Raw genomic sequence first — 72,089 nt, 5'->3', positions numbered from 1 at the left:
TTGCCCTAAAACAAATAACCTTTGTTAAACAATGGCCATCTCTGTGGAGCTGCAGTTAATTATCACCGTTCTATTTTTGTTGGTTGTGAGGGAAAGTTTGTGTGTGTGATCTAATTGCAGAAGAGAAAACTGAACGATACAGTACACTACTTTACACCAGCACCCTATTCCCTATATAATACACTACTTTAGACCAGATTTCTATTCCCTATATAGTACACTACTTTAGACCAGATTTCTATTCCCTATATAGTACACTACTTTAGACCAGATTTCTATTCCCTATAAAGTACACTACTTTAGAACAGATTTCTATACGCTATATACACTCACCTAAAGGATTATTAGGAACACCTGTTCAATTTCTCATTAATGCAATTATCTAATCAACCAATCACATGGCAGTTGCTTCAATGCATTTAGGGGTGTGGTCCTGGTCAAGACAATCTCCTGAACTCCAAACTGAATGTCAGAATGGGAAAGAAAGGTGATTTAAGCAATTTTGAGCGTGGCATGGTTGTTGGTGCCAGACGGGCCGGTCTGAGTATTTCACAATTTGCTCATATAGTGGGATTTGTGGGATGCACATCCAGGGCACAAAGCTCCCATTCCACCACATCCCAAAGATGCTCTATTGGGTTGAGATCTGGTGACTGTGGGGGCCATTTCAGTACAGTGAACTCATTGTCATGTTCAAGAAACCAATTTGAAATGATTCGAGCTTTGTGACATGGTGCATTATCCTGCTGGAAGTAGCCATCAGAGGATGGGTACATGGTGGTCATAAAGGGATGGACATGGTCAGAAACAATGCTCAGGTAGGCCGTGGCATTTAAACTATGCCCAATTGGCACTAAGGGGCCAAAATTGTGCCAAAAAAACATCCCCCACACCATTACACCACCAGCACCAGCCTGCACAGTGGTAACAAGGCATGATGGATCCATGTTCTCATTCTGTTTACGCCAAATTCTGACTCTACCATCTGAATGTCTCAACAGAAATCGAGACTCATCAGACCAGGCAACATTCTTCCAGTCTTCAACTGTCCAATTTTGCTGAGCTTATGCAAATTGTAGCCTCTTTTTCCTATTTGTAGTAACTGAGCAGTTTGTGAAATACTCAGACCGGCCCGTCTGGCACCAACAACCATGCCACGCTCAAAATTGCTTAAATCACCTTTCTTTCCCATTCTGACATTCAGTTTGGAGTTCAGGAGATTTTCTTGAACAGGACCACACCCCTAAATGCATTGAAGCAACTGCCATGTGATTGGTTTATTAGATAATTGCATTAATGAACAGGTTTCTCATTAATCCTTTAGGTGAGTGTAGTACACTGCTTTAGACCAGCACCCTAAACCATATATAGTATACAAATTTAAACCAGCACTCTATTCCCTATATAGTACACTACTTTAGAACAGCATCCTACTCTCTATATAGCACACTACTTTACACCAGCACCTTATTCCCTATATAGAACCCAACATTAAACGAGCACCCTATTCCCTATATAATACACTACTTTACACCAGCACCCTATTCTCTATATAATACACTACTTTACACCAGCACCCTATTCCCTATATAGTACACTACTTCAGACTACCCTCTATTCCTTATATACTGTAGTATATTACTTTAAACCTGCACCCTTTTCCCTATATAGTACACTATAGTCTGTCTGTCTCTCTCTCTCTCTCTCTCTCTCTCTCTCTCTTTCTGCCTGTCTGTCTTTCTGTCTCTCTGCCTGCCTTTCTGTCTGTATGCCTTTCTGTCTTTTTGACTGTTTCCTACACATACTTGCATACAACCACTTTCACATACCCATATTAAATCTCTAATTTCCCCATAGAGTTTCCAGACTAATGGAGGACGGGACCAACCAGATTGGAGACACACAAACTCACTTAGGGGACTGGGTGCTTTATAGGGAATAGGTGGTCATTAAATAGGGGACAGGGTCCTTTATAGTGATTAGGTTGTTACTAAATAGGTTGAAAGGGTGCTTTAAAGGGAATAGGGGACTGGGTGCTTTATAGGGAATAGGTTGTCACTAAATAGTGGACAGGGTCCTTTATAGTAATTAGGTTGTTGCTAAATAGAGCACCGGGTGCTTTAATGGGAATAGGGGACTGTGTGCTTTATAAGGAATAGGTTGTTACTAAATAGGGGACAGGGTGCTTTATAGGGAATAGGTTGTCACTAAATAGGGGCCCAGGTGCTTTATTGGGAATAGATTGTTACTAAATAGGGGACAGGGTGCTTTATAGGGAATAGGTTGTCACTAAATAGGGGACAGGGTGCTTTATAGGGAATAGGTTGTCAGTAAATAGGGGCCCAGGTGCTTTATTGGGAATAGGTTGTTACTAAATAGGGGCCCAGGTGCTTTATTGGGAATAGATTGTTACTAAATAGGGGACAGGGTGCTTTATAGGGAATAGGTTGTCACTAAATAGGGGACAGGGTGCTTTATAGGGAATAGGTTGTCAGTAAATAGGGGCCCAGGTGCTTTATTGGGAATAGGTTGTTACTAAATAGGTTGACAGGGTGCTTTAAAGGGAATAGGGGACTGGGTGTTTTATAGGGAAACGGTTGTCACTAAATGGGGGACATGGTGCTTTATAGGGAATAGGTTGTCTGTAAATAGGGGACCATGTCCTTTATAGGGAACAGGTTGTTACTAAATAGACTGACATAGTCCTTTAAAAGGAATAGGGGACTGGGTGCTTTATAGCGAATAGGTGGTCATTAAATAGGGGACAGGGTGTTTTATAGGGAAAAGGTTGTCAGTAAATAGAGATCAAGTTACAGGTAATGTATTACATTTTGGGTCACTTGTTCATTCCAAATTGTTACAGGGAATGTTAACATTCCGGACACGCAAAAAATTTAAAACTGAGACAAAAATAGATTATAATTTTTTTTTTTTATGTGCAACAATGCACCTATAGTGGGGAGAAAAAGTATTTGATACGTTGCCGATTTTGCAGGTTTTCCCACTTACAAAGCATGTAGAAGTCTGTAATTTTTATCATAGTTACTCTTCAACTGTGAGAGATGGAATCTATAAGTCCAGAAAATCACATTGTATGATTTTTAAGTAATTAATTTGCATTTTATTGCATGACATAAGCTTTTGATATATCTGAAAAGCAGATCTTAATATTTGGTACAGAAAACTTTGTTTGCAATTACAGAGATCATACATTTCCTGTAGTTCTTGACCAGGTTTGCACACACTGCAGCAGGGATTTTGGCCCACTCCTCCATACAGACCATCTCCAGATTCTTCAGGTTTCAGGGCTGTCACTGGGCAATATGGACTTTCAGCTCCCTCCAAAGATTTTCAATTGGGTTCAGGTCTGGAGACTGGCTAGGCCACTCCAGGACCTTGAGATGCTTCTTAAGGAGCCACTCCTTAGTTGCCCTGGCTGTGTGTTTCGGGTCATTGTCATGCTGGAAGACCGAGCCATGACCCATCTTCAATGCTCTTACTGAGGGAAGGAGGTTGTTGGCCATCCATCCATCCAACTATATAAACATCTAAATTCCTAACCATTTAACCATCTATCCATCCAATCATCCATCTAAATACCTAACAATTTAACCATCTATCCATCCAATCATCCATCTAAATACCTAACCATTTAACCATCTATCCATCCAATCATCCATCTATCCATCCATCCAATCATCCATCCATCCATCCATCCAATCAACCATCCATCCAATTATCCATCCATCCAATCATCCATCCATCAATTCAATCATTCATCCATCCAATCATCCATCCAATCATCCATCCATCCAATCATCCATCCATCAACCCAATCATCCATCCAATCATCCATCTATCCAATCATCCATTCAACCTATCCTGCAAGATATCTGTTAGGTACACCTGTAGTGTGTGTGTGTGTGTGTGTATATGTGTGTGTTTGTGTGTGTAGGTGTGTGTGTGTCTAGATGTGTGTGTGTGTAGGTATGTTTGTGTGTAAGTGTGGGTGTGTGTGTGTGTAGATGTGTGTGTGGGTGTGTAATTGTGTGTGTGAGTGAATGAATGTCATGTCAGTGTCATGTTAACAACATACTGGGGGGGGGGGGGCACAGACTGTCCCTGCTCCAGTTTCAGACCCTAACCTCCTGACATGTAAATCAAATTTGCTTGCGGGAAATCCCTGACCTCTGACTACTGACCTATGAACTCTTCTTGTTTACACGTCGGGGGGAGGTCAGAAAATGTGTTCATCTGTCAGACAACCAGATGGGACGCTTGAAATCCAACCACATCAAGAAGCTCTGAGTGTGTATAAGTGATTATGAGTGTGTGTGAGTACTGAGTGGTTATGAGTGTGTATGAGTACTGACTGGTACTGAGTGGTTATGAGTGTGTATGAGTACTGACTGGTACTGAGTGGTTATGAGTGTGTATGAGTACTGACTGGTACTGAGTGGTTATGAGTGTGTATGAGTACTGACTGGTTATGAGTGAGTGTGAGTACTGAGTGGTTATGAGTGAGTGTGAGTACTGACTGGTTATGAGTGTGTGTGAGTACTGAGTGGTTATGAGTGTGTGTGAGTACTGAGTTGTTATGAGTGTGTGTGAGTACTGAGAGGTTATGAGTGTGTGTGAGTACTGAGTGGTTATGAGTGAGTGTGAGTACTGAGTGATTATGAGTGTAAATGAGTACTGAGTGATTATGAGTGTGTGTGAGTACTGAGCGGTTATGAGTGTGTATGAGTACTGTGTGGTTATGAGTGTGTGTGAGTACTGAGTGGTTTTGAGTGTGTATGAGTACTGACTGGTTATGAGTGTGTGTGAGTACTGAGTGGTTTTGAGTGTGTATGAGTACTGACTGGTTATGAGTGAGTGTGAGTACTGAGTGGTTATGAGTGAGTGTGAGTACTGACTGGTTATGAGTGAGTGTGAGTACTGAATGGTTATGAGTGTGTGTGAGTACTGAGTTGTTATGAGTGTGTGTGAGTACTGACTGGTTATGAGTGTGTGTGAGTACTGAGTGGTTTTGAGTGTGTATGAGTACTGACTGGTTATAAGTGTGTGTGAGTACTGACTGGTTATGAGTGTGTGTGAGTACTGACTGGTTATGTGTGAGTGTGAGTACTGAGTGGTTATGAGTGTGTATGAGTACTGACTGGTTATGAGTGTGTGTGAGTACTGACTGGTTATGAGTGTGTGTGATTACTGAGTTACTGAGTGGTTATGAGTGAGTGTGAGTACTGAGTGGTTATGAGCGTGAATGAGTACTGAGTGGTTATGAGCGTGAATGAGTACTGAGTGGTTATGAGTGTGTGTGAGTACTGAGTGGTTATGAGTGTGTGTGAGTACTGAGTGGTTATGAGTGAGTGTGAGTACTGAGTGGTTATGAGTGTGTGTGTGTGTGTGTTTATAGGTGTGTTTATACGTGGGTGTGTATACATGTGTGTGTGTTTATGTGTGTGTATATGTGCTTTGAAGACACCATGTAAATTACAATGCCTATAGATGATATCCTCCACTTCTATACATCTGATTATAGATGATATCCTTCATTTCTATACATCTGATTATAGATGATGTCCTCCACTTGTCTACATCTGTATCATATTCAGTCATTGAGGACCATGTCATTCTATATTAACAGCGTTATAGCAACAGACAGCTGCAACTTCCTGGTCCACCCCATTGGTCAATTCTGACAGCTGAAATGACTATGACTGTGTGTGTGTGATCCAGGTATAAAGGTACAGTGTGTGTATGTGTGTTTGTGTGTGTGTGTTACTCACCCAAATGGAAGGCAGGAAGCATGTGGCAGCCATGCCGTGTAAATCTACCGATATTTGATTGACAGTTCTGGTTGCCGTATGATGGACGTTAGTACTGTTTCAGAGGCGTTTCTTCAAAAACTAAGAAATGCCTGTTATTCTCTTAAGAACTCCATACAGGGGTTGCCTGCATATTAAAATCAGATGGGGGTTGCCTGCATATTAAAATCAGACGGGGGTTGCCTGCATATTAAAATCAGACAGGGGTTGCCTGCATATTAAAATCAGACGGGGGTTGCCTGCATATTAAAATCAGACGGGGGTTGCCTGCATATTAAAATCAGACAGGGGTTGCCTGCATATTAAAATCAGACGGGGGTTGCCTGCATATTAAAATCAGACGGGGGTTGCCTGCATATTAAAATCAGACGGGGGTTGCCTGCATATTAAAATCAGACGGGGGTTGCCTGCATATTAAAATCAGACGAGGGTTGCCTGCATATTAAAATCTGAGTGTGGTTGCCTGCATATTAAAATCAGATGGGGGTTGCCTGCATATTAAAATCAGATGGGGGTTGCCTGCATATTAAAATCAGACAGGGGTTGCCTGAATACTAAAATCTGATGGGGGTTGCCTGAATATTAAAATCAGACAGGGTTGCCTGAATATTAAAATCAGACAGGGGTTGCCTGCATATTAAAATCAGATGGGGGTTGCCTGAATATTAAAATCAGATGGGGGTTGCCTGCATATTAAAATCAGATGGGGGTTGCCTGTATATTAAAATCAGATGGGGGTTGCCTGCATATTAAAATCAGACGGGGGTTGCCTGCATATTAAAATCAGATGGGGGTTGCCTGCATATTAAAATCAGACGGGGGTTGCATCAATATTAAAATCTGATTGTGGTTGCCTGCATATTAAAATCAGATGGGGGTTGCCTGAATATAAAAATCAGTCGGGGGTTGCCTCAATATTAAAATCAGACAGGGGTTGTCTCAGATATTTGAATATGCACATACCATTTCAGATGATTCTCCAGAGCTCTGTAATACAGTTGTTCAGTTCTCTCTTCGACTCTCTAAGATAATCATTTAGTTAACCAGTATACCACACAACAAAGACCCATGGAAATCCTCTAAGTATTATTCACATCCTCCACAGTCTGATTCTGATGTAATCCATGTTCCAGTCTGATTGTGATATAGTCCATGTTCCAGTCTGATTCTGATGTAGCCAATGTTCCACTCTGATTGTGATACAGTCCATGTTCCAGTCTGATTCTGATGTAGCCCATGTTCCAGTCTGATTCTGATGTAGCCAATGTTCCACTCTGATTGTGATACAGTCCATGTTCCAGTCTGATTCTGATGTAATCCATGTTTCTGTCTGATTCTGATGTAGCCCATGTTCCAGTCTGATTTTAGGGTTAGAATTAGGGTTAAGTCTAGGTATAAAATGTTAGGTATACTGGTTAGGCTTAGTTTAGGCATACATTTTTAGGTTTAGGTTAGGGTTAGGGTAAAGGTTTAAGTTTAATGTTTACTCTTAATGTCTACTATTTTTTTGTACATTTCTAGTCCTCATTTTTCGTTACATGTGTGTGTGCGTGCATGCGTGTTTGTGCGTATTAGACAGAGGATGATTCTATGAATAAATGTGATCTGGATCATAAGTGTTGAGGGGACACACAGCTGTCATATTCACATTGATAATAAGTCACTGCTGCGTGTTGATACAGCGATAATCCAGGCTTTTTGTAGATCCAAGGAGGGTAAATGGGACTAATGACTAATAAAATATAACAGGATGTTATGAAATGTGCCGTGGAGTGTGTATCTGTGTGTGTTAGCATGTGCAGGCATGTGAATGTGTGTCTATAATCAGACAGGGGAAGTCTAACAGTACAATCTGATTGAGTTGTTATTCTTGTTTCATGAATGTGTGTAATCAGGTTGTGTTGCTGCACCAGACGATTGTCTTGAGTCACACTCACAACCATAAACATACGTAGGATATAGAACAGGTCCTAGGGGACATAGGACATTATGAACATATATAAAGGATATAGAACAGATCTTAGGGGACATAGGACATTATGAACATATATAGAGGATATAGAACAGGTCCTAGGGGACATAGGACATTATGAATATATATGAAGGATATAGAACCGGTCCTAGAGGACATAGGACATTATGAATATATATGAAGGATATAGAACCGGTCTTAGAGGACATAGGACATTATGAACATATGAAGGATAAAGAACATGTCCTCCTATGGAGGAAGGAGAGCTTGTCCTTTGTGTGAAGCTGAGGTTGTAATAGAACAAAGGGAATGTGTCCTGTTGAGTTGGGGCAGTGGTGCAGGATTTTACCACACCCCTTTTCTAGTCCTTAAATACTGTTGATTGACCTGTATTAATTTAGAGAATATTCACTTTGTAACCTGCGTATTCTCTCCTTGCAAGTATATTAAACCGTTTATTGTGCAATTGTGTTTTCCTGTCTTACCTACCATTTTCCTAGAATTGTTTGGACTTTAGAAATTGCCATCACAGGGGAGACAGGATGGTATTAGGGGGAAGTATTGGAAGTGGGGCTACAACTGCACATTATAAAAATGGATTGAGGGTTGCTAGGAATGCCTCATCTTATTCCCACCATCACCCATTCACTCCCATCATCACCCATTCACTCCCATCATCACCCATTCACTCCCACCATCACCCATTCACTCCCATCATCACCCATTCACTCCCATCATCACCCTTTCACTCCCACCATCACCCTTTCACTCCCACCAACACCCTTTCACTCCCACCATCACCCGTTCACTCCCACCAACACCCTTTCACTCCCACCATCACCCGTTCACTCCCACCAACACCCTTTCACTCCCACCATCACCCATTCACTCCGATCATCACCCTTTCACTCCCACCATCACCCATTCACTCCAACCATCACCCTTTCACTCCCATCATCACCCTTTTACTCCCACCATCACCCATTCACTCCCACCATCACCCTTTCACTCCCACCATCACCCTTTCACTCCCATCATCACCCTTTCACTCCCACCAACACCCTTTCACTCCCACCAACACCCTTTCACTCCCATCATCACCCTTTCACTCCCATCAACACCCTTTCACTCCCTCCATCACCCATTCACTCCCACCATCACCCTTTCACTCCCATCATCACCCTTTCACTCCCTCCATCACCCATTCACTCCCACCAACACCCTTTCACTCCCACCAACACCTTTTCACTCCCACCAACACCCATTCACTTCAACTATCACCCTTTCACTCCCACCATCACCCTTTCACTCCCACCAACAACCTTTCACTCCCACCATCACTCATTCACTCCCACCATCACCCATTCACTCCAACTATCACCCTTTCACTCCCACCAACTCCCTTTCACTCCCACCAACTCCCTTTCACTCCCACCATCACCCATTCACTCCCACCATCACCCTTTCACTCCCACCAACACCCTTTCACTCCCACCATCACCCATTCACTCCCATCATCACCCTTTCACTCCCACCATCACCAATTCACTGCAACTATCACCCTTTCACTCCCATCATCACCCTTTTACTCCCACCATCACCCTTTCACTCCCACCATCACCCTTTCACTCCCATCATCACCCTTTCACTCCCATCATCACCCTTTCACTCCCTCCATCACCTATTCACTCCCACCATCACCCTTTCACTCCCATCATCACCCTTTCACTCCCACCAACAGCCTTTCACTCCCATCATCACCCTTTCACTCCCTCCATCACCCATTCACTCCCACCAACACCCTTTCACTCCCATCATCACCCTTTCACTCCCTCCATCACCCATTCACTCCCACCAACTCCCTTTCACTCCCAGGCTTGTAATTCTAATGACCTTATCCTTTGAGGTATTTCTGCGTCTTTCTGGTGGTGGTCCTCATGAGAGACATTTCCGGATTGACTTCATGTGTTAAAGCACATATGGACATAGCAGTTGTTACCCAATGTTCTTTGTAAAAATGCTTAATCTCCATAAATTGGATGGGGGACCTTTGGTGTATCGCAATTGTCAACTCCTTGCGTATACAGCTCCGGAAAACATTAAGAGACCACTGCACCTTTTTCTTTCCTTTACAAAAAAGTTGAAAAGGAAAGTTTTGAGTGAGGAACAGAAGCGTTCATTTTGCAGTGGTCTCTTAATTTTAATCCTTCTGTTCCTCACTCCAAACCTTCCTTTCCGAATGTTTTGGACAGGAAAGTAAAAGGTGACGTGGTCTCCTAAATTTTTCCGGAGCTGGATTCTTAATTGGATTGAGCAGGCATTGACTGGGCCACTCCAGGACATTGATCGTTTTTAAGAAACTCAAGTGTGCCTTTGGGTGTTTGGAGTAATTTTCTTGCTGGAAGAGAAATATTTTCCCAGGTCTCTTGCAGAGTTTTCCTTCCAGGATTATTCCTTTGACTTTACCCCATACACTTTGAATGACCTCCAACTGTGAATAACTCCTAATGACCTGTGTTACCACTGTGAAACATTATAACACAGGTCAAAGTGTTAATTGGGTTATGTATTTGGGAGTGTGTGTGTTTTAGTTTGGGTGTGAGTTTTTGTGTGTGTGTGGGGGGGGGGGGGTTACTAACATGAAGTCAACAGTACTAATTAATCCTAGTCTATAATTAAGCAGCTGCGTCTAAGAAGTAACTGAGAATGTGCCCCTTCCTGCTCTCTGTCCACCTGTCTGTCTCCCAGCCTGTCTGTGTGTCTGTCTCCCAGCCTGTCTGTGTGTCTGTCTCCCAGCCTTTCTGTATGTCTGTCTCCCAGCCTGTCTGTGTGTCTGTCTCCCAGCCTGCCTGTGTGTCTGTCTCCCAGCCTGTCTGTGTGTCTGTCTCCCAGCCTTTCTGTATGTCTGTCTCCCAGCCTGTCTGTGTGTCTGTCTCCCAGCCTGTCTGTGTGTCTGTCTCCCAGCCTGCCTGTGTGTCTGTCTCCCAGCCTGTCTGTGTGTCTGTCTCCCAGCCTGTCTGTATGTCTGTCTCCCATCCTGCCTGTGTGTCTGTCTCCCAGCCTGTCCACCTGTCTGTCTCCCAGCCTGCCTGTGTGTCTGTCTCCCAGCCTGTTTGTGTGTCTGTCTCCCAGCCTGTCTGTGTGTCTGTCTCCCAGCCTGTCCACCTGTCTGTCTCCCAGCCTGCCTGTGTGTCTGTCTCCCAGCGTGTCCACCTGTCTGTCTCCCAGCCTGTCTGTGTGTCTGTCTCCCAGCCTGCCTGTGTGTCTGTCTCCCAGCCTGTCTGTGTGTCTGTCTCCCAGCCTGCCTGTGTGTCTGTCTCCCAGCCTGCCTGTGTGTCTGTCTCCCAGCCTGTCCACCTGTCTGTCTCCCAGCCTGTCCACATGTCTGTCTCCCAGCCTGCCTGTGTGTCTGTCTCCCAGCCTGCCTGTGTGTCTGTCTCCCAGCCTGTCTGTGTGTCTGTCTCCCAGCCTGCCTGTGTGTCTGTCTCCCAGCTTGCCTGTGTGTCTGTCTCCCAGCCTGCCTGTGTGTCTGTCTCCCAGCCTGCCTGTGTGTCTGTCTCCCAGCCTGTCTGTGTGTCTGTCTCCCAACCTGTCTGTGTGTCTGTCTCCCAGCTTGTCCGTGTGAGTTTCTCTCTGCCTACATGTGTTTCTTTCTGTTTTTTTTCTGTCTTTCTGTCTCTCTGCCTGTTTCTGTGTCTGTTTCTCTGCCTGTCTGTTTGTCTCTCTGCCTGTCTGTCTGTCTGACTCTCTGTCAGTCTGTCTCTTTGTCTGTCTGTCTGTCCGTCTGTTTGTCGGTCTGTCTCTGTGTGCGTTTGGGTACTTTTAACGCTTCCTATCTCCCGGGCAGATAGGATGGAGATACCTCCCAGAGAGAGTTGTCCCTCAAACCCCTCCCTGAAAATATCACTCTGTTCAGTCCAAACTCTCCACATCTAGCTGACTGTTATGATGGCCTAGATGGCGGGTTTGGTTCGATGCTGTGTGCTTTTCATTGTAATCAGATCATTGTAAATGTTTAATCAGAAATAATACTTAAGTAATGTAATACCTTCAGCATGCAAACAGGTCCCTGTCTGGACCAATTGAAATGAGCCTTTGAAAGATCTGCACCAGTCGGATACATGTTTCTCTGTGTGTGTGTGTGTGTGTGTGTGTGTGTGTATAAATGTATGTGTGAATGCATGTGGGCAAGTGTTTATTTTTTGTGTTCTAGTACAATATTTCTCAAACCTCTTCTGTGGATCTCTAAATATCTTTATCTATCTCACCTGAATCAAACAATCGGAGGCCTGATAATTATTAAACCGCTCAGTTTAGGTGTGCTAGCTCTGGAATACATCTAATACTTGGAATGGATAAGATTCAGCTACATGTGTGTTACTGCTCCATGCTAGCAGTGTGGACAGAGACACAATCAGAACCAGACTAAAACATGGACAAAATCAGAACCAGACTAGTGCAGGGACAAAATTAGAACCAAAATATGACATGGACAAAATCAGAACCAGACTAGAACATGGACAAAATCAGAACCAGACTAGAACATGGACAAAATCAGAAACAAACTAGAACATGGATGAAATAAAAACCAAACTAGAACATGGATGAAATAAAAACCAAACTAGAACATGGACAACATCTGACTTTGAAAGAATTAGATTGGATCCCAGACTACATCAGATACCAGGCTGGAACATGAGCTGTATCAGAATATTCTCACTTCTAAATCCATCCTATTTGGGAAATGTTCATTACAAATATGCTTTCATTTATTGACAAGGCTGTACATCTCCATCCCAGTGGGATTAACAGAGACACAGTCCACTGATTCAACAGACCAGTCCTCCCATGATGCATTAGTGATGTCCTCATCGTCTGATTTCACATTTTACATGTAACACATTCACTCAGTAAAATAGCTGACACTCTTATCCAGAGTGACATTAGTAATGTCAGACATTTACTGCCTATGGTACTTTACATGGTACTACAGGGCATGACTGAGTCAATGGGAAGTAATTAAGGGATTTGCCTGTCCAAAAGACAGCAACTTGTGCTGTGCAGTGTCCCCTACACTGCCCATTGGGACTTAATGTCGACCAGAAAAGTGGCCAGCCGGCCCTCCAACACCACTTCCACCACTTTCTCCAGTCCTCCAAACCTCTCAACAGGAGACAAAAACAGGTTCATACACCTGTAAGTGGCTCTGGTTAAATCAGACAAGTCCTTCAGCCTCCTGCATGGGCCTCGGTTCATGACTACAAGGACAGAGAAATAGAAAGAGAGGGAGATGTAATACCCATACAGTGTAACACAAAATATAGTCTGGTTTAGACCCAAGACAGAAAAAAATATGTTGACAAATGTGACGTAATTCTGTGGAAAAGGTTCAGAATGACCTTGGGAGGTCTGACATTTACAAAACTGACTGGAGTTGTTTAAAAAAAAAGTTTTGTTTAAAAAAAAAGTTTTGTTTAAAAAAAAAAAGATTAAAAAAAAAGTAGTGTACTACTCTAGAGTGCATTTTAGGACATAAGCTAAACTTTAAAGGTGACAGGTAAATGTGTCCAGTTTTTCTACAACATGGAAATCCTTAATTAAATGACCTGCCATAATATCTTGGTCAGAGTACGTGTTATATCCTTGCAGAATGAAAACCTGTCAAAATGCTCCCTTTGCAATGCTAAGGAATGATGTAATTGAAGGTCATTGTGAACTTTGTATCATCTGAAAATTTACCAAGATATGCTCATGCTCAAAATCTGTACCACCGAGAATACATTCAGAAGTCAGGTTTTTAATTTGAGCCACATTTTCTTGTCAGAAAGCAATCCTGATACAGGATTTTGAAATGTTTCTTACAGTTTTGCACTAGTTAATGAAGCCGTGGATGAACAGTTGGATTCATGCAGCTGCGTAAAAAGACATGTTGTTATATTTTAGCTAACTATGGCAACTGGAAACAACATAATGTTAGGGCAAGTTTCACTCCTTCTACAATGTGAAGTTTTTAAATTGCCAGAAAATGTTTATGTCTCGATTCAAAGCATGTAAGTAGTTAGCACGCAAGTAGACTTGTTTGAAATGCAGCATCATCACATTTTCTGGAAATGTATTGACAGGCTATAGATAGTTACCTAGCTGATCATTTGCTTCATGGTACTATGATTAGTTTGTATTCTTTTTGATAGAGACTGACTGAGGCTTAACCATCTGTCCTGGGTACCAGCTACTCATCTGCATCTTGTGATGCCTCGGCCAGAACATTACATCTAAACGTCCGTCCCAAAAATGTGGGTAATGTACTTAACTACAGGGGTTTAGATTGTATACATAACGATAGGGGTTTAGGTTATATACCTAACAACAGAGGTTTAGGTTAAGTACCTAACGACAGAGGTTTAGGTTATATACCTAACAACAGAGGTTTAGGTTAAGTACCTAACGACAGAGGTTTAGGTTATTTTTTTTACATTTTTATTTATCCTTTATTTTACCAGGGGATGTCCCATTGAGATAATCAAATCTCTTTTACAAGGGAGCCCTGGGGCAACAATTACACAAATCACTCAGAATCACAGAAACAGTCACAACAACAACCTAACAACAGAGGTTTAGGTTATATGCCTAAAGACAGAGGTTAAGGTTATGTACCTAACTACAGAGGTTTATGTTATGTACCTAACTACAGAGGTTTATGTTATGTACCTAACTACAGAGGTTATGGTTATGTACAGGGGTGGTGCAGAGTGGAGTGGGTGGAGTCGGGATAGGGGGTGTATAGGAGGGGAGAGGGTCGGGGATAGAGGGTGGAGCAGAATAAAGAGGAGCGTGTGGAGCGGGGAGAGAGGGTGGAGTCGGGGATAGAGGGTGGAGTCGGGGATAAAGGGTGGAGTCGGGGATAGAGGGTGGAGTCGGGTATAGAGGGTGGAGTCGGGGATAGAGGGTGGAGTCGGGGATAGAGGGTGGAGTCGGGGATAGAGGGTGGAGTCGGGGATAGAGGGTGGAGCGAAGGGGAGAAGACAGAGGATGCCTAAAGGCATAATGTAGGATATGCAGTGTGACAGGTCAATCCCCAGACCTCAGCACAACTGTCTTGCAGAAAGGAGAATATAGCCCCGGGTTTCCTGGATTATGGACGGGCCTGGCTGGTCAGGGTCCCTTACGTAGGGCAGCTGGGCTGGTCACTGGGGGCTGGAATAGGGATGCTGTGAATTAATTGATATTTTAGGACTTACCCATTCTCCCCATCGGTCTCAGTTGGAAGTGCTTTGACAGGAAACCACAGCTATCAGAATTACAATCTCTAGATGTTGAATTCTGCCATAGCGAGGATTTGGACTCTTTTGTTCAAGTTGTAACGCAGTGCTCCAGAAACACAATGATATTACTAAAATAAATATATATTTTATAGGAAAGAACGTTGCCATTGTCATCGGATTAACACTCTTAATATTGTTTTCACAGCGCAAGAGGTGGAGACAGCCAGTGCATGTTGCTTATGGGAATCACTGATAAGAACAGGCTGCAGAGTATTGCATAGCTATGCGACTTTTCCACAGACAGGTTGTTTTAATACTGTAGCTACGAGGCAAACGTAAACTCAATTACCTTAGGTTGGTTCCTACCAATCACCTAGCATTGAACCCTGTCCTTGAAGTTAATCAAGGACACTCCGTAGCTCATTTCGGACTGTGTAGTCTATCTGGGGCTGTCTGTAGTATGGCAGCAGGGGATCTGTGTGTGTGTGTGTGAATATACAGGGTGAAATAGTCCAATCCTATTTGATTGGTTTAATGTTGAAGAAGATTATTTTATTTAAGAGTATTTGAGAGTCTGGACGCATGTTCACATGCTGACTCTATGTGGCCTTCAAATGGCCAACTTTCTATGTGTCCAGGGCAAGGTCACTAACGTGCACACAAACACCTCCAAATGTATGAGGACCTGTTGGATTTTTAAATAATCTGTGGCCTGAAATAAATTATTTAAAATGTGCGTGTGGACTGTGTACGTGTGTGTGTGTGTGTGCGCCCAACTCCTCTCCCATAGCAACTTGTCTGGACTGGACATGGTACACCAGTGATCGATGGAGCTATTCTTACCCAGCCTGGCCGTTATGTGAAACAAGTCATGCACTAAAAATAAATATGGACTTCTCAGGGCACTGTTTGTTGTATTTCTGGCTGAGTGAGGGGTATGGGGGTCCCCAAGGTCCAGGCTAGGCCATCCGTCAACTAGCCTCCTAGCATAGCTAAGAACAGCAAATGCTAATTTATACTTCCACCTCCTCCATCTGAATACCTGACGTTAGCACTCTAACCATTAGCATTAGCATGTTAGCACAGTCCAGACTAGATTAAGCATTTGTTTTAGTGTGCTAGCATTAGCATGGATTTATTGACATTCCTGCCCTGAGCCACACACACCCCTTAATGGAGACCTACTATAAAATAAAGCTGCAAAGCAGTCAGGCTGCAAGACCATTTAGAAAGTTTGGAGCTGGAGCTGCACAGTGTTTGCCAAGGGAAACATTCTTGGTGAGTTACCAGCACTGGCATGTAGCAGAAAAAACAGCAGGGAGGAACCATGACACTGTGGTTGTTACATGGTCTGCACATTACGCTGTATATCACACTTTACATTAAACTGTATAGTACACTTCATATTAGACTGCATAGTATACTGTACATTACACTTTACATTAAACTGTATAGTACACTTCATATTAGACTGCATAGTATACTGTATATTACACTTTACATTAAACTGTATAGTACACTTCATATTAGACTGTATAGTATACTGTATATTACACTTTACATTAAACTGTATAGTACACTTCATATTAGACTGTATAGTATACTGTATATTACACTTTACATTAAACTGTATAGTACACTTCATATTAGACTGTATAGTATACTGTATATTACACTTTACATTAAACTGTATAGTACACTTCATATTAGACTGTATAGTATACTGTATATTACACTTTACATTAAACTGTATAGTACACTTCATATTAGACTGTATAGTATACTGTATATTACACTTTATATTAAACTGTATAGTACACTTCATATTAGACTGTATAGTATACTGTATATTACACTTTACATTAAACTGTATAGTACACTTCATATTAGACTGTATAGTATACTGTATATTACACTTTATATTAAACTGTGTATTACACTATATGTTGAACTGTATATTACACTTTATATTAAACAGTGTATTACACTCTATGTTGAACTGTATAGTACACTGTATATTACACTTATATTAAACTGTATAGTACACTGTATATTACACTTTATATTAAACTGTATAGTAAACTGTATATTACACTTTATATTAAACTGTGTATTAAACTTTGTTAAACTGTACATTACACTGTATATTACACATCTCTGCTGCTACATAAAACCCCTGACTTCTTCTAAACTACATTTTTGCCAAAATTAATTTAATTTGTTAACATTTCTATCTCTCTCAATGTGCTCCACATTTAATGACTTTAGGAACAGGCACATTCAGTATAATGACAGCAAATGAGGAGATTGCATAATGTTCCTTAATGTGGATTATTTCAACTTCCAGAACAGTTTGTGGCGTGGGAATGTAAAGATGTTCACAAGACAGCGAAAACACATTCCTTAGGCTCTATCAGCGATTACATAATGCGTCCTATGTTGTATAATATTCGGTCCACACAAATACACACAAATACTGTATTATTACATGTCATGATTTTCAGCTAATTCAAGATGACAGCTTAAAGCTTCTCCGGCTCCAAACGACCATGAAAAATAAATGTATGGTAATTGCAAAACACCCGTGAGACTTAGTGCATGAGACATAGCAGTCTTCCACCCCATAGACCTGTCCCACTAAACATCCTACACAACACTTACATGCTTCAGAATATGAATAGCAGTCCTAGAAAACTGGCACAGATTTTCCTGAAAGAAATAAGTCTGTGTTAACACTGTTAATTGAACTACCCCATAACAGTTGGTTATAGTGGGGGGGGACCCTGCCCCTAATGGTTTATAGAGGGGACCCTGCCCCTAATGGTTTATAGTGGGGACCCTGCCCCTAATGGTTTATAGAGGGGACCCTGCCCCTAATGGTGTATAGAGGGGACCCTGCCCCTAATGGTTTATAGAGGGGACCCTGCCCCTAATGGTTTATAGAGGGGACCCTGCCCCTAATGGTGTATAGAGGGGACCCTGCCCCTAATGGTTTATAGAGGGGACCCTGCCCCTAATGGTGTATAGAGGGGACCCTGCCCCTAATGGTTTATAAAGGGGACCCTGCCCCTAATGGTTTATAGTGGGGACCCTGACCCTAATGGTTTATAGAGGGGACCCTGCCCCTAATGGTTTATAGTGGGGACCCTGACCCTAATGGTTTATAGTGGGGACCCTGCCCCTAATGGTTTATAGAGGGGACCCTGCCCCTAATGGTTTATAGAGGGGACCCTGCCCCTAATGGTTTATAAAGGGGACCCTGCCCCTAATGGTTTATAGAGGGGACCCTGCCCCTAATGGTTTATAGTGGGGACACTGCCCCTAATGGTTTATCTATATATCTTTTGAGAGAGAACTTTTGAGAGAGCAATTTTACCTAATTCAGAAGCTATCCTTGGTGTTTCACGTTCAAACTTATTCTGTGTTTTAGTCTCATAATTCCATTTTAATTTTGAAAAGATATATTATGAGTCCTAAAACGTTCCCTCTTCTCTCAGTATCTAAAGGTTTAAGGTTATTGCTGCCTGCATTGACAGCTGATCATAAATCCAAAATGCCAAAAAGAAATCACAGTGGCTTGGAAAATATATTTTCAAAAAATGGAAAGGTTTCTGACAGCATACGATGGGTTGGACCTCACATCACTTTTTACTGCTCTAATTGCCTTGGCAACTGGTTTATAGGCATGGGGCTTTGTGGTGTTTAGGCCACACATCACACCAGCTTGTGTCTTATTCCGTTTTTTATTTTAGTGTGGCAACACAGTTTAACATTACAGCAATCTTCTTATTATTTTCATTTTCTTTCAGATAATCATCAGTGATTTGTGTCAGAAGGAATGCCATTCCCTATAACGAAGACATGCTGAGAATCTGTTGTTAATACATTTTCTGTATAATGACAGTGTTCAGGTATTGTGTATACAGCCCCTGACTCAGAGTTCCCAGAGGAAAAGACCACAAAGCTACAGTATATTCAAGGATCCCAGAGAGCTACAGTATATTCAAGGATCCCAGAGAGCTACAGTATATTCAAGGATCCCAGAGAGCTACAGTATATTCAAGGATCCCAGAGAGCTACAGTATATTCAAGGATCCCAGAGAGCTACTGTATATTCAAGGATTCCAGAGAGCTACAGTATATTCAAGGATCCCAGAGAGCTACAGTATATTCAAGGATCCCAGAGAGCTACTGTATATTCAAGGATCCCAGAGAGCTACAGTATATTCAAGGATCCCAGAGAGTCAAATCCTTCATACTTAGTCTGCAGAACACATGGATGTAAGGCAGTCTCTTTAACACAGCAGAAACACATGGATGTAATGCAGTCTCTTTAACACAGCAGAAACACATGGATGTAATGCCGTCTCTTTAACACAGCAGAAACACATGGATGTAATGCCGTCTCTTTAACACAGCAGAAACACATGGATGTAATGCCGTCTCTTTAACACAGCAGAAACACATGGATGTAATGCCGTCTCTTTAACACAGCAGAAACACATGGATGTAATGCCGTCTCTTTAACACAGCAGAAACACATGGATGTAATGCCGTCTCTTTAACACAGCAGATATCCCTCATCACTGCCTAAAATGTACATTCATTTTCTTTTACCTCCTGAGTCCCTGTGTCCACATATGAGGACATTATGTTTTAGGCTTCCTGCACCATGTACTTCATTCTGCTTAACTTAAACCTATTGTCCTTATCAGAGGACAGTTGTCTGTGCCATGCTTAGATATTATACTTATTAGGTCCTACTAATCCCAAATAGCGAAAGAGAAATAAAAAATACATACATCATCAAAGCTCAGGTCTTAGGAGGTTAAAGCAGGGATTTCCTGTGTAGTACAGGCTCTCCTGGCCACAACTTTTCATGGCACAGTCGGAAGAGGACTGGTCACCCCTCCAAACCTGGTTCCTTTCTAGGTTTCTTCCTAAATTTCAGCCCCTCTTAGGGAGTTTTTCCTAGCCATTGTGCTTCAATAATGTTGTTGTTTGCTCCTTGGGGTTTCAGGCTGGATGTTGATGTAAAAAGGGCTTTAGAAAAACATTTGATTGATAGATTGATTGAAAGACACAGAGACACACAGACACACAGACACAGAGACTAGCCAGTGGAGCAGAACAGGGCTGAACAGCAGGCATCCTTCACTCACCAGCCCAACACTACAAACACGAGACTATCCACCTAGATATATTGCATACAACTATCTTCTGCCCAAACACAACCTCTCTGTCCTCTCTCCACAATGCCTCCCCAAATAAGCTCTGTTAGGTATGGTGACATATGTTTGCTTCCTGTCTTTTGGAGTCCTGCGGTGCTTGGATATCTCAGGCCCCAGTGAGACAGACGTGAGCCCAGCCACTGAGCCCCATACTGTGGGAAGATCCAGTCCTCCTTCCCCTTTAGCCGGATGTCATGGAGAACGAGGGCTCGGTGCCCAAAGCCCGGCACGTACACACACATCTGATAAGACACAGATATGCACACGCAATGTCACGCCGTAAACCAAGGCAGTGGGAGTTGGGGAACAGCGTCTCTGTCTCTTCTACTGACAGGATTATTTCAGGGGTGGTGCGTACTGCTTTATCACTCTATATCTGTGCTTACAGACTGATACTTTATAGGACACACTTTAGACCAGAACCCAGCTCCCTATACAGCGCCCTAGTTTAGTACCTGATTCTCTCTCAATTTGCTTTTGTGTCCTTGATTTAACGAGAGAAGTTACATGTGTATGTCATTTTGACCAGAGGTCTTGGATGGTTTACCTCTCTGGATCAAAGTATACACTCACACAAAGTCCAGGTAGACACCCAACCAACACAGGTTACACTCACACAAAGTCCAGGTAGACACCCAACCAACACAGATTACACTCACACAAAGTCCAGGTAGACACCCAACCAACACAGATTACACTCACACAAAGTCCAGGTAGACACCCAACCAACACAGATTACACTCACACTAAGCCCAGGTAGACATTCAACCAACACAGATTACACTCACATCAAGCCCAGGTAGACATTCAACCAACACAGATTACACTATCAAGCCCAGAGAGACACCCAACCAACACAGGTTACACTCACACAAAGTCCAGGTAGACACCCAACCAACACAGGTTACACTCACACAAAGTCCAGGTAGACACCCAACCAACACAGATTACACTCACAGCAAGCCCAGGTAGACATTCAACCAACACAGATTACACTCACAGTAGAACAAAAATACTTTAACCTTTCACGGATTTCCATACTTTGTAATCTGTTAAGGGAATAGAACACTTTATCAACTGTCAGTGCCTGGTGGCTAAAACAACAAGTAGAAATGGGAAACACCATTCACATAACACAGCACTTTTTCTCTCTCAGCCAAACTCTCTACAATCCTTCGATAATTTACTGACTCATATCTGGCCATGGAACAGATGTTTCTCTGAGTGAATAGATAGAATTGTTACTACGTGATCCCTTGCCATTTGTTAGTTAATGTTTATAGCAGTGACAGAGTACAAAGGTGTTCACACCTGAACAAGCTAGTTCCTTTAACTCCGGGATAAGCCGGAGCAGGGAGGGACTTAAAGATGAAGATGATGGAAAGTATTTGAAGCCTATATGAAAGGTTCTCCTGACAACAATTTTTATCATATCAAGAATATTCCTCGAACACTCTATTAATCGTCCAATTAGCCTTTAAAACATGTACATTATTTTCAACAATCCCTAACATGTAATGAGGCAATACGAACATATTTGATCATCTTTTTCCACATTTTTTTCAGGTTCACAAAGGGTTCATTTAGATCCTCTGTAGGGCCAGGTTGCTCCTCCTGATTGGATCGACTGTAGAGCGATGATCTTAGCTTGTACCAGACTGCTGTCAGTTGAATGTTAGTGAGTGAGGTGAAAGTGGATTGGCTGAGAGGATAGGCTTCTGTCAGAGTGTCGGTAGCATTGATTGAATAATAAGCCTGAAAATAAAATTGTGATTTTATACTCCTGGACATTTTTGTTAGTGTATAGTTTTGTTTAGAGGTGTGTTGATTTGTCAGCCAGCAATCAGATGATAACTGGCAAAATATGAATACGGGGGTATCCGTGTTGGCCAAGAATTCATCAGTTCATCCCTATTTTTTTTATGTTAGCAACCCATTGTAAACTCTGCAAAGCTGCAAACCTTATGTCCTTGCTGTAAGACTTCAGAAAATATCACCACACCAACTATCTAACATTTGCTTAGGCTAAATGTGTTTTAGAGATGATAACAGAATGGCAGTCAAATAATTTATTGATGTATTGTAAAAGGTCTAGCATTCCACTGTTAGCTAGCTAGTCTCCATAAAGTTGATAATGGTTCTCATAGAAAATGTTAAAATCATATACAAATGAAGCGGTCATATAAACGCGTCAAATATCTATAAACGGCACACATCAATTCATCTGCCAAATGAAATGCTGAAAGCAGCAGAGGAAGGAGAAGGTGGAGGAGCAGGGTCACAGGTGGGGTCGTATGATTTAGCTGATGAATACATATTTATATATTATCACCCTGTAACACAGTAACTATTTTTAACTTCTGCCCCATATGGTGTAGTGTTACTTTAGACACAGTGGAAATAGAAAGCTCCGGCTTTACAGGCCATGTCAGGCCTGAGAGTAACACTAAGCAGCCTTGCAAAGTGCTGTGTAATCGGTATAGGTATCTGGCCAGAATTGCACGGTAAAAAAAGAAAACTTGTATTATGCATTTTAGATTTTAGTCATTCAGCAGACACTCTTATTCAATGTGAATTACAGTCAGTGCATTTTAAGAAAGATAGTTAAAACAATCAGACAGCTAAATAGTGAGTGAATTCTAATCAATGCATTACTTTCCAGCATAAGTCAATGCTAGAAAGAAGACCATACAGATAATAAACATAATGAGCAAGGTTTACAAAAGACAACATACCACAGAGGTGATGGCAATGAACCTGTTCTCTATGAAAAGGTTGGTTTTCAGATACATACAGCACCTACCACATTTTCAGTTCTACACCCAAAACACTCATCAAGACCAGGGAGACAGTCTTCTGTACTATGCTGTGATGGCAATTTCTAAAGTCCAAACGATTTACGAAAATGGTAGGTAAGACAGAGTAAAACTCAAATGCACAATAAACAGTTTATTCTTGCAAGGAGAGAATACACAGGTTACAAAGTAACAATGAATAATCTTTAAATCAGTATAGGAAATGCATCAGTATATAAGGAGGGAAAAGGGGGTGTGGTAAGATGCTGCCCCTCTGTCCCATGTCAACCAAACACACACCCTTTGTTCTATCACATGTCCTGGGCTTGACACAAGGGACATGGTGTCTTCCCTCATGTGGTTAACTTTCTTAACCCTTAAGGGGGAATTAAAGCATCTGAGCAACCTACTGATAGGTAGATGATTAACCCTATAATCTACTGTGACCAATCAAGAATGCCCCCTAGGACTAAACCCAGATCCCCTCTCCCATACTCCTCTATGTATCTAAACATTGGGATTCAGTCCTTTACTCAGAATAGTCAGGTTTCAGAAATGTCCCTGACAATCTGCCCTATATCATAAAATGTCATGTAATACTAACATACAAAATTTTACCAATCAGACCATTTAACATCAATCATTGAACTCCAAACTACTACAAACAATGCTCTTGAACAACATGATCTTTTATGATATCATCATCCCAGTAATTTGGGAACTGGAACATCTCTGAACCATCTGCATCCTCATTTACAGGCTTCTGGACCATTACCTGTGTTGCAAATTTAGAAACACAAATTTTTATTAAACAATACAAAAATATACCACAAACAACCAAAATGGCAATAGCGGCTAAGGCAGTAGTCAATAACTTGTATATCATCATCCCCCAGGGACCAACCATAGAGGAAAGTCCTGAGAATGGTCCTGAGAATGGTCCTGAGAATGGGTCCCACCCATGAACTGTATGAAGCCCTTCTATTCCTTTATTAGTTTCTTGGACTAAATGAATGACCTTTTGTGATGCATCTGAAATGTACGTACAACACTCGGATCCCACCACCTTACAGACTCTGCCCTGGGAAGCCAAAATCATTCTATTCACCCTGGGAAGCCAAAATCATTCTATTCACCCTGGGAAGCCAGGGTCATTCTATTCTGCAGAGCAACTGAGCGGGTTTCACCAAACACACACCCTTTGTTCTATCACATGTCCTGGGCTTGACACAAGGGACATGGTGTCTTCCCTCATGTGGTTAACTTTCTTAACCCTTAAGGGGGAATTAAAGCATCTGAGCAACCTACTGATAGGTAGATGATTAACCCTATAATTTACTGTGGCCAATCAAGAATGCCCCCTAGGACTAAACCCAGATCCCCTCTCCCATACTCCTCTATGTATCTAAACATTGGGACACAGTCCTTTACTCAGAATAGTCAGGTTTCAGAAATTTCCCTGACAATGCCCAGAACACTCATCAAGACCAGGGAGACAGTCTTCTGTTCTATGCCCAGAACACTCATCAAGACCAGGGAGACAGTCTTCTGTTCTATGCCCAGAACAATACCTTTCCAGTGGGTCGTCTAATCTTTGGACTTTTAACAGCCGTTACTGAGTTCGCGGATTTTTACAAATTCAAATGTTTTGACAATTTCATTCTGGCTGGACTCCATTAGGAATTAGACATCACTGTAAGCCAGCAAGGTGGCTGATTCAATGTACAATTGTGGGCAAACATTGTATGTTTCTTCAACATTGTGGTTAACAGCTGCAATAAATCTAACAATTTAAAGAATAGATTGGTTTAGATGGTGTTTCAAGTGGCTTAGGGAAGTATTCAGTCCCCTTCACTTTCTTCACATTTTCTTGTGTTAATAAGCACTGAATTTGTAATCAATCTACATGCAATAAATACATGATGACAATGTGAAAAAGGTTTTTAGAAACGTGTGTAAATGTATTGCCTTTTCCATTCCAGAGTGAGCTTAGACACATCCTGCATCCTTTTATCAACCCCGGGAATAACCTGCAAAGTCAATTTCACATGACTTAGAAAGTTAGACACCTGTTTATATATGGTCCCACACTTCACAGTGTCTGTCAGAGCAACAACATGCCATGAAGTCCAATAAACTCTCCCCAGAGCTCAGAGATAGAATTGTGTTTGAGGTATTGATCTGGTGAAGGTTGTAAAAATTGTAGAATGCATTGAAAGTTCCCAAGAACGCAGTGGGCTCCATCATTGTGAAATGGAAGAAGTTTGGAAGCAACAAGCTTCTCCCTAGAGCTGGTAAACTGGACAAACTAAATAACCAGGCCAGAAGGGTCTTGGTCAGGGAAGATCGGGAAACTACTACAGCGTCAGAGTTTCTCAACAGGGATGGGAAAATCTGCCATATGACATGCTTCCTTAATATGACATGCTACCTTCAGGCAGTAGTGGATTTGGGACTGCGAATTTCCTTGGGTGGCCCAGTCAAAGCCCAGACTTGAAAGCCATTGAACATCCAAGGGACTGCATAAAGGGTCTGAATACTTACATACATAAGATACTGTCTTTCATATTTTCATTCTCAATAAATTGTGAATTAAATATTTTGTTAATCACTCTGGTGCTGCAATCAAATTGTCACGTCCCAGCAGGCCTGCCGTGCCAATGAAATACAACGCCCTCTCTTACGAATTAGAAGCATGGACCTGTTGATTTTCATCTCCTTTGGAGCCCTGACACCTCTTATTTTCCTCCCCTGCGTTCCTTATCTCTGTCCCAGTCTAAAGTCCTCCTGTCCTAGTGTCACTTCGGTCATTGTTTGGTTATGTCACGTTTCAGTTTTCGTGTCTTAGTTTCAGTTTTGTTATATCTTAGTTCTTATATTAAAAGTCCTCCATTCTCCCCATTCTCTGCCCTGCCTCCAACGCTACACACATGTCTCACTGAATTTTCCCGGAGTACCTATGCTATCTTTCACAGAACGTGGAAGACGAGCACGCTCCTTGGCTTATTACCCTAGTTACCCTAGTTACCCTAGTTACCAGAGATACCTGTCATTCACTCCTACATGTGTCTTGAACGTTAATGGAGACTCTGCAAGAATAGAACACAACAGAACAGTTTGAACCAAACGGAATAGAACACAACAGAACAGTTTGAACCAAACAGAATAGAACACAACAGAACAGTTTGAACCAAATAGAATAGAACACAACAGAACAGTTTGAACCAAACAGAATAGAACACAACAGAACAGTTTGAACCAAATAGAATAGAACACAACAGAACAGTTTGAACCAAATAGAATAGAACACAACAGAACAGTTTGAACCAAACAGAATAGAACACAACAGAACAGTTTGAACCAAATAGAATAAAACACAACAGAACAGTTTAAACAAAATAGAATAGCTCCAATAGAGTGATTAACATAAAATAGAAGACATAATATCATAAAATAGAATATAAAATAGAATGAAATAGAACCTGGGATCATGATACGGCTGCTCAGGGCCGGGCTCTACCATTTCGTGGGGCCTAAGAAAAATATAATTTGGGGCCGACAATCCCCTGTCAGGGGCTCTCTATCGGTCAGGGGCTCTCTATCGGTCAGGGACTCTCTATCAGTCAGGGGCCCCCTATCACATGTGACTGTGTGGATGGGAATCACATGTGACTGTGTGGACGGGAATCACATGTGATTCCACATGAGTCACGACCGTAGGATAGCCTGGTGTCCTCCATCTGTTTAGCCAACTGCTCTCTTTAGTGTGTTTACTGACAGAAGAAAGCAGAGAATCCCCCAAAATGAGCTGTCATTGTTATGGCTTTGACATATATTGACATTTGTCATGGCTTTGACATTCATTGACATTTGTCATGTCTTTGACATTCGTTGACATTTGTCATGGCTTTGACATTCGTTGACATTTGTCATGGCTTTGACATTCATTGACATTTGTCATGGCTTTGACATTCGTTGACATTTGTCATGACTTTGACATTCATTGACACTTGTCATGGCTTTGACATTCGTTGACATTTGTCATGGCTTTGACATTCATTGACATTTGTCATGGCTTTGACATTCATTGACACTTGTCATGGTTTTGACATTCGTTGACATTTGTCATGGCTTTGACATTCATTGACACTTGTCATGGTTTTGACATTCGTTGACATTTGTCATGGCTTTGACATTCATTGACACTTGTCATGGTTTTGACATTCGTTGACATTTGTCATGGCTTTGACATTCGTTGACATTTGTCATGGCTTTGACATTCATTGACACTTGTCATGGTTTTGACATTCGTTGACATTTGTCATGGCTTTGACATTCGTTGACATTTGTCATGGCATTGTCATTCGTCATGGCTTTGTCATTTGTTGACATTTGTCATGGCTTTGACATTCGTTGACATTTGTCATGGCTTTGACATTCATTGACATTGGCTTTGACATTCATTGACAGCTTTTTTTACCCCTGACCTAAGTCAAGATCTGGATACAGACAATTATTTTTTATATTCCTCCTTTTAGCAACTGAACACAAACAAGATTTTACAGACAAATTCTGTGATTTTGGACCGCTGGTTCTAAAAGTGACGCAATAGAGTCAAGAAGGGTCCCCGGAAATTGGATTTGGTCGTTTATGTGTAGATTTGTGCTGTATATCATCAAAACCACATGCATTCAAACTAGAATAGCATGGTTAACTCAGGTATGATAGTATTTCTACTACTTGATGATACTGCACATCAACAACATATTACAAATCCAGACCAAAATGGAAGGTTTAAACAAATATTTTGTTGATCACAGAAGTTCCAGACTGTATATTTAAGTACATATTGTTTTTGCTTTGAACCCCTTTGAATTCCATGAATCATATAAACCAGCAGCAACTACTGGATGCTGGTTTAGAATTATGTAAATCACTGTGCTCCAAATGAAATAGCTAAAGGACATTCACAAACCACTACCACACACATACATATTAATGGGAGTGTGTGTGTGTGTGTGTGTGTATGTCTCTGGGAGTGTGTGTGTATATTTGTCTGTATGTACTGTGTGAATGTGTGTCTCTCTATCTGTCTGTGTATCTGTGTGTATGTGGGAAATATAAGACTATTGCAGATCTCCAGGGAGAAACGACCAACAGAAGGTCATTGCTGAGGACCAAGATCATATTCTGTGCAGTGCTGCACACAAAGGAATCTCCAGATGTGCTTTTATGTTAATGTTTTGCAAACACTTTTACTTTGTGAATGAATATCTTATAAGGCACATACCTGGGAAGATGCACTTCACTGTTGTTTAAGTTACACAGAATGGAAATGCTAGAAGCATGGCTCCGCAACTGATATCTTGGAGCAATTATCAACAGTCCTTGAGCTTCTTGAAAGGCTTTTGCCAAATGAAATGAATTAAGGGCCTTGTTCAAGCTAAATTAACATGCTAATTATTGGCTCACTCCAGATCTGAGTTGGGATTTGAACCAGCAACCATCCAGTTGTTGGTCCTGGTCTTTGACCACAGGTGCCATCGTGTATGTTATTATTATGGAAGAATTATGCTTAGAGTAATGATGCTGGCTTATTACAGTGTTTCCTAAATAAGGGGTTGTGAACCCATTTCTGCTCGTTTATTTTTAAACTGAGGAAAAATACTTATTGGCAGAACTGCACTGCTTCCCTATTTAGCTGAATCATTTTTAAAAATCCCACGGCACTGATTGTAAGACATGGGGTTTTAAATTTGGTGTCCCCAGCTTTTAATTGGCTTATTCATTCACTCTCCTCCCCATAAGTAAAATAAATGAAAAGCACTACATATACTAAGTGTATGACATCACTAATATATGTAGTAGATCCTAACCCAGCTGGTCCCTCGCTCCCAATCCCTCCGGTACAAGCACTCCATGGGAAAAGACACTTTCCCTCTGAGTGGAGCTATTTTCAGAGAGAGACGTCATATTTCTCCCCTCCTGCTTGGACCCAAACCCCTCCAACCCCCTCCAACCACAGACCAGTCCAGATCCGGCTTGGACCATGGTGGTTCTCTGTGCTGTGAGCTACAGGACTGTTTACACTTCAGCCTGAACAAGATGGAATGTAGAACTTCAAGCATGTTTTAATCACATAGAATCTCACTTTGAACAGAGTTACTCCAACACCTAGAGTTGGATATGGGTTTGGTTTCCCTGAGCTGAGTGGGCCCAATTTATGTTGTGATGGAGAAAAAAAGCACATTGTGGTTCATGCCTTAACGGAAGTTAACATGCGTCACACATGCATTAATTGTGCCAAAACCTGAAAGGAAAATTGTGTTTTTTCATCTTATTAGTAAACAATAAATGAGTCATACTATCATTTCTTTGCGTGCAATAACTACTTGTGGTAGTTGGAAAGATGTTGTGCACAACTGTCTCTCAATGAGTGCAGATGAGAGAGAGAGAAAGAGAGAGAGAAAGAGAGAGACAGAAAGAGAGAGAGTTAGAGAGAGTATGTAGGAATGGACGTCATCATGATCATAATGTCTGAATATTCTCTGGGTGACATTGCAGTTTCTGTCCTAATGTTGAGGGAAACCACGAGCCACAGGTAGGCTTTTCCAAAGCCATTTCAACAAATTCTGTACTATTTGTAGCCTATTCAAAACAATGGTTTAAAACATTTTTACAAATAAACTAATTATTTCTGAATAACCTCATATTTATCCTAAATGGACAAATGGACTGCGTTTTAATGGGATACATCATCAAATGTTGGTTATAACAAGACATGCTCGTATTCAGAACAAGTGTTTAAGCCCTGGTTATATGTGCTCCCATAATCACGGTTGGAATAGACTGTGCGTAAACGCTTCCACATCTCATTCATGCTCAGTCAGAAACACCCAACATCATATTAGAAATATAATATAACCCTAATCCCGCCCCATAACCTTGAATCCTTGTTGTGTTGAAAAATGACAACAGGTAAATTACGCACGACTTTTAATCTAGCACGATTTATGTTAATATCGAATGGCACGTTTTATTGGTGCCAGGCAATGGGACGTCATTAGTGTGTTCAACTATCTGAGACCATTCAGAGACCAAACAGGCGTACGTGAGTGTGTACGGCGTGTTTTCCGTCTTCGGAGAGTGCATGTGTAGCCTGTGTTTTCTTTCTTCGGTGAGAGACCGTCTAACACGTCAGCGTGGGGAGGGCAATGCTGTTTTAAATGCTGTGAATGTGACAGTCAATACTACAGAAAAACAGCGTGCAGGGGAAGGGGATTGGATGAGCCATCTCGCAAAGGGAGAAAAATGCGAACAAAAACAACCCGTCCGCAGACGTGAGAAGAATAGCGCCATAAGGAGAGGAGACGCAGACAGAGCGGAGCCCTTTCCATCGTTCCACAAGTGACTGGTTTGGTTTGTTTATTACAAAATAGTGCGGTCGGACTAACGCGCGGGTAGAGGGGGGCTTGGGGAAGGCACGACGCAGACACAGTCTAGCGGTGACTGAGGTGCGAGAAGAAGCTGTTGCCCTCTGGGGAGAAAGATGACAGTAGTGCCCGTAGAGAACCACGATGAGACTGTGGCACTAGCAGCCCTGTCCCAAGATGTGTACGACCCCGCGGACCAGCGAGCGGTCCAGGAATGCTGCGAGCGCGTGGTTATCAACATTTCCGGGCTGCGCTTCGAAACCCAACTAAAAACGCTCGCGCAATTCCCCACAACCTTACTGGGGGACCCGAGGAAGAGAATGCGCTTTTTTGACCCTCTGAGAAACGAGTACTTCTTTGACAGGAACCGGCCCAGCTTCGATGCAATCCTCTACTTCTACCAGTCCGGAGGGCGCCTCAGGAGACCAGTCAACGTCCCCTTGGACATATTTTTGGAGGAGATAAAATTTTACGAATTGGGTGAGGATGTAATTGAAAATTTTAAAGAGGATGAGGGGTTTATAAAGGAAGAGGAAAGACCTCTGCCAGACAATGAGTTCCAACGGCAGGTCTGGCTGCTGTTTGAATACCCAGAGAGCTCGGGACCCGCCAGAGGAATAGCTATAGTCTCTGTTCTGGTGATTTTAATTTCTATTGTAATATTCTGCTTGGAGACACTGCCTGAGTTCAGGGATGAAAAGGAGAAACATGTGAACACCGATATGACGTTGAATGGAACTACACGCGCTAAAAAGGCCAACCCATTCACAGACCCATTCTTTATAGTGGAGACTCTCTGCATCATCTGGTTCTCCTTCGAGCTGCTTGTGCGGTTCTTAGCGTGCCCCTCCAAGCCGGCCTTCTTCAAAAACATCATGAACACCATTGACATTGTGGCGATCATGCCCTATTTCATCACTCTGGGCTTGGAGCTGGCGGAGCACCAAGGGAACGGACAGCAGGCCATGTCCCTGGCCATCCTCAGGGTCATCCGACTGGTCAGGGTGTTCAGGATCTTCAAGCTGTCCAGACACTCTAAGGGCCTCCAGATATTAGGGAAGACCCTACAGGCCAGTATGAGAGAGTTGGGGCTGCTCATATTCTTCCTCTTTATCGGAGTCATCCTCTTCTCCAGTGCTGTCTATTTCGCCGAGACCGATGACCCAGAATCGGGATTCAGCTCCATCCCCGATGCCTTCTGGTGGGCTGTGGTTTCCATGACTACCGTAGGCTACGGGGACATGTGCCCTGTTACCATTGGGGGAAAGATCGTGGGGTCTCTGTGCGCCATCGCTGGGGTGCTCACCATCGCGTTACCGGTCCCTGTCATTGTGTCCAACTTCAACTACTTCTATCACCGGGAGACGGAGCACGAGGAGCAGTTTCAGTACACTCATGTGACCTGTGGCCAGGAACAGCAACCGTCGTTTGGGGAATTCAAAAAGAGTGACAGCCAACCGTCGCTTTCCAAATCAGATTACATGGACACGGAGGACGCTGACTCCATCAAATATACCAACTGCAGCCCACACAAAGCGTACTGCAGCCCACACAAAGCCTATACGGGGAAGCTCACTGATGTATGAATGTGGGATTGTTTTTAAAAAAACGCATCAATGAAAAAAATGCATACAAGATATGCGAAGAAACCATGCGTTTCTTTCTGTGAGTAGCCTCCATCCTCATTCAGAGCTCTGGCTAGAGTTCGGTTGGCTCGTTGTTATTTCTGGCACTTCTTAATGCAAAAGGAATTATTTATTAAAGTATTGTGACAGTGGATAAATCAACCGTGGCTCGTGATCTTCCCTGAAAACAGTCTTCCATTGCGCGCGCTCATATTTGTTGTAGGTGTTCGCCTAATAAACAATATCCAAGTAATCAATCAAACCACCCCTTTTATTCTAGCACTTTATGAACGTGATCTCTTAGTAATAGTAATTTATTAATCCTAATTGCAGGTCGTCTCGTGGTTTTCAAAAGTTTACATATGATTTGCCCGTTTGGTGTTCGGTTGACGTCATGACAGGACCAATTTGTATAAATAATCTATAATAATCTTATAGCCCGGGCACGTGGAATTGCTTAAAACATCAAGGTCATTCAATGAATGGATCGGCACCCCTATTTCTTTTCTATCATCATATAACCGGTCATGCTTTTTCCATTCGTCCATTACAGTGGCATTACCACGATGCACTGCGTGGCTGCCGAGAGCTCGTCTATCCGGTCTGTCAGATATGGAATTACGGGTGTCGCGCCATCCACGCGGGGAATGCCGCGTTCTGTTACGGTGGAAACACTGAAGCTTTACTGGTGCGGGTCCAGTTGGGAGCAGCACGTACACTCGGCTAAGCACCTGTCGCTAGAATCACACATGCAGCGGGTATGAGGACGAGTCCGGACGTTGTATTCGGCTTGTCGACCTTTAAATTCGACGTTTTTAAAAAGGACAACACGTACTTTTAAATAACGTACTTGTGGATCAATTAAAAACAGCGTAGAACCCGAATCGAACGAATCGAATGGTTGCTGTTGAGGCTGTTCTCGACATCGTTTTTTATTATTTATTATACCAGGTCACCAAATGTTTAAGATTAAGTAAGCCTGTTTGCGCATAGTGAACATAAAGTTTATAATATACGTATCTCAGATAATGATTCTATAAATACTACGAATGCATGAATGAATGCATTTTAAACTTGATTGGGGGAATGAGCAGAGCACTTGGTAGGCTTTTGTGGACGGTCAATTGCCGGGAGAATTTTTCCGTATCCTCAGCGTCACTGCGTGGATGGTTAGGGAACTGCAAACGTGTGGACGCAGAGGTGGTTTCTATAGCAACCTTCCAGATTGTTCTGTTCTATTCTGACGGGAGGACTCGGTTGTCCGCTGCTGAAGTGAACAGCGGACGGACGGAAGGTTTGACTGACAACATAATGTAACTTGTTGTCAATGCGCCCAGTGCATGCTGGTACACGACCGACCTTGGCTAATGTAAAAATATGCTAAAATAGCGATGTACATTATTTTGGCACCAGTGATGGCCATTTCAAAGTCCTGGGAGTGGGTCTGTTACATGCAGAGCAACAGACAGAGACAGACACATCCCTACACAGTTAATTTGAACCGTCTTACATGAAAACATGTTGTAAAAATAGAGTTCCACACTGTAAGTGGCAACAATCTCTCTTGATTCAGATGTAGAAGAATTAACAGCACATTGTCTACTGATGTAATACACAATCACCATTATACAGGTCCTCATGATTACGTTCAGACTGACTACCTTTCAAGCGACCTTGGTCACTTTCCAGACTGACTATGTTGCCATATGCTTCCACACGATCACCTTGCTACAGCAGAAATCCATCAGGCTCGGTCTCCCCATTGTCTTTTTTCTTGTGGTGCGTTTGAATCTCTGCTGGAGGTGGAAGCAAATAACCTTTGGAATAGAGTCAGGCTGTGTCGTGACTGTATGGATGAATAACTCTAACTGTTGCCACATTGGTTGGATTACAAGAGGAGAGGCGGGACCTGCTGAAATGGCAGATGTGGAAGCCAATACGTCAGAGGACATGTCTGCACATACGTGGCCGAAACAAACAAAGGGCACCTGCTAAAAAGTCTTCTTCCTGGGTGTCTTCTGGAGTTTGGACCAGTGATGACAACAGATTATCTGGAGGTGAGTTGTTCCAGAATGTTCACTCACTGTTGGCCCTTTCTTCTGGATGGAATTGGCGACGCAGTAGCCAGATCAAAGTTGATCAAAGACTTAACTCCATTTGAAGTTAGAGGATTCTGCTTAAATCCATGTACTGTGTACACCCTCTTACAATACCAGTACTCACTTCTAACAACAGAATATAGCAGACAGAAAGACAGACAGAGGCGGAGTGACAGACATACAGACAGAGGCAGAGTGACAGTCAGACAGACAGACAGAAGCAGAGTGACAGACAGACAGGCAGAGTAACAGGCAGACAAACAGGGGGACTGACAGGCAGACAGACAGGTGGACTGACAGGCAGACAGACAGACAGGTGGACTGACAGGCAGACAGACAGGTGGAGTGACAAACAGACTGCATTTTACACATCAGTCAGTATACCTGTCCATCTGAATAAATCCTGTCAGAACCATTTTCTAGTCTGGCTCTAGCTCAGATGCAGTACCGTGCTTGTGTTCTAGGTGGCAGTGTGGGCCTGTAGAATGTGTGTCGGCTGGTGTGCGTGTGCCTGTGGGTGTCAGCAGGCTTCTGCCTTGTGATTGGACCCTGCTCAGCTGCAGCTAAAATAGGATGTTATTGTCTGAGATCTCCCACACATTGTGGCCATACAGAGTATCACATCTGTACAACGCCTGTATGAACAGAGTATCACATCTGTACAACGCCTGTATGAACAGAGTATCACACCTGTACAACGCCTGTATGAACAGAGTATCACATCTGTACAACGCCTGTATGAACAGAGTATCCCATCTGTACAACGCCTGTATGAACAGAGTATCACAGAGATACAGAGATACCAGTCTCTGATACAGATATTTTACTGGAGAGATATGAGCTGAAGAAATAGAAGGATAGATACTGTAAATAACCAATGGTTGGATGAACCACACAACTGGATACTATAACACTATTCAATACCATGCACCACCTTAATATACAGTCCTATATAACACTATCCAATACCATGCACCACCTTAATATACAGTCCTATATAACACTATCCAATACCATGCACCACCTTAATATACAGTCCTATATAACACTATCCAATACCATGCACCACCTTAATATACAGTCCTATATAACACTATCCAATACCATGCACCACCTTAATATACAGTCCTATATAACACTATCCAATACCATGCACCAACTTAATATACAGTCCTATATAACACTATCCAATACCATGCACCACCTTAATATACAGTCCTATATAACACTATCCAATACCATGCACCACCTTAATATACAGTCCTATATAACACTATCCAATACCATGCACCACCTTAATATACAGTCCTATATAACACTATCCAATACCATGCACCACCTTAAAGTTAGATTTAGGGTTAGTGGTTAAGTTTAGTGGTCCTAAAATATATCTACATAGTGATAGTATGACCTCTGACCCCTGCCTATATCATCATCCGAGACTCAGACAGTTATCATGACCTATGGCCTTAGGAATCCCCTTGATTGAGATTAATCACAACAGTAGCAAATAACAATGGTCAGTCTTTGTGAGTGTGTGAGTGTGTGTTTGTGTGAGTGTGTGAGTGTGTGTTTGTGTGACGTGTGTGAGTGTGTGACGTGTGTGTTTGTGTGTGTACCATTGCCCATTAGAACCCTCCTGGGAGGGCCTGTTATGCTGTTAGCCCCGCCTCCAGGGACCCCGCCCCAATAATGACATTAAACAGAGAAGGATAGTTAGCTGCTGTCAGCTCTGTGTGTGTGTGTGTTTTCCATTCTGTTTTGGTACGTCTGTGTGACTGTTTGTCTGTGTGTAGGTTAATTCTAGCTGACAGCTATTTTTAGTGTCTCAGTCCATATGTCTGCCTGTCTGTCCATCTGTCCATTTGTCGGTTGCTAGAGGTGTGTGTGTTTGTAACTGTGTGTTCTAATGTGTGTGTGTGTGTGTGTATATATGTGTTTGTGTCTCCAGTGCTAAGAAGTTCTGTCCTCTGGCTCTGGTTCAACCTTGTATCAAACACCAAGCAACACCTCTCTCTGCCACGCAACTCCTCCCTCAGACAAACAACTCTGCCCTCAAAATCGATAGCATCCAGTTGCAGCCATGCAGACACCGCTCGCTAAAACACCTTGGGCAAAAACACTGCTGGCTAAAATTCATACATCATTTCTGTTTCTTTCATTTCCTGGCTAAAAAGCCCTCTGGCTAAAATGAATACGTAATTTCCGTTTAGTCATTTCCTCTCTTCAAAATCTGGTGGCTGAAATTCATTGTTCGTTTCGTGATTTCCTAGCTAGTTCATGAACATTTATAGCATTGAACCATAATCCATGCCAGGTTTGAATCATAGAGAGCAGTGTTGGATGGGTGTCTTGTAACTCTGTGGAACTTCATTGACTGTATCAAACTGTGAATCTTGTCTCCTGTGGTTCTGATCAGACACCCTGTGGTGGTTGCTACCAGTCTAACCCCAGCCCCTCAGTTCCTTCATCTGTGCTGTATATGCTTTCTTATAATGCATTGACGTAGATGAATAGCATCACTCAACCCACTCACAATGTCTCTAGAATAACTTCAAACAGACCCAAAATAAACCATGTTATCTCAAATAAACATTAATGTTATTGACTATGAATATTACTACATTTGCATTACTAGTAGGCCTATTAGCTTAATAACAGAATCTGTTGTTTAAGTTAGACACCAAAACAACTCTGTCTCACATGTTTATAACATACAAACTCAAAATTATTAAAAGCCCATACCGATATTTAGGTCGACAATTATTATATTATTTGCACTGATTTGCCAAAACGATCAGACAAACAGTTTCCCAAGTATTCAAGCTTGCATAACTCTATGCTTCCTGTTTCCTCAGTGTCCCATACATTCTTGAAAAAAGTATTGCACTGTCTGTAAGGCAATATTTTTACTCAAAGCAAACATAACATGGAATTAGCTACATAACTGTCGTTATAAAACAAAGTGTAGTCAGGGTACTATAGCTAGCTACAGTTAGCTAGCTGCATGGTTTTTAATTAGCAGACTTAAAAGGAAATATAGAAACTCAAATGACGTATGGATTTTAGCCAGCTGTGTTTTGCCTGCATTGTTTTAGCCAGCGTAATTTTAGCCCGCTGTGTTTTAGGCAGCAGTGTTAGGGTTTTGCCCGTACTGTTTTAGACAGTGGCGCTTCAGCCCTTAGTGTTTTGCCCATGGTGTTTTGCCAGTGGTGTTTTAGCCAGCTGTGTTTTGCTAGCATTTTTTTAGCCTGCAGTGTTTTAGCCAGCAGTGTTTTGGCTTGTGGTGTTTTAGCCAGCAGTGTTTTGGCTTGTGGTGTTTTAGCCAGCGGTGTTTTAGCCAGCGGTATTTTGCCCACACTGTTTTAGCCAGTGGTATTTTGCCCATGGTGTTTTGCCAGCAGTGTTTTATCCAGCTGTGTTTTGCCAGCGGTATTTTGGCCTGCAATGTTTTAGCCAGCTGTGTTTTGGCTTGTGGTGTTTTAGCCAGCGCTGTCTGCGGGGATGCAGCAGGTTGCCTGTCCTCAAACTCATAGTTCTGCCCTCAAACACAAAAATCCACCCTCTGGAACACAGTACTGGCCTGAGGACAAGTATTCCAGTGGGTGTGGCTAGAAAGGGCCAAAATCAATGATGTCACAAAGTCATAAATGTGTTGTGTTCAGCTTTTCTCTGCTTTGGTGCCCTTATTTAAAAAAACATGGACTTTTAAATATTACAAGAATAACTCAATATTGAAAGATTCAAGACCTCAACAATGAAAGAGGATCAATTTGGAGAAAACACCAGTGTTTGATACCGTCAACATCATATTAGTTTACTGTGCTCAGATACAAACTGTGGTATTCATGTTGTCAGAGGATGATGGAGTTGACAGCAATAATGAAACACATTAGTTGACTAAAACTTTGATGATCAGCTCCACAGCTGACCTGGTCCATTCTGTTTAAAAGAACCCCCCCCCCCCATCAAAGCAGGTAAGGGATGAGAGATGGAGAAGTTGTGGCTGCCATGGAGACACACCACATGAACGATGCCTCAGCCATATGTATAGATGCTGCAGACAGACAGACAAACAGACAGGCAAACAGACAGACAAACAGGCAGAAAGGCGGACAGACCGAGAAACAGACGGGCAAACAGACACATACGTACAGAGAAAAACAGACTATTCAGCTGCAAAATAATGAATGGTTGAGCAGAAAGCAGCTGGAACCACCATGATTAGACGGAAGGAACTGCCAGAATAACATTGCTATTGGATTTTAGTACATGGATTTAACAGAATCCTCTAGATGGTGTTGTGCTGGGAATACAGCCATTTTAGTAGATGGTATTGTGCTAGTGTTAGCAGATGCTTTCAAATGGCGTAGTCATAACAGTTATGTTAATAAATGCTACTAAATGGCATTGTGGTAGTGGTGATGCTAAAAGATGCTACTAAATGGCATCGTGGTAGTGGTGATGCAAATAAATGCTACTAAATGGCATCATGGTAGTGGTGATGCTAATAAATGCTACTAAATGGTGTAATTGTAGCAGCTATTCAGATAGATGCTACTAAATGGCATAGTGCTAGTGGTGACGCTAATAGGTACTACTAAATGTCGTTGTGGTACTGGTAATGCTAATTTATGCAACTAAATGGCATAGTGGTACACTTATGCTAATTCATGCTACTGAATCGCAGAGTGGTATAGTAGCGGTCATGCTAATAGGTGCTACTAGATGACAGTTCAGGGTTGGTAGTAGATAGCAGGCAGTGCCTAGCAACAGTCACATCTCTGTGTAGAATGATGAATCTGTCATAGTAAACAGGAATTGACGGATGCTTTGTAGTTCTCTACCTCCCTCCCTGATCTCCCCTCTCCCTTTTTCATCTTGATTATTCTGATAGGACTTTGGTGATTGGCGCTAGCCTGCAGTGTTATGCAGAATGTGTGTGTGTGTTCAGAAGACAGGCATCAGTGTGGCTGTTTGGAAGAAGCCTAAAGGTTTATGCATGTGGTGTACTCATACATCTGTGTGTGTGTGGATATGGGAATGTCCAGAGAGCTAGGTAGACGGACTGTACTAAGGTAGAGTATCGCAGCACAAGAAAGGATTCAGCAGCAGGTAGGAGGAGAAACGAAAGATTGGGACAGGAAGGGAGGGAGGGACAGAAAGAGGGGAGAGTAGCAGAATTCAACATGAATGGAATCATCGTGAATGAAACTAAAACAAAGTGCACAAAACGCCTCTTTGGTAGATCTGAAGACCCCCTTCAGTTGGTGTGGTGACCTCTGTAAGTAACCCCTTTGGGAGGTCTGGTGACCTCTGTAAGCGACCCCTTCGGGAGGTCTGGTGACCTCTGTAAGCGACCCCTTCGGGAGGTCTGGTGACCTCTGTAAGCGACCCCTTCGGGAGGTCTGGTGACCTCTGTTAAAGCATTGTGATCCCAGATGCTTACAGTATGTACTGCGTTTCTGACACCAACTGGAACAGTGCAGGCTTGCAGCCCATCTGGGAGGGATCACAGTGACAGGCTGTACCAGTCATGCTGTTCCCCTGTCACTGACAGCAGCTCACAGCACAGCAGGTTATCTCTGGGAACAATATGGGGATCACGGTTTTTGCATGGTTGCATTTTCTGTTGCTCTCTGATTGCATGATTTGAAACCATACTACTGCACCAAGACAAGTTACTTGGAATATGGAACAGAATATAACCATCCAATAATTACAACTTCAATAATTATTAAGATAAATTCTTAGAAGAAAAAGCATTTGAAGCACCATGTTTCCTAAGCAAATTATTTATTTTCTGACAATGATTGAAAAAGGTGCTGCGTTTCGCACAAGTAAAAACATTGAATTGTGTTTTCTTTTGGATTTCAGGGGAAGCAACATCCCTCCGTCCATGGTGCATGTCACACCCAGAACCACAACCAAAACCACACCCAGAACTACAACCAAAACCACACCCAGAGCCAGAGTCCCTCTTCCAGGTCCAACAGAAACACTCCAGTCCCTGGGTCAGTCTCTCCAAGGACAAGACCCTGGAGGCCTTCTCTGGCAAACACACCGTCACGGTCTTTACCTTTGAGAGGGAAAAAGTTTGAATAAACAATGGAAAACTGCAAAAAATTATTAAATAGATTATTACAATTAAACAAAATATGACTCACTTGAGAAAAGAGGTATGAGACTCCTTTTCACCACAATGACTGGACATCATGTTCACCTCATGGAGAATATTGTTGATCTGCATGGAACCAGGTGGACAACATTGTTGATATACGTGGAACCAGATGGACAACATTGTTGATATACGTGGAACCAGATGGACAACATTGTTGATATACGTGGAACCAGGTGGACAACATTGTATATCTACGTGGAGCCAGGTGGACAACATTGTCGATCTACGTGGAACCAGGTGGACAACATTGTCGATCTACGTGGAACCAGATGGACAACATTGTCGATCTACATGGAACCAGATGGACAACATTGTCGATCTACATGGAACGAGGTGGACAACATTGTCGATCTACATGGAACTAGGTGGACAACATTGTCGATCTATATGGAACCATGTGGACAACATTGTCGATCTATATGGAACCAGGTGGACAACATTGTCGATCTACGTGGAACTAGGTGGACAACATTGTCGATCTATATGGAACCATGTGGACAACATTGTCGATCTATATGGAACCAGATGGACAACATTGTTGATCTACGTGGAGCTAGGTGGAAAATATCAATGACATTGATGAAACCAGGTGGACAACTGGATTAATGTAGATGGAAATGAGATAGACAGGGTGCAGATAAAAAGACAGATAGAAGAGACAACAGACAGACATACAGACCGACATACAGACTGACATACAGACAGACATACAGACAGACATACAGACAGACATACAGACAGACATACAGACCGACATACAGACAAACATACAGACATACAGACCGACATACAGACAAACAGACAGACAGACATACACGAGAAAGAAGGGCCAGACAGACAGACTACTTGAATCACCTTCCACTTTAATTATAGTATACATTAATCATGTATGAATAATCTGTAATCATATTGACCTTGATACCCTGCTTTAAATGTATTCAACATTACATTGACTTTGATACCCTGGTGTTAATGTATTCAACATTACATTGACCTTTTAATGTATTCAACATTGTATTGTATGAAGCCCAAATAGAACTATATACCTTATGTAGAGCACAATTCTATTCCTGGTCCCTTATGTAAGGATTGTGGTGGGCTGGAGCGTGGGCTGGAGCGTGGGCTGGAGCGTGGGCTGGAGCGTGGGCTTGAGCGTGGGCTGGAGCGTGGGCTGGAGCGTGGGCTGGAGCGTGGGCTTGAGCGTGGGCTGGAGCGTGGGCTTGAGCGTGGGCTGGAGCGTGGGCTGGAGCGTGGGCTTGAGCGTGGGCTGGAGCGTGGGCTGGAGCGTGGGCTTGAGCGTGGACTGGACCGTGGGCTGGAGCGTGGGCTTGAGCGTGGGCTGGAGTACGTTGACCGAGGAACAGAATGCACAGGTCTCAGAGAAGAAGTAAGTTCTTCCGTACCAAGACATATTGTTGCATGCTGGGAAATCACTAGAGTATTTTAAAGATGTTGGGCACTATTCCCTAAGGGATCTCTGGTGAGTGCACTACACAGGGAATATGGAGCCATTTGGGATCCACAGAGACTCATATGGGAACAACAAAAGCTCATTGATTTAATCTGAATATACATTTGGTTTGTATTATGAAAATGAAGAACATGTACCTGTTCTTCTTAGCTCTGTTGGATGAGTTATGACACTGTTAAATCTCTATTTTTTTAAGGTATCATATTGATATGTTTTATATGAAAAGAGATTTGTTTAAAACTGATGACTTTATTTTATAGATTTATGAAACGTTTTGGTAAATAATGATTTATTTCTCAGTTTCTATTGATTAAATGTTTTGCCTTGACGAACATGGCAGATACAGGAGGAAGACAAAAAATTGCTTCCTTACAAAACCTTGACGTCCTTGCTTCTCAGAAGGTTGTCACAGGGATATGATATCAGAAGGTTGGCGCAGGGATATGACATCAGAAGGTTGTCGCAGGGATATGATATCAAAAGGTTGGCGCAGGGATATGATATCAAAAGGTTGTCGCAGCGATATGATATCAAAAGGTTGTCGCAGGGATATGAAAATATTGGTAGCAATTAGTTTGTTAAGATTTTTTTGTATTTAATTATTAATAATTTAAACAATTGTGCAATTGTTTTTCTTAAGTTTTTTTTTTTTTAATCAGAATGCTGTATCACTGTTTTTGATTGAAGGCATCTACCTCAGAGTCCACATCATGTTTTCCATTACAACTGCAGCTAATTCACCTGGGTCCTCACACCAAACTAAATACACAGTGTACTTCGGTTTGTCCAGTAGCATACCTGACAATTTATTGTTGTTCCTACCTGTTTTTCATCGCAAAATGTTTGACCAGATTACACTGATTCTTGTCAAGCCATGTCTTCAGTGTTGATTTCTAGACAGCTGTCATCACAGTTCAGATGCTAACTTGCACTCCCCTCCTCCATGCACGGTACCACATCACACTGAACATGCCTCATTGTGTCCGGTCCAAATGTCTGGCTTTGCACAGGGATAAACATGACTCACTGACAACTGTATAGGAACCCAATCTATCCGGTTGGTTTAACTGACTTGTGACTGTCATGACAACAGATGACTAGCGTCTGCGCTAAGCACCAGGCTGGGGCTGAACACCGTCGAACTAAAGAGATGGACTGCATCTCTGCATCTGTGTCATAATCTGAGAGTCGCAAAAATTAGTCCATCTTAATTTAGAAGCAGTCAGTTTTGTTCCACAAAAGTATAATTAATCGGTTGGGCCCTCCTCATAATCCTCATGGATCATGTGATTTTCACTTAAAGAGGCAGTTTGCCCGAATTACAAAATGGAATGTTGGTGTTCTTAAGCAGTTTGGCCTTGCAATGTTTCCTGAAAGCTTGTGTCTTATCGTTGGTGGCGCAAATCCATCGAATTCCAGAGACTGCTACAGAGACTGCTACAAAGTGCTATTTTGTAATTTGGGTCAACTATCCCTTTAGCGCTTAACCCAGTGGAACTATATCACACCAGACACCAAGCTGGTTAGAGGAGAAAAATTGTGAAAGAGAGAATTAACAGTTTTTGGATATTGATTCTGAGTGGAGATTAGGTGCATATTTTCAATTTGGAGTTTATTGTTCATCTTCATATTTCATTTCATATTTCATTGTTGTTGCCAACATTTTATTTGGACATTTCCTCCTTAATTTGTGACCTATTTTTGATAAATCTTTTCATGAGGCAGCTGTGCATGCTTAAAGGACCAACTATATATGCTGAATATATATCAATGTATATTTATACTGTATACTATATATACTATAGCATATATGTGTGTGTGTGTGTGTGTGTGTGTGTGTATGCATGCGTGCGTGTGTTTGTTTTGCTTGTTGAAGGTATATCTTAGTAAAGATACATCTCAGTGACTTTATCCATATTTCCTTACTACTTTGTCAAAATACCACCCATATCTTCCCCCTGCTAAAGCAGCGTCAGTCAAGAAGAATCTCAGATGTGCTTAAGCGTGACTGGAGGAAAATAATAATGGCACTCAGATCGAAAATATGACCTACATAAACCAAAAAGGGGTGGGTGTAGCTTTGCCAATAGTAGACTGAACAGCTCAGAAGCATGTCTGTATGTCTCTTTCTACTGCAGCCAGCTCTGCCTGCCTCTTTAGCCTGGTCACAGATCAAGTTGGGACAATGACCTATTACTCGGTTAGAAAGATTTAGATTTGAAACCAGGCTACTATCTCCTAATCTCATTGTCAGACAGTTCTCAGTAAAGTCTCCTAAATGCCTGCAGCCACACTGATCCTAAGACAGTGTTTAACATCTGAAGATCTGCTTCCTGTTTCCAGTCTCCACATACCCTGGGTGGTGGATAGCCTCGTCATTCCAGCATGATGGAGAGGGAGGGGTAGAGGGTGGGGGGTGATGGAGAGGGAGGGGTAGATGGGGGGGTGATGGAGAGGGAGGGGTAGATGGGGGGGTGATGGAGAGGGAGGGGTAGAGGGGGGGGTGATGGAGAGGGAGGGGTAGAGGGGGGGGTGATGGAGAGGGAGGGGTAGATGGGGGGGTGATGGAGAGGGAGGGGTAGAGGGTGGGGGTGATGGAGAGGGAGGGGTAGAGGGGGGGGGTGATGGAGAGGGAGGGGTAGATGGGGGGGTGATGGAGAGGGAGGGGTAGAGGGGGGGGGTGATGGAGAGGGAGGGGTAGAGGGGGGGGTGATGGAGAGGGAGGGGTAGATGGGGGGGTGATGGAGAGGGAGGGGTAGAGGGAAAGATCTGCCTTGGCTGTCTCCTGTCTACGAGGCTGGAGAGACCACTGCAGAAGGTTGTAGTCTTCTGTCAGAGCTGCAGGATGGTTCTGATGTTGTGGCACGGCAGGGAAAGTCCAGGACAGACAACGGCACCACACATTACCTTCATGACCTGACTTCATAGGGGAAAGGTCAGCTGAGGAGGGGAAACAAACCTCTAGAAACAGGGTTAAGTCTGTTAATGTCATGCAATGTGATGTTGTCTATTGCCATGTCATTTCATGTTCTACAATTTTATATTGCTCAGGTCCTAATGCTTTTTACGAATGAGACACCTTCAGTTCAAATGTATAATATATGTTTACTAGTGAGGCGCAAGAAAGCTGCATAAGATGAAGATTATATGTTGTTTCAAAGGGAACTTCACCATATGCAGTGATACATCCTAATCAGAGATCTAGTATTTATCAATATGCAGTGATACATCCTAATCAGAGATCTAGCATTTATCCATATGCAGTGGTACATCCTAATCAGAGATCTACTATTTATCCATATGCAGTGATACATCCTAATCAGAGATCTAGTATTTATCCATATGCAGTGGTACATCCTAATCAGAGATCTACTATTTATCCATATGCAGTGATACATCCTAATCAGAGATCTAGTATTTATCAATATGCAGTGATACATCCTAATCAGAGATCTAGTATTTATCCATATGCAGTGATACATCCTAATCAGAGATCTAGTATGTATCCATATGCAGTGATACATCCTAATCAGAGATCTAGTATGTATCCATATGCAGTGATACATCCTAATCAGAGATCAAGTATTTATCAATATGGAATGATACATCCTAATCAGAGATCTAGTATGTATCCATATGCAGTGATACATCCTAATCAGAGATCTAGTATTTATCCACATTTAACATCGAAATTCCTCCTTTTACTGCGTGTGTTCAGCACCATTTACACAAGTCCAAGAATGAATGCAATGTCATGCCACTTCCTCCCTTCTCCTTAGTCACTTAAATATTGATGGTCCCAGAGCATGCTATAGGTGTCATGGAGGATTGTAGATCGTAGAGGACTCTGCTGATGTCAAAGGAGGCAATGGATCTGTCCTTAATGGTTTCCTATTCCCTTAATAATGAACTAGCCCAGAAGACTCTGTTCAAAAGTTGTGCACTTACAGGGGGAATAGTGTGCAGTTTCAAATGTTGATGAATTGATAATTTTACATGGTGGCCTTGAGCAACTCTATAAACCCCATTTGCTCCTAAATGTTGCTCTGAATAAGTCTATTCAATTATTATAATGTAATGTCTAATGTACACATAAAATAGAGCAATAACTTTTGGCTGCTACTGTGACTAATAGATGCTCTGATCTATATAATGGCCATGATCTATAGATGCTCTTTAAAGAACAGCCATGGCCTATAGATGCTCTCCTCTAAATAACGGCCATAAATTATAGTTGCTGTCCTCTTTATAACGGCCATGACCAATTGAAACTCTACTCCCTATATAAAGACAATAAACAATAAAAGCTCTCTTTATAATGGCCATGACCAATAGAAGCTCTCTTCTATATAACCGCCATGACCAATAGAAGCTCCCCTCTATATAATGGCCATGACCAATAGAAGCTGTCATCTATATAACGGCGATGACCAATAGAAGCTGTACTCCCTAGATAATGTCAATAACCAACAGAATATCTCTATATAACAGGCATGACCAATAGAACCTCTCTGTATAACAAAAATAATAAAGTAGATGCTCTCTATTATATAACAATAAGCAATAATACATGTTGAAAACATGCATGACAAAAGTGGCGTTGATGGATTCATCAGATAGCATACATTGTCCTGTTATTGTCCATTTCTTTGTATAATACTGTTTAGTAGTGCCTTACATTCTCCACATTTCATATCAGCAGATATTGAACCCACACATGAAGGTATTAGACATACAATATACATGAAGATATTTCAAGTGTAAATAATTTAAGCTGATGCTGTCACTTTGTGGATGATGTCCAGTTTGAAATGCACTGAATGTTCTGAATAGAAACAGTCTTCCTTGTGTATTTAAGTATGAAAGCAGCCTTTTTTTGTCAACAATCATAACATGTAAATGTCCTCTCCGAATAACCAAACACATTTGGTATCATGTGACAATCATTTGAAAAACTGAAGATGCACAGGAATCCTCTGATGAATCCAATCATAACAGTTTTTTGAATTTGTTACAAGTGAAATTTGCATGTTTTTTAAGCTAAAATCACTAAATAATGTCCTGCTCTTGTACTTTCAACTAAGTGAACAAGCCACATCTGTGTCCAGAGGCCTCATATTGAACAACCTCACTAGCAGTCAACAACATTGCTATATGCTGATGTGTGCTGCATTCAAACACTCCGTCCCCTGGTTCTACACAGACCCGTGATCCCGTCTCCATGCTACATGTCTGTCTGTCTGTCTGAATAAGCTTTATTTGAGTACATTTCCACATACTCATTAATCTTTACATGGTGGATCGGTGCTGCCAGGTGTAGAAAACATTTAGAATTAGAATACATACCATATACAGAATGTTTACATACATTTGAACATGTATGGAAACATCTTGTCTGCCTGCCTTCCTGCTTGTCTGTCTACCTTTCTGTCTGTCTTTCTGCCTGTCTGATGAAACCTCCCTCTCTTTCCTGTCTTCTAACTTAACATGACCTCACATATTGAGTTCTGTTAACTAACTAGAGTAACTGTGCCAGTTTAATGTATGTATGTACGTGTGTGTGTGTGTGTGTGTATGTATGACAGCTGTGAAATTAACATAAACTGAACAAAGGTGTTGTTTGGGTTGTTTGTTGTTTAAAATAAAATATTATATGGTAATGTTTATATGTATGGCTTGGAAAAACATACATATATGCGCAATAAAGTCATGTTGAATACTTGTCGTGACTAAGTTTATTGTGGCCTTTTTTCTCATTGTCTTCTCTGTACTGAGACGTTACTGTAAATTATTTTATTATACAAAGATATGATGTATATGAATAATGTTAAGTGAAGCTTTACATTTCTACCACCTTTGCTTAATAAAGAAATCAATTGTGAAAAAGTTGTACAGACCCTTCAATGCATTGGCTTTTATTCTGAATACTGACACAATAACTACTACTATAAATTACATTATAATGTAATATGTTACACTACATTATAGATACTGTAATACATCCCATCATATTCTATTAGTATACATGACAATAACTTCTACTATAAATTACATAATAATGTAATATGTTACACTACATTATAGCTACTGTAATACATCCCATCATAATCTATTAGTTTACATGACAATAACTTCTCCTATAAATTACATAATAATGTAATATGTTACACTACATTATAGCTACTGTAATACATCCCATCATAATCTATTAGTATACATGACCATAACTTCTACTATAAATTACATTATAATTTAATATGTTATGCTACATTATTTAGATGATACATGACATTAACTAATACTATACATTATATTATAATGTAATATGTTATGCTACATTATAGCTACTGTAATACATCCCATCATAATCTATTAGTATATATGACAAGAACTACTACTATACATTACATTATAATTTAATACGTTACGCTATATTATAACTACTAAAATACATCCCATCATAATCTAGCAAGCAAGTTTATTTATATAGCACAATTCATACATATGCTTCTAAAAAATAGTCTGATTGTTACAATTCTCTAACCACCCTCCAGGGGGACTCTCCACCCCGGTATCTCAATCCTTGCACTCCAGCGCTTGGATGAACCCGTCAGTCCCTTCGTGAGATAATCTTTGGATCAATGTCTTACCCGGCTGTCTCCATGGGGACATTTATGCCATTCATTTTATATTCATCCTTGATGAATTTCACTTCCCAAAACTGTTTACTGAACCACCCCAGTATCTCAATGTTTGCGCTCCATCACGTGGATAAACTTGTCAGTTCTTTTGTGAGATAATACCCTACATCAATGTCTAAACAGCAGCACAAGAACTTGCATTATCCGTCATCAGCAGATTGTTACATTTACACAGAGGTTATTCCTCTGATGGCACCAGAACTTGCATTACAGAGCGCTAAAGCGCTCAGTCATTGGTGCGTGAAAACATAACTGTTTTAACCTGGATTTAAAGATTGATACATTTGGGGCACGTCTACGATCTTCTGAGAATCTAGCTCTTTACTAATACTAGTTCTCTAATTTTGGTTGCCAAACATAATAATATCTGTTTTATCTTGGTTTTATTGTACACAATTTTGGTTCATCCAGGTATTTATGTACTCAATACAGTGATACAGAGATTTTATTGAGCTGTTGTCATGCGGTTTGAGAGCCAGATTTATTTGAGTATCATTTGCATAGAATTTGTCCCACAGGTAGCATATAGAAATTGAACATAAGTGGTCCGAGAGCTGATCCCTGGAGAACTCTGCATGTCATAGCCACCCTATCAGATTCATGATTACCAATGGTGACAAAGTAACTCCGGCCATCTAGATAAGATCTGAACTCTCGAAGAGTCCTACTCAATATTCCAGCCTGTCTAGAAGTGTTCTATGATCTACAGGGTCAAATACTGCACTGAGATTTAATAGAACCAATCAGTATTCAGCCATATATTATTTAAAATGTTTATCAGAGCCGTTTCAGTACTGTGGTGAGGTTGAAAGCCTAATTGAAATTTGTCTAAGAGAATATACATGACAAATGTGCCTACTACTTTACATGACATTAACTACTACTATACATGACATTAACTACTACTATGCATTACATTAACTACTACTATAAATTACATTATAATGTAATATGATACGTTACAGTATAACTACTAAAGTACATCCCATCATAATCTACTACTATACATGACGTTAACTCCTACAGTATACCATTACAGTATACCATTACAGTATACCATTACAGTATACCATTACAGTATACCACACCGTATACCATTAACTAGGTAGGTAATGTTAAGGGCAACCTCTATTTATTACATTTATACTATGATTGTAAGTAAGACATTTGACAGACATAAAACTATGGATAAAGGACGATTCCATACCATGTTGATGATAAGAAAATACAACATATCTTCATTTCGGCCCTTCAGACCTTGTTGGAGAGTGATTGAGGCCCCACGAGCAAAATAAGTGACAACCTGGGTTTACAGCTCACATTCTGCAGGATCAGGTTATACAGAGAGAGCTATATAGCTAAGTTATCACGCCACTATTTGGGTGGCAAAATTCACACAGCTAGTCCATGATTCAATCAAGTTTAAGCCTAATTCAATTTGGAATCATCACAGCAGATAACATCCTGTGTATGGTTTTAACTGGGCACTGTGAAGTATTGACTTTTCATACACTCTAAGTGAAGAGCTGTACCAGGTTCCCATCCCTCTCAATCTCTCTCTCTCCCTCTCTCTCTCACTCTCAATCCCTCTCTCTCTCTCCCTCTCCTCGTCTCCCTCTCTCTCCCTCTCATCACCTCTCTCTCTCCCTCTCCTCACCTCCCTCTCTCTCCCTCTCCTCACCTCTCTCTCTCCTTCTCCTATCCTCTCTTTCTCCCTCTCCTCACCTTTCTCTCTCCCTCTCCTCACATCTCTCTCCTTCTCACCTTTCTCTCTCCCTATCCTCACCTCTCTCTCTCCCTCTCCTAACCTTTCTTTCTCTCCTTTTCCACATCCTTCTCTCTCGGACAGATACAGTCAGTGAAGCCAGGGCCGGCTCTAGGCATAAGCCACATAAGTGGCCGCTTAGGGCCCCCCACCACCAGGGATCCTGGACTGCTAGTGAGTCCCAGACCACTAGGGGAGTGGGGGCCCCCAAATCAGGCTGCCAGAAGGCTTGGGCCAGCCCTGAGTGGAGTCATGGTTCCAGTTCAGTTATTAGGAACTGATGCAGCAAACAAGGCTCTCCTACATCCCAAACTAGGCTCCACTCGGCCCCAAACTAGGCTCCACTCCGCCCGAAACTAGGCTCCTCAACACCCCAAACAAGGCTCCTCAACACCCCAAACTAGGCTCCTCAACACCCCAAACAAGGCTCCTCAACACCCCAAACTAGGCTCCTCTACGCCCCAAACTAGGCTCCTCAACACCCCAAACTAGGCTCCTCTACGCCCCAAACTAGGCTGCTCAACGCCGCAAACTAGGCACCTCAACGCCCCAAATGCCACATATTTTCTATGTAGTGTATTACCTTTGACCAGACTTTATAGATCTTGGTCAAATGAGTGCATTAAATAGGTATTAGGCTGCCATTTGGGGAGCAGGGTTAAGATAATGTGACCGCTAGCTCAAGAGACCTTCAGGGAGTCCCTGTCTGGGTGACACAGAGGAGAAGAGCCATGTTGTTCGACCCTCCTCCTCACCCTCCCTCTCCTTTCTCTTTTTCCTCCTTTCTCCCTCCCTCCCTGCATACCTCCCTCCCTCCCTTTCTCCATCCCTCCCTCCTTCCCTCTCAATCTATTTTTAGCATGCCTTTGAAGGGATTAGGATCTATTTTTAAAGGGTCTCTGTTTGAACCAAGACGTGTCAGTATGGAGGAAGGTGGGTCTCCTTGTTAAAACAAGCAGTTTTCTTCAGTAGGATGACAGTAGGATGATGGTAGAATGACAGGGATGTTCTATTAGGATCTCAGCGTCCTCGCCACCAAGAAGTGTCTTTAAACAAAAGGGGTCTCCCAACACGCCAGCCTGACTATAGAAAAACAAACCCATTACATGCACAGCACGTTCTGAGGGAGAGGAGAAATGAAATAATTATCTTGAACGGGGTAAAAATATGGAGGGATGGAAGGCAGAAAGAAAGAAATATGGATGGAAGGAGGAGTGGAGAATGAAAAAAAAGGGAGATTGAGGGATTGACGATAAAGGGATAGATAGATTGAGGGAAGAATGAGTGGCGGATGAAGGGATTGGTAAAAAGGGGATGGAGGATGGAGGGGTGGGGAGATGGATGTATCAATGAGATAGAGATGAAGGATAAAGGATTGAGAATGGAGGGGTGGGGAGGTGGATGTATCAATGATGTAGAGATGAAGGATAAAGGATGGAGGGGTGCAGATGTAGATGTATAAATGATATAGAGATGAAGGAGAAAGGGTGGAGGGGTGCAGAGGCGATTATATCAATGATATAGAGATGAAGGATAAAGGATGGAGGATGGAGGGGTGGGGAGGTGGAAGTATCAATGATATAGAGATGAAGGATAAAGGATGGAGGATGGAGGGGTGGGGAGGTGGAAGTATCAATGATATAGAGATGAAGGATAAAGGATGGAGGATGGAGGGGTGGGGAGGTGGATGTATAAATGATATAGAGATGAAGGAGAAAGGATGGAGGCGTGCAGAGGCGAATATATCAATGATATAGAGAAGAAGGATAAAGGATGCAGGGGTGCGGAGGTGGATGGAGGATGGCAGATGTAGTAGATGAATGACCCTCTGTTGCTGCTTACAAAGGACCTGGTATGAGTAGTCTCACCATACTGTCAATGTGTTACAAAGGAGCTGGTATGAATAGTCTCCGCATACTGTCAATGTGTTACAAAGGACCTGGTATGAATAGTCTCCACATACTGTCAATGTGTAACAAAGGACCTGGTATGAATAGTCTCTGCATACTGTCAATGTGTTACAAAGGACCTGGTATGAATAGTCTCCACATACTGTCAATGTCTTACAAAGGAGCTGGTATGAATAGTCTCCCCATACTGTCAATGTGTTACAAAGGACCTGGTATGAGTAGTCTCCCCATACTGTCAATGTGTTACAAAGGAGCTGGTATGAATAGTCTCTGCATACTGTCAATGTGTTACAAAGGACCTGGTATGAATAGTCTCAACATACTGTCAATGTGTTACAAAGGACCAGGTATGAGTAGTCTCCCCATACTGCCAATGTGTTACAAAGGAGCTGGTATGAATAGTCTCCCCATACTGTCAATGTGTTACAAAGGACCTGGTATGAATAGTCTCCACATACTGTCAATGTGTTACAAAGGACCAGGTATGAGTAGTCTCCCCATACTGTCAATGTGTTACAAAGGAGCTGGTATAATAAGTCTCTCCATACTGTCAATTCGTTTTTATTTCAACATAAAAGAGGTATGGCCAATCAGTATTTAATGATCCGCGGCCTCTCAGTATCTAAAGAGGCACGGCCAATCAGTATCTAAAGAGGCAGTGCCTATCTCTATCTAAAGAGGCAGGGCCTATTTGTATCTAAAGAGGTGCGACCAATTGGTAGACTGAATCAGACACCTAGAGTAAAATAAGGAGAGCAGGAATATGTCCCAAATGGAGTCCCATCCCCTACAGGCTGCGCTCGTTTTATTATTATATAGTGTTGGTTACTATATACGCTGGAGTGCATTAAGGATGAAACGCAACACACACACACATACGTTGGAATTCCTGTCCAGAATATGCACTGATGCTGCAGTTTAACAGCCTTGACATTACCAAAGGATTCATGGAGTGTTATTCAGTGAAAACCCATTATGTAGCAGTGGGATGTTGGGCTGGTGCTGTACAGCCTCGCAATCCATCTGCTGCTGAATTCTGCAGTGTTATACTCTACCAGTTACTTCACAGTTAGGAGCATTTAACAAGGGGGTCGACCGTGTTGATATAGAGCATTTAACAAGGGGGTTGACCGTGTTGATATAGAGCATTTAACAAGGGGGTTGACCGTGTTGATATAGAGCATTTAACAAGGGGGATGACCGTGTTGATATAGAGTATTTAACAAGGGGGTTGACTGTGTTGATATAGAGCATTTAACAAGGGGGTTGACCGTGTTGATATAGAGCATTTAACAAGGGGGTTGACCGTGTTGATATAGAGCATTTTGCAAGGGAGTTGACTGTGTTGATATAGAGCATTTTGCAAAGGGGTTGACCGTGTTGATATAGAGCATTTTGCAAGGGGGTTGACCGTGTTGATATAAAGCATTTTGCTAGAGGGTTGACCGTGTTGATATAAAGCATTTTGCTAGAGGGTTGACCGTGTTGATATAGAGCAGTTTGCAAGGGGGCTGACCGTATTCATATAGAGCATTTTGCTAGGGGGTTGACTGTGTTCATATAAAGCATTTAACAAGGGGGTTGACCGTGTTAATATAGAGCATTTAGCTAGGGGGTTGAATGTGTTCATATAAAGCATTTAACAAGGGGGTTGGCCATGTTAATATAGAGCATTTAGCTAGGGGATAGACTGTGTGACTGTAAGGGATAGCTAAGGAATGGACCATGTTAATATAGAGCATTTAGCTAGGAGATAGACTGTGTGACTGTAAAGGGATAGCTAAGGAATGGACCATGTTGATATAAAGCATTTAGCTAGGGGGTTGACCGTGTTAATACAGAGCATTTAACAAGGGGGTTGACCGTGTTGATATAGAGCATTTAGCTAGGGGATAGACTGTGTGACTGTAAAGGGATAGCTAAGGAATGGACCATGTTGATATAGAGCATTTAGCTAGGAGATAGGCTATGTGACTGTAAAGGGATAGCTAAGGAATGGACCATGTTGATATAGAGAATTTAGCTAGGGGATAGGCTATGTGACTGTAAAGGGATAGCTAAGGAATGGACCATGTTGATATAGAGCATTTAACAAGGGGGTTGACCGTGTTGATATAGAGCATTTAGCTAGGGGATAGGCTGTGTGACTGTAAAGGGATAGCTAAGGAATGGACCATGTTGATATAGAGCATTTAACAAGGGGGTTGACCGTGTTGATATAGAGCATTTAGCTAGGGGATAGGCTGAGTGACTGTAAAGGGATAGCTAAGGAATGGACCATGTTGATATAGAGCATTTAGCTAGGGTGTTGACCGTGTTAATATAGGACATTTAACAAGGGGGTTGACCGAGTTGATATAGAGCATTTAGCTAGGGGATAGACTGTCTGACTGTAAAGGGATAGCTAAGGGATGGACCGTGTTTAGAGCATTTAGCTAGGGGACTGACTGTGTTTTGACCATTTAGCTAGGGGACTGACCGTGTTTAGAGCGTTTAAGTAGGAGACTGACTGTGTTTACAGCGTTTAGCTAGGGGACTGACCGTGTTTAGAGCATTTAGCTAGGGGACTGACCGTGTTTAGAGCGTTTAGCTAGGGGACTGACCGTGTTTAGAGCGTTTAGCTAGGGGACTGACTGTGTTTTGACCATTTAGCTAGGGGACTGACCGTGTTTAGAGCATTTAAGTAGGAGACTGGACTGCCGCATACTGGATGTTTTTCACTTTTCACACCAATCTTTGTAAACCCTAGAAACTGTTGTGCGTGAAAATCCCAATAACTGAGCAGATTGTGAAATACTCAGACCGGCTCATCTGGCACCAACAACCATGTCACGCTCAAAATTGCTTAAATCACCTTTCTTTCCCATTCTGACATTCAGTTTGGAGTTCAGGAGATTGTCTTGACCAGGACCACACCCCAAAATGCATTGAAGCCAAAATGCCATGTGATTGGTTGATTAGATAATTGCATTAATGAGAAATTGAACAGGTGTTCCTAATAATCCTTTAGGTGAGTGTACTAAAGCATTTTAATAAGGAAAGAAAAATAATTGTATAAAGAAATGAAAAAAACATATACTTTTCCCCCATAATTTGGATACAAAATAGGCAAAGTAGTAAATAATTAAACAAAACATTTGTTTTTTCCACATTTTATGGAAAACTTTTGGAGAATCAGATTTTATGCTAAATAACATTAACAAATAACACTAGCAACACTTCCATTGTCATGTAAAATAATATTCCATTATTTAGTTGCAAAAGCTAAATAATGGTTTATTAACCTCTCTGATAGGACAAACAGAAATGACTTGGTAGAAGGTAACTGTCCATGTAAATCCATATTGGCCATTATAAAAGATGACGAGTTGGTAGAAATTGGAGCTCCTTCACTTCACTAATGATGCTACAGTACTTTACTGAAGCCTAGTCATGGTAATGGAGGAACCTCAGGAGGGATATCAGCCCTAGCAGTCTCTGTAAAACCATTAGATGAGAACAAGCTGGTAGAAAATGGGGGCTCTTGTGCTTGTAATCATTCTAGCACAGCAGCCTAGTAAAAGAAGTGTTTGAATCTCCAGAGTCCTCCTTCCCACAATAAGCCAGTATGCTTACCTCTGGGAGTGATCGGGCTCGGCCGAAAAAAGACCTGCCTAAACCAGACCTAAACTGATTAATGTGGGTCAATGGCAGCGGTCTGTGGAGTGACTGCAGAGTGCCATGGCCAGATTCTTACTTCAGATCCATAAGCAAAATTAACCACAAGCTTTAATGTTAACTTAAAAAAGAAAGACTAACTGTCCCTCAATCTGGAAACATTTTTGCCCATGTAGACTGGCTAGCTAACTGAAATTAGGCATATTATAATCTGATACAATTAGCCGTTGTGAAGTGCTACCCAATTCAGGAGGACAACTGGTGGAAATGTAGCTGAAACAATTTGACAGAATGTGCATGTAACATATAGAGTTATCTTTCCCAGTGGTCGTCCTGCATTTGAAATGCATTCTGTTTAAGATTGTTTGGTTGTTGGTTACGTTTTCTATATCATTGTAGAAAGTACAGTATTTGCAGTAGAGCTAGTAGTGCTATTTTACTAACTTACCTAGCTAGCTGGACTCTGTGTTTTTGCTAACTAGCTTAGCTTGCTGGACTCTGCTTTCATGCTCTTGTATCCTGCTAACTTGTTTGTTTTCATTCTGGTTTATGGCCTTTACTTGAGAAGCAATCAATGTTAGCAGGATTTGCTAGCAAAATCAGTGAGTCATAGATAATTGATACTCTGAAAAATATCAATCCTGAAAATGCTTAACTGTTCTTTCCTGTAGAAATTGGGTCCTTTAGGGGTCCTCCAATTCATATTCCCCTTGAATGACATGATGACACGAGGAAAGAGAGGATGAAGGAGAGGGAAAGAGAGGGGTGAAGAAGAAAAGGAGGATGAAGAGGAGAAAGAAGACTTCTGAAATACACACACAAACTACACAAACACACACACCCACACACACCCACACACAGAACACAGCTCCTACTAGAACCCACTTGGGAGAGATCTAAAACCTCCCAGTGTTGATCAATTATTAACTAGGCGGTAAGCGGGAAAGAGAGAGTGTGTGTGTGTGTGTTGGGGTTAGCAGAGAGGAAGCTAGGGAAAATCGCAACTTTTTCCACTCCATCTCACTCCTCTACCCTCATTCTTTCCTCCATTACGTCTCTCTTAATAGAAGGCTTCTATTCTCCCCAGCAGCCTTCTATTGTCCCCAGCAGACTTCTATTCTCCCCAGCAGCCTTCTATTGTCCCCAGCAGCCTTCTATTCTCCCCAGCAGCCTTCTATTCTCCCCAGCAGCCTTCTATTGTCCCCAGCAGACTTCTATTCTCCCCAGCAGCCTTCTATTGTCCCCAGCAGCCTTCTATTCTCCCCAGCAGCCTTCTATTGTCCCCAGCAGACTTCTATTCTCCCCAGCAGCCTTCTATTGTCCCCAGCAGCCTTCTATTGTCCCCAGCAGCCTTCTATTGTCCCCAGCAGACTTCTATTCTCCCCAGCAGCCTTCTATTGTCCCCAGCAGCCTTCTATTGTCCCCAGCAGCCTTCTATTGTCCCCAGCAGAATTCTATTGTCCCCAGCAGACTTTTATTGTCCTCAGCAGATCTCTATTGCTCTTTTACTGCAGATAATGATATGACCTATTGTCCATTCAGCAGATAATGAAATATACACTCACCTAAAGGATTATTAGGAACACCATACCAATACTGTGTTTGACCCCCTTTCGCCTTCAGAACTGCCTTAATTCTACGTGGCATTGATTCAACAAGGTGCTGAAAGCATTCTTTAGATATTTTGGCCCATATTGATAGGATAGCATCCTGCAGTTGATGGAGATTTGTGGGATGCACATCCAGTGCACGATGCTCCCGTTCCACCACATCCCAAAGATGCTCTATTGGGTTGAGATCTGGTGACTTTGGGGGCCATTTCAGTGCAGTGAACTCATTGTCATGTTCAAGAAACCAATTTGAAATGATTCGAGCTTTGTGACATGGTGCATTATCCTGCTGGAAGTAGCCATCAGAGGATGGGTACATGGTGGTCATAAAGGGATGGACATGGTCATAAACAATGCTCAGGTAGGCCTTGGCATTTAAACGATGCCCAATTGGCACTAAGGGGCTTAAAGTGTGCCAAGAAAACATCCCCCACACCATTACACCACCACCACCAGCCTGCACAGTGGTAACAAGGCATGATGGATCCATGTTCTCATTCTGTTTATGGCAAATTCTGACTCTACCATCTGAATGTCTCAAAAGAAATCAGACCTGGCAACATTGGCTCATTAGATCTGGCAACATTCTTCCAGTCTTTAACTGTCCAATTTTGGTTAGCTCGTGCAAATTGTAGCCTCTTTTTCCTATTTGTAGTGGAGATGATTGGTACCCGGTGGGGTCTTCTGCTGTTGTAGCCCATCCGCCTCAAGGTTGTGCGTGTTGTGGCTTCACAAATGCTTTGCTGCATACCTCGGTTGTAACGAGTGGTTATTTCAGTCAAAGTTGCTCTTCTATCAGCTTGAATCAGTCGGCCCATTCTCCTCTGACCTCTAGCATCAACAAGGCATTTTTGCCCACAAGACTGGATGTTTTTCCCTTTTCACACCATTCTTTGTAAACCTTAGAAATGGTTGTGCGTGAAAATCCCAGTAACTGAGCAGATTGTGAAATACTCAGACCGGCCCGTCTGGCACCAACAACCATGCAACTGCCATGTGATTGGTTGATTAGATAATTGCATTAATGAGAAATTGAACAGGTGTTCCTAATAATTCTTTAGGTGAGTGTATAAGCAATAAGGGGGTGTGGTATATGAACAATGTACCAGAGCTAAGGGCTGTTCCTTGGCAAGGCTTAACAGGAGAGTCTGTACACAGTTCTAAGTCTTAACAGGAGAGTCTGGACACAGTTTTAAGTCTTAGTTGGAGAGTCTGGACAAAGTTCTAAGTCTTAGCGGGAGAGTCTGGACAAAGTTCTAAGTCTTAGCGGGAGAGTCTGGACACAATTCTAAGTCTTAGCGGGAGAGTCTGGACACAGTTCTAAGTCTTAACAGGAGAGTCTGGACACAGTTTTAAGTCTTAGTTGGAGAGTCTGGACAAAGTTCTAAGTCTTAGCGGGAGAGTCTGGACAAAGTTCTAAGTCTTAGCGGGTGAGTCTGGACACAGTTCTAAGTCTTAGCGGGAGAGTCTGGACAAAGTTCTAAGTCTTAGCGGGAGAGTCTGGACACAGTGTAAATCTTGGTATATTGACAATATACCACAAACCCTCTGGATATCTTCTAAACTGGTTACCAAGGCATTTAAAGTGTTAAAGTAATGTGATGTCATAAACCGGGTGTCTGTTCTCACATTCCACGGCTATCAGCCATATTTATAAACCCAGTTTATAATGAACAATATGCCATCCATACTGTACATAATGACATGACCTACTGAATCAAAACCCTGTCCATACTGTACAAAATGACATGACCTACTGAATCAAAACCCTGTCCATACTGTACATAATGACATGACCTACTGAATCAAAACCCTGTCCATGCTGTACATAATGACATGACCTACTGAATCAAAACCCTGTCCATAATGTACATAATGACATGACCTACTGAATCAAAACCCTGTCCATACTGTACATAATGACATGACCTACTGAATCAAAACCCTGTCCATGCTGTACATAATGACATGACCTACTGAATCAAAACCCTGTCCATACTGTACATAATGACATGACCTACTGAATCAAAACACTGTCCATACTGTACATAATGACCATGTCCATAATTCAGATGATAACAGAATAAATGTGTTTGCATGTGTTTTCTTTGTGTGTGCATATGTGCGTGCCAGAAGTCATAGACAATGACACCAGGACTGTCTCCATGTATGTGGGTTCATTTCCCAGTGTCCTCTCTGTCGTGGCACATTGGAGGCAGGGCCTGCAGGCTCTTGTTAGTGCTGCTGTGCACTCGCTTCACCGCACAGCATCATGGGTAAGTAAAGAATGAATAAATAAATGTCCTAGTGAACAATGTAGTTGCTGACCAAATACCCTTATACACTACATTAGACCAGGAATCATAGGGAGTAGTGTGCCCTATGGGGAAGTAGTGTGCCCTATGGGGGAGTAGTGTGCCCTATGGGGGAGTAGTGTGCCCTATGGGGGAGTAGTGTGCCCTATGGGGGAGTAGTGTGCCCTATGGGGGCGTAGTGTGCCCTATGGGGGAGTAGTGTGCCCTATGGGGGCGTAGTGTGCCCTGTGGGGGAGTAGTGTGCCCTATGGGGGCGTAGTGTGCCCTATGGGGGAGTAGTGTGCCCTATGGGGGGGAGTAGTGTGTCCTATGGGGGCGTAGTGTGCCCTATGGGGGGGAGTAGTGTGCCCTATGGGGGAGTAGTGTGCCCTATGGGGGCGTAGTGTGCCCTATGGGGGGGAGTAGTGTGCCCTATGGGGGAGTAGTGTGCCCTATGGGGGCGTAGTGTGCCCTATGGGGGGAGTAGTGTGCCCTGTTGGGGGAGTAGTGTGCCCTGTTGGGGGAGTAGTGTGTCATATGGGGGGAGTAGTGTGCTCCATGGGGGAGTAGTGTGCCCTATGGGGGGAGTAGTGTGCCCTGTTGGGGGAGTAGTGTGCCCTATGGGGGAGTAGTGTGCTCCATGGGGGAGTAGTGTGTCATATGGGGGGAGTAGTGTGCCCAGTTGAGGGGAGCATTTTGAGGTCTGTTGGTGGTCTCTGATCTGAATTATAGATGGACTGACAAACACACACATGATTATTTTCTATACCTGGTCTAGACACCTGGTCCAGACCTACCTGTATCACCAGGTTTAGTCACCTGGTCTAGACCTACCTGTATCACCTGATCTAGACCAACCTGTATCACCTGGTCAGTCTAGACCTACCTGTATCACCTGACCTAGTCACCTGTTCTAGACCTACCTGTATCACCTGGTCAGTCTAGACCTACCTGTATCACCTGACCTAGTCACCTGTTCTAGACCTACCTGTATCACCTGGTTTGTGTAGTACAAATGACTCTTCCATAAATCTTGCAAAACAACATAAACATTTGGAGACTCTCTTATCCAGAGCAACTTACACAGATAACAGAGTAGTAAATGCAAAGATGTATTATTTGTCAGTACTGGTCCCACGTGGCAATCGAACCCACAACCTTGTTATTTACCAGTGTTGTGCAGTACAGAGCTAGCCCGCAGCCCCATGTCTCAGGCCCTCCCTCCCTCCCTCCCACCTTCTTCCCTCATTGGTTCCTTGGAGGGGCTAATAATACATCCCCAGAGTGGCCTGGTGTCTGTGGGTTGGCTAGGCGGTCCCCGGGCTCTCTGTCTGTACTGTCTTGAAAGGCGTGTGTGTATCCTGGCTGCTCTGCATGCTACAGAAGATATAAATAGCTCTGTAGGAAGGCTCATGGGGGGACTGCAGTGCTATATGAGGAGGCGTGTGTTTATGAATGACGATGGAGGTTAGGGGGATATAACATTCACAAGAACACGCATGCAAATACACTAACTACATAAAAAGAGGGAGATACTACCCTAACTAAAGTGAGATGCTACCCTAACTACAGAGAAGGAGATACTACCCTAATTATAGAGAGATACTACTCTAACTACAGAGGAGATATTACCCTAATTATAGAGAGATACTACCCTAACTACAGAGAAGGAGATACCACCCTAAAGATTGAGCGATACTACCCTAACTACAGAGAGAGAAGGAGATACTACCCTAATTATCAAGATACTACCCTAACTACAGAGAGAGAGGGAGATACTACCCTAATTATCAAGATACTACCCTAACTACAGAGATGGAGACACTACCCTAATTATAGAGAGATACTACCCTAACTACAGAGAAGGAGATACTAGCCTAATTATAGAGAGATACTTCCCTAATTACAGGGGGTTACTACCCTAATTAAAGAGAGATAGTACCCTAATTACATAGATATACTACCCTAATTACAGAGAGAGAAGGAGATACTACCCTAATTACAGGGAGATACTACCCTAATTACAGAGAGATACTACCCTAATTACAGAGAGAGAAAGAGATACTTCCCTAATTACAGAGAGATACTTCCCTAATTACAGAGAGATACTACCCTAATTACAGAGAGATACTACCCTAATTACAGAGAGATACTACCCTAATTACAGGGAGATACTACCCTAATTACAGGGAGATACTACCCTAATTACATAGAGATACTACCCTAATTACAGAGAGATACTACCCTAATTACAGGGAGATACTACCCTAATTACAGGGAGATACTACCCTAATTACAGGGAGATACTACCCTAACTACAGGGAGATACTACCCTAATTACAGGGAGATACTACCCTAATTACAGAGAGATACTACCCTAATTACAGGGAGATACTACCCTAACTACATAGAGGGGAACCCTCAAAGAAACAGACACATTTAGACACACTTCCAGGATTCTACATGTCAGTAATTGCAAGTCAAACGGAAAAGAAGAAGAGGAGAAAGGGAGAGAAAGAGGGGAGAAGGGAGAGGGGGTGAGGTTGGAGGTGCAGAACGGGGGAGTGGTGTGTGGGAGGGACACTGTGTAAACTGTGCCCATCTGTCATAGACAGCTTAGGGGAAAGGAAGAAAAATGACACCATTATATTATTGAAATAAAGCCACCCCCCTCAGTTTCCCTGATAATATTTGCGTGCAGTGAGGGGAGCCCAATCAAATAAACCAAATTAATCAAAACAGCAGGAATCACATTACCAAACAAATCCAACTGGTATGGCATGGTACTAGAACAGTTGAAATGTTCTTTACAATTTGATTTGATTCCCAACACAGTCAATAAATTACTGTCAAGAGGCGTCCAAACTGGACGAGGAGCAGCTGCTGTTGCCTGGGTGACACAACTGATAGGATAATTGTTGTCAAGAGATTGAGACAAGAGGGAACATTCAAACGGAATATAAATGGAATATTAAAGAAACATGGTAAATGAAATCTGCATGGAATAAATGGAGTATAAACGGAAGTAATGGGATATGAAAAAATATTGAAATACTAACAGAGTCACAGTGCACTGCAATCAGTTTCATCCACAAAATATTAATAAAAAACTTAAGTAATTCATAGGTTTGCATAAATTAACATTTTATTATCGTCATTCTAAAATGATTCACATTTGTGACTGGCTTTTAAGGGAATTTGGTATCAAAGGCTTTTTTTTGTTCATCTACGCTGTAGCCTCCTGATTCCAATACTTCGATAGATCTAAACACTTAATATTCACTAAACATTAACCTCTACATTAATTAGTTCCTGGCCAGCCCTTAATTAATATATCAATTACCATGGAAGCCTTCTACATTACTGAAATAAACCAGCTCTTAGTCAGAAGCTGAACACAGCATTTCCTGATTGCTTTCTACTTTTTCTCCTGGGTCATGATTTGCATTCCTGCCTCATTTGAAATTCATGATTAATCCACATGGATTTATCTATATTCATAATTTCAATAAATATTTGATTCTGTTACATTTTACTTTAGCTGAGAGTCTCTCCCCAACACTCCCCCGCCCCCTCCCTCCCTCCCTCCTTCAATCTTCCCTTCCACTCTTCCTCTCTTTATAAAGAGGTATATGAGGAGGAGAGGGAGACAGATGGAAAGAAAGCAAGAGAGAGGAGAGAATCAAAAAGACATAAAGGAAGGGAAAGAGATGGAGCAGATTCTACTAGGCCAGTAAAGACAATTCTACTAACACAGTAAACACAGATTCACCTAAAAACAAGGATCTCACAACCCCTCATCAAACCATTAAAGATCCATTTTATGGTCTTCTAAAAAATAATTCCACATGACATTGAAACAAATAAAAAAAGAAGGAAAATACTTTTTTGGGTTGATGAAAAGGAATATTGATTGAAAATAAAAAACTGAAATATCTGACGTACATTAGCTTCCAGACTCTTTTCTATGAAACTCCAAACTGATGTCAGATGGATCCTGCGATTGTCACTAAGATTCTACAGATTGTTTGGTCCTCCTGAGGTAAATTCAACTGATTGGACAACAGCTTGTCTGGTCCTCCTGAGGTAAATTCAACTGATTGGACTACAGATTGTTTGGTCCTCCTGAGGTAAATTCAACTGATTGGACAACAGCTTGTCTGGTCCTCCTGAGGTAAATTCAACTGATTGGACTACAGCTTGTCTGGTCCTCCTGAGGTAAATTCAACTGATTGGACAACAGCTTGTCTGGTCCTCCTGAAGTAAATTCAACTGATTGGACAACAGCTTGTCTGGTCCTCCTGAGGTAAATTCAACTGATTGGACAACAGCTTGTCTGGTCCTCCTGAAGTAAATTCAACTGATTGGACAACAGCTTGTCTGGTCCTCCTGAGGTAAATTCATCCGATTGGACTACAGCTTGTCTGGTCCTCCTGAGGTAAATTCAACTGATTGGACTACAGCTTGTCTGGTCCTCCTGAGGTAAATTCAACTGATTGGACATGATTTAGGAAGGCACACACCTGTCTATAAAGTCCCACTTCACAGTGCAAGTCAAAGCAAAAGTCAAGGCATGAACTCCAAGAAACTCTCCTTAGACCTCTGATATGAAATTATGTTGAGGCATTAAGGAAAGTTATACAAAATGACTAAATCATTGAAAGTTCCCAAGACCACAGTATGCCTAATCATTGTGAAAAGGAATACGTTTGGAAGCACCGAGACTCTTCCTAGAGCTGGATGTCTGGCCAAACTGTAACTGTAAGTAACTGGGTAAGTGGGTCCTTGGACTGGGAGGGGACCAAAAACACAAAGGCCACTGTTATAGAGCTTTAGAGCCTCTCAGCAGAGATGGGAGAACCTGCCAGAAGGACAAACATCGCTGCAGCATCCCATCAACCAGGCTTTTATGGTGGAATGGCTGTACGGAAGCCACTCCTGAGTAAAAGGTCTATGACATCCTGCCTGATGGACTGTGAGTGCATGAGGAAGAACATTCAGGAACTCAGATTGGGGCAATTCATATTTCAGCACAACATTGACCTGCACACAGTCAAGACAATGCTGGAGTGGCTTCAGGACCACCTTGTGCATGTGGCCCAGCCAAAGCCTGGACTGGATTCCTTTGAACATCTGTGGGGCTGAAGAGATCTGAAGTCAACACTCCCTATTCAGTCTGAGAGAGCTTTATGGGATCTGGAAAAATGAATTGGAGAAACTGCACAAATCCATGTGTGCAAATGTGGTAGAGGCATTCAAAGAACACTCACAGCTTTAATCACTTCCAAAGGTCTGAATACATATGGAAATTAGAAATGTCTGAGTTTTCTATCAAACCTTTATGTCGTTATGGGGTAATGTGTGGAGATTGATGGGGAATAAACTACATTAAATAAATGATAAAGTCTATAACAACAAAATGTGGAGAAAGTGAAGGGGTCTGAATACTTCCCAAATGCACTGCAGAGTCACGTCACAATGGTCTGCCAGACAAAGTGGATTCAATCTGTTTGTATGAAAATAAATGGAAATTGCACAATGTCGTTTTTCCAATCCAGTGACAGACAAAGGTGAGGAGAAACTGTCGCCTTGCTGGCATAATACACTACTAAGATGAGGAGAAATTGTTGGCTGGCTGGCATAATACACTACTAAGATGAGGAGAAACTGTTGGCTGGCATAATACACTACTAAGATGAGGGGAACCTGTTGGCTGGCATAATACACTACTAAGATGAGGGGAACCTGTTGGCTGGCATAATACACTACTAAGATGAGGAGAAACTGTTGGCTGGCATAATACACTACTAAGATGAGGGGAACCTGTTGGCTGGCATAATACACTACTAAGATGAGGAGAAACTGTTGGCTGGCTGGCATAATACACTACTAAGGTGAGGAGAAACTGTTGGCTGGCATAATACACTACTAAGATGAGGAGAAACTGTTGGCTGGCTGGCATAATACACTACTAAGGTGAGGAGAAACTGTTGGCTGGCTGGCATAATACACTACTAAGGTGAGGAGAAACTGTTGGCTGGCATAATACACTACTAAGATGAGGAGAAACTGTTGGCTGGCATAATACACTACTAAGGTGAGGAGAAACTGTCGGCTTTCTGGCATAATACACTACTAAGATGAGGAGAAACTGTTGGCTGGCATAATACACTACTAAGGTGAGGAGAAACTGTCGGCTTTCTGGCATAATACACTACTAAGGGGAACCAACGTCAAACAGCTGCTGCTAATAGTAAAGCTTCTTCCCCTGACAGTTGCTCTGCTCCAGACCGAACATGAACCAGTGGTCCTTGATCTCAAAACACACGTGAACCCCCCTTCTTGATAACAATCTAATCGTTTAAGGACCACAAAAGGCACCAATATGATAGCCCCAATCGGATGCATTTCATGCTAGCTTAACTCCGTTACATAAGCTCGTTGAAGTCTAGCCTGCTGAACCTCCATGCTGCGTGGGAGAACCATGAGGCGCTACAACAGTCCGTTCACATTGATCGGGTGGTACGGCATGTTTTTGTGATTTGATTGGTCCCTGTCTGGAACATGGAAGCTAACATTGTAGACAGCCTTCTCAGGGGGCCTGGCCAACAATGATACTATAAATAGGGAATAGGCCACTGGTCAACTGCAATGCTATATAGAGAATAGGGCTCTGGTCTAAAGTAGTGTACTATATAGAGAATAGGGCTCTGGTCTAAAGTAGTATACTAAATAGGAAATAGGGCTCTGGTCTAAAGTAGTGTACTATATAGAGAATAGGGCTCTGGTCTAAAGTAGTGTACTATATAGGGAATAGGGTGCTGGTCTAAAGTAGTGTACTATATAGAGAATAGGGCTCTGGTCTAAAGTAGTGTACTATATAGAGAATAGGGCTCTGGTCTAAAGTAGTGTACTATATAGGGAATAGGGTGCTGGTCTGTGTCATGTTTGGTATTAATTCTGACTAAAACACCAGATCAGTCAGGCGGAATCATATTGGTCATCTCTTTCCATCCAGTGACATCAGAGCCCTCACAGCTTAAACAGCTTACATGAATAGTTGATTGACCAGAGCAGAGGAGCGAAGAACTGGGGGAGGAGGGGGAATGAGAGAGACAGAGTGAGGGGTGAGAGAGCAGGAAAAGGTGAGTGGGGGGGAGGGGGGGAGATGTGAGAGGTGTGGAGGAATGAGAGGCAAGTGAGAGACCATGAGAAGGTAAAAGAGGAAAACAGGGGTGTGATCGAAGGCTGGAGGAATGAGTGAGAGACCAGAAAAAGGTGAGAGAGGGAGATAGGGGGAGAGACGCAAGAGGGTTGGAAAAATGAGACAAAGGGTGAGAGAGCAGGAGAAGGGGAGAGTGGGAGAGAGGGAGAGCGGGAGAGAGGGAGAGCAGGAGAAGGGGAGAGTGGGAGAGAGGGAGAGCAGGAGAAGGGGAGAGTGGGAGAGAGACGTGAGTGGGTTGAAGGAATGAGAGAGCAGGTTATAGGATTCCATGTCTGTATTAAACCTTCCACTCGCTGTCCCCTGCTAAAAAGGGCTTAGGTTGTGTCCTAAAAGGCATCCCAATGTTATGCACTGCTTGGCCTCAAGTAAAAGAAGTGTACTTTATACTACTTTGTAATGGAGGCTAAAGGCGTGACCCTGGGCAAAGTCTTCCATCTTGAGTTTCAGAAATTGTCAGGTCTGACGGAGGTAACCACGGTAACCCGACTCCACAACCATTGTCCTGCCAGCTCTACCTTTATGATAGACTAGCCGTAGCTAACTGTGAGAGGTAGAGTACATTACAGCTAGCTAACTGTGAGAAGTAGAGTATAGTATAGCTAGATAGCTGGGAGAGATAGAGTACAATAAACCTAGCTAACTGTGAGAAGTAGAGTATAGTATAGCTAGATAGCTGGGAGAGATAGAGTACAATAAACCTAGCTAACTGTGAGAAGTAGAGTATAGTATAGCTAGATAGCTGGGAGAGATAGAGTACAATAAACCTAGCTAACTGTGAGAAGTAGAGTATAGTATAGCTAGATAGCTGGGAGAGATAGAGTACAATAAACCTAGCTAACTGTGAGATGTAGAGTATAGTATAGCTAGATAGCTGGGAGAGATAGAGTACAATAAACCTAGCTAACTGTGAGAAGTAGAGTATAGTATAGCTAGATAGCTGGGAGAGATAGAGTACAATAAACCAAGCTAACTGTGAGAAGTAGAGTATAGTATAGCTAGATAGCTGGGAGAGGTAGCTTACAGTAAGTCTAGCTAGCTGGGAGAGGTGGCGTTTAGTTAAGCTAGCTAGCTGGGAGAGGTACAGTACATTACAGTAGTGTGCAGCTAGCCTTTGCCAAGCAACCAGCCATACCCACCACTCTTTTCGTCTCGCTCTCTCGCTCTTTCTCCCTCTCTCTCTATTACATTTCTTTCTTTGTTCCTCCCTCTTTCTTTCCATATTCTTTCCCCCTGAAATCTCCATTGTTTTCTTCCTTTTCTCTCCTCTCTTGGTCTGTACCTCAGCCCCTGGTACCTCTCTCCCTTCCTTTCTCTCACTTTCTCACTCAGCCTTCCTCTCTCTATCTTTTGCCCCTCTCCCTCTTTAACTTGTGAACCGTTGTGACAGGCCAGACTGTTATTCTCTTCCTCCATCCTGCTCTGCAACCTACCGGTTGCCATGGAGAATGGTGTTGAACATGTTGTTCAGAAACCTCCCTCGCTCTGTCTCTCTTAGTCTCTACACCTCTCTCTCTGTGCCTCGTTTCATTCCCCTGTCTCTCTCCCCTTCTGCCTCTCTAATGTTCTATCGTTTGGTCTACTCTTTGTTCCTCCACTTCCTCTCTCTCACCACACCCTCTCTCCACCTTCTCCACACCCTGTTGCTCCCATCACCTGTCTTCTCATGCCCGCTCCCTATCTCTGACATCCCTTTCTCTCTCTGCTGTAGCGAGTGAAAGGACCTGCTCAGGATGTGGCAAGGTTCCATCTCTCAACTCCCTGCCAGTAGACAGGCTACTGAGATGTGGGCTAACACTGCCAGCTATGCTCAATGTCAGCTTGATTTGCTAGCCATGCTAAATTTGAAATCACTAACAACATCACTCGCACTGTTACCATTGTTACCTGAAACCCCAATCATTTACAGTAGAGACACTGTAACTAAGTAACATCAAATAGTACCATTACAGTAACTGTACAGTACCAATGCAGTAGAATTATGATACCAATACAGGAGCATAACAGTAAAATTACAATAACACTACAGTGACACTGCTGTAGAATTGCAGTAACTTAACAGTAATATAATTACATTACAGTTAAAATGCAGTAACCTTACATAACTTTAAAGGTGATTGTAATACAAGTCCTATATTAATTAGAATTGGGTAAAAATTCAGGGCATAAATGAAAGCTAATTACTAACAGTTAAAAAAGATGTGCGGTTGACTCTAAATGTTGTTATGAGGAATGTTGTGCAGAGGTGAACAGGCCCACCGAGTGCAGAAGACTTCCGTGACGTTCCCCTAAGTTTCTTCCTTGGATCGTAGAAAAATACCTGGCACGGAACATTATGTGAACGTTGTGGGAAAGTATTTTGTATATGAACCAAATAACATACCTTTAGGGAACATTGCTCTTTTGGTAAGGTAGAATCACATGGTTTTGAGAATGTTTAAATAACCTACGGAAACAACATTAGATTTGATGCTTCCCTTCGGTTTACATTTGATTACGAGTCAAAGTTCCAGGAATGTTATATCCATGAAAAAGCTCAAATAGTTTGCAAGGACATACATTGTATAATGAAGTACCACAGGCAGAGTAGCTGGTTTCATGCGCAGGGCACAGTAGGTTTATTACGTAAAATGACTATAAACACGGGGTAGACTAAAAAAAGTGGTCAAATAAGGCAAAAAAGTGTCCAAACACTTTAGATCCAAGAGAGATGCTATGGTACAAAGGGGGCTTTCCAAAATAAAGGTTGAAAAGATCTAAGTCAAGAAATACAGATCAGTACACAAGTATACTTAGGCGACGACTGAAAGTAAAGGCCTAGTAGGCGACGACTGAAAGTAAAGGCCTAGTAGAGTGGTCATAGAAACAACAGTACCACACAAAGGACAAACGGAAGCACAGAACTGAGCAAAATAGTGGGGCTGATGGGAAACAGGTGTGTGAACCGGTGGTCAGAATTCTGCTGATTGGGATCTGAGGAGTGAGCTACTGTATTGGAGACATGGTCAAGGGATTGGTGACATGGTCAAGGGATTGGTGACATGGTCAAGGGATTAGAGACATGGTCAAGGTATTGGAGACATGGTCAAGGGCTTGGTAAAATGGTCAAGGGATTAGAGACATGGTCAAGGGATTGGTGACATGGTCAAGGGATTGGTTACATGGTCAAGGGATTAGAGACATGGTCAAGGTATTGGAGACATGGTCAAGGGCTTGGTAAAATGGTCAAGGGATTAGAGACATGGTCAAGGGATTGGTGACATGGTCAAAGGCTTGGTGACATGGTCAAGGGATTAGAGACAAGGTCAAGGGATTGGTGACATGGTCAAAGGCTTGGTGACATGGTCAAAGGCTTGCTGACATGGTCAAGGGATTAGAGACATGGTCAAGGGATTGGTGACATGGTCAAAGGCTTGGTGACATGGTCAAAGGCTTGGTGACATGGTCAAGGGCTTGGTGACATGGTCAAAGGCTTGGTGACATGGTCAAGGGATTGGTGACATGGTCAAAGGCTTGGTGACATGGTCAAGGGATTGGTGACATGGTCAAGGGCTTGGTGACATGGTCAAGGGCTTGGTGACATGGTCAAAGGCTTGGTGAACTATTCTTTACAAGACAGTCATGTGACACCTCTGTCACCATAGCAACACTTCACAGTAATGTTGGTGACAGGCAGGTTCGTTGGAGCTAGTTGCCAATACCATAGTTCTTACAAGTAGTAAGAAAGTAAAATCATGCTGAAGCAGAAATAAATATGCTTACGAACATATTAGAGGAGTGTTATAGTCTATTTTATGGGTTGTGTATGAATATTTTATTTAATTAGTAACTTAGCTAGCTCAGATAGCAATTTCTCCAGCTACCGCCATTACCTGCTAGCTATTGTGCTTGAAAAAAAAAAATCTTAAAATTTTTGTTTTCATGGAAAGTGAAAAATTAAGTCTGATATCCACCTTTCTAATTTCTCTTCAGCACAGCTGTCACAACGTCAGTCATGTTTGAGTATGTTGAAATGAATGGCAATAAATAGGATTTACAGAGTGACCAACAGCACTTGTCCAATGAGATGAATCCAATGAGCGGGTGCTGGAAATTAAATAGTAAAGACAGGCTTAAAGCGTTGTTTTTCAATGTTAATGTCAACTTTATTTATAAAGCACATTTAAAACAACTGTCATTGACCAAAGTGCTGTACAGGGCAAAATTAACATAATACATGACATTTACAGGTAAAGAATTTATGGAATATCACAATGTAAATACAAATGTATTTTAACATAGTATTCTTTCTACCTAAAAGCTCAATTGACAGTTACCCCATCTGCATCAAGTTATTGCTATATATTGGTGGGGTGTGAGTTGAGTTTTTCTTTCTTACTATGAAAAGCACATTAGGTGTCAAGAAAGTTCCCAGAACTTTCAAAACTTTGTAACCTTCAGAGAACATTCCGTGAACTTTCTTACAACCACTGAATAGTTTTAAGAACATGTAGAAAACCATTAATTGTGACCTTTTGAACGTTCCTAGAACGTTGTTGGTACCAACTTTTGATAAGTGGGAGGCAAAATTAGTAAAATTCCAAAATGTAAACTCAGTAAGACTGCATAACCCAGTGAAATAAAAACATTTTAAATGTAAACTCAGTAAGACTCTGCATAATCCAGCTAAATACAAAAATGTTAAATATAAACTCAGTAAAACTCTGCATAACCCAGCTGAATACAAAACTGTTAAATATAAACTCAGTAAGACTCTGCATAACCCAGCTGAATACAAAAATGTTAAATGTCAACTCGAGAAGACTGCAGAATCTGGCTAAAAGGCTAATTTCTGTTATTTAAACTGGCACAATGCACATATGCTGTCCTTGGTTCTGAAAACAGATATTTTACATCTCACTGGAATTCCCACTGAATCTGTCCTCCTGACAGCCCCAAACAACAGCAAACAGCACATACACCCCACATATTTCACCTAACCTTCTAATCTGTCAACAGCTTCCTATTATGTTGAATGGAAATACAGTGGACAA

General features: G+C 42.2%; 1 protein-coding gene and 1 long non-coding RNA gene across 2 annotated transcripts; one reads left to right on the top strand and one right to left on the bottom strand.

The window, feature by feature from the left end:
• Nucleotides 1-23,383: 23,383 nt before the first annotated feature.
• Nucleotides 23,384-39,933, bottom strand: LOC109616555. The gene is made up of 3 exons (XR_002197746.3): nt 39,924-39,933; nt 37,114-37,116; nt 23,384-23,518 (listed from the first exon to the last, which is right to left on the bottom strand). It is a non-coding gene; the product is annotated as an uncharacterized LOC109616555 (long non-coding RNA).
• Nucleotides 30,201-40,173, top strand: LOC105006728 (shaker-related potassium channel tsha2). The gene is made up of 2 exons (XM_010865384.3): nt 30,201-34,203; nt 40,123-40,173. The coding sequence occupies exon 1, from the start codon at nt 30,638-30,640 to the stop codon at nt 32,105-32,107; it is 1,470 nt and encodes a 489-aa protein (XP_010863686.1). The 5' UTR covers nt 30,201-30,637; the 3' UTR covers nt 32,108-34,203; nt 40,123-40,173.
• The last annotated feature ends 31,916 nt before the right edge of the window (nt 40,174-72,089 follow it).

This window comes from Esox lucius, chromosome 14, assembly GCF_011004845.1.
Source record: "Esox lucius isolate fEsoLuc1 chromosome 14, fEsoLuc1.pri, whole genome shotgun sequence".
Classification (NCBI taxonomy): Eukaryota; Metazoa; Chordata; class Actinopteri; order Esociformes; family Esocidae; genus Esox; species Esox lucius.
This window is presented reverse-complemented; position numbering and strand designations above follow the sequence as displayed.

Excerpts from the sequence above, each read along its gene's own strand:
- LOC105006728 (XM_010865384.3), top strand. The coding sequence starts at position 30,638 with ATGACAGTAGTGCCCGTAGAGAACCACGATGAGACTGTGGCACTAGCA.